The sequence below is a fragment of the Callithrix jacchus genome, chromosome 7 (genome assembly GCF_049354715.1).
Source record: "Callithrix jacchus isolate 240 chromosome 7, calJac240_pri, whole genome shotgun sequence".
In the NCBI taxonomy this organism is placed as follows: Eukaryota; Metazoa; Chordata; class Mammalia; order Primates; family Cebidae; genus Callithrix; species Callithrix jacchus.
Genome location: NC_133508.1, coordinates 95,739,453 through 95,811,541, shown reverse-complemented (window position 1 = coordinate 95,811,541; position 72,089 = coordinate 95,739,453). Strand labels below are relative to the sequence as shown.

Sequence of the window (72,089 nt, the reverse complement as noted above, 5' to 3'; positions counted from 1 at the left end):
TAAACTGGTAAGGTTACTGTGAACATTAATTGATCTAATGCATTGCTACTCAGAGTGGGATCCGAGACCAAAATAGGTCTATGAACTGTTACCTGTCCTCTGTCAGTTACCTTCAGAAAGTAACAGTAACCTTTCAGGAGACTTAATAGCAGTTGCATTTTACCACATCAGTTTCGTTATATTTTACAAATATATTGGACTTTAGTAGATCAAAAAACAATTTTTAACTATTCATCATTATTTGAGAACCACTAATAATGTATCTCTTCTAATATAGATGTGTTCCAGCATCTGCTTATTAAAACGTGTATTGTTTTAAATATTCTCCTCTTACTTCTTCTTCGTGATTTCTCCTTTATGGTTGTCTTTGAGCATGGTGTGTCAGTAGTATGATTTCTATTTCAGGAATTTTAAAGGAGTTATTTATAATGTGTATTACTAAAAGTGGGTGTTGTAAAGTTGAGAAGAACTAATGAAGAGTTTTATTCAACATAAGAACTTGGATTTGATTCTAGGATGAAGCAAGAGTGCCATAGCGTTCTACATGGAAAACCTGGAAGCATGAGGTGAGAGGGCTTCTAAGAAATCTCATCCTCCAGCAATGTGATAGGTAATAGGTTCTCCTTTTGGGTTCTGGGAAAGCTCCTTTGATGAGGTCCTGTTTGAAAGCACCTTTTCCCACCTAACAGGGAACTTCATATGGTAGAGTATAGATCTTGCTGAAAATTAACTTATGAAATATTGGAGCAGAGCAAATATTCAACCAGTGAAACTGTCATAAAAATTAGTTTTCAAAGTCTGCTAGTTCATAAGCATTTAAGGGGGTACAATTTTCTCTTCTATATACTGAGAGATTTATAACTGATGAATAATAGTGTGATGTACAGAAATAACAAAGGCTTTGGAATCAGACATAACAGTATTTTTGTTTTTGTTTTTCTCTACCACCTATTGACCAGCAAGTCACTTAATCTCTTGGCCTCAGATTCCTCACCTATAAAATGGGGAAAGTGGCACTTCACCTTGTGGATGAACATGATAATGCAATGTGTCCCTGACATACAGTATTTCAATAATTGCTAGTGGCTCTCCCCTGTCCTCATGTTTTCATGAAGGAACTTCTGTAAAGTAAATTAAAGACGGCTATAAATTTTTGCTATTCCTGTTGCTGACAAGTGGAGTCTAATTCTCCCCTCTTGAGTCAGAGCTAATGTTAGTGATGTGTTTGACTAATAGAATGTAGTAGAAATCATGTTCTGGGACTTACAAAGCCAGCTTATAATAAACCTTCCAGCTTTCATCTGGGCATCTAGAAAAATTAGCTGTGGGGAAGTCAGCTGCCACATTAAAAAATATATATGATTACTCTAAGTCCTTCATGCTGTGAGGAAGCCTACGCTAGAAAAGCAGAGAGGCCAATGGGAGGAGAGATGCTATCCAGCCCACATGCCAGGAGCAAGTAAGACGTCTTCAGAAGACACCAGAGCCAACCACCATCTCTGACTATAATTGTAGGAAAGACCTTGAGTGAGAACCACCCAGTTAAACAGAACTGTGAGAGAAAATTTTACTCTGTCTAGACAGCCACTGCTTTGGGGATGGTTTGTTAAGCAGCAGTAGAAAGCCACGGCATTCTGCTCGAGTAGAATTTTTGGTCTTCCTGCCTCTTGCTAACTAATTAGTGATGGGTGGTTTGTCAGTAAATAGTTTAGCCTCCATTAGTCTACAATCCCATATTGGCTAGAGTTAAGGTATTCAAGACTGCTGCTCCCACGTGACCCACCCTTCCTTCCCATTTGGTGACCTATGAGCTTTCTCCTCCTTCTGCTCTTTGAGGTAGGTGGTTGTTTCTTGAGGGAGAGCTGCTTGCCCAGCTGATCCTAGCTCTGAGTAGGTGGCTAAGTATGAAGAAGCCAATTTTGCTTCGGGGTGAGGCTACTTTCGTCAGTCTAAATCTAGCGTGTTTATCTACTCTTTGATCACCTATTCAGAACCAGTGGGGAGTGCCAGAAACTGGCACTGCAGGGAGACTCCCAAGCTTCTTTCCAGCTTGACATACAGCAGAGTAAATGGTCAAGTATTAGGCAGATTCCTAACTTGCCCTATGCCCTTGCTTGTATGCAATTCTTGCTCATATTTCTGATAATGTGTTTAATTTCCCCAAATTTACAAATGACCTAAAGCAATTATAATCGTGGTAAGTTTGCTGGTTTTCTCTTGACACTTTTGATAGATTGTTTATATTACCTACAGTACAAAGAGCAAGACAAAAACTTTCCACCAAAGCCAAGTTGGTAAACAAAGCCCCAGAGACTGCCATCATATCCTGTACAAAACTCAAACACAACTTCTGATTTCCTTGGTCAGCCTGAAGCCAACAAGGTGCATCTGCTCTATTGAATCCTGTTGGGCCTTTATTATTTTTTTTCAGTTACTGCTGTGCTACTTCCAATGATTCTTTTGTCTCAGGACAAAAAAGAGAGTGAAAATTCTGTTAAGGTTACAGAAATGGCATTTTCTGCCCCCTTTTTATGATAATTGTATTTCTTTCCTTCAGTCATCCACCCAGTAAATTTTAAATGCAGAATTTAAAATAATAGGATCATTATTCATACTAGCCAAAAAATGAAAACAACCCAAATGTCCATCAACTGAAGAATGGGTAAACAAAATGTAATATAATTGAGTATTCTTTGGCAATAAAAAGTACTCAACATGAATGAACCTTGAAAACATGAAGCTAAGTGAAAGAAGTTACAAAGGACTACATATAACATGATTCCACTTACATGAACTATCCAGAATAGGAAAATCTATGAAGACAGAAAGTTGATTAGCAGTTGCCAGAGGCTGAGAGGAAGGAAAGAATGGGGAGTGACAGCTGATGAGGTTTCTTTTTGGGGTGAAACCCATGTTCTAAAATTAGATAATGGTGATGGGTACACAAATCTATGAATATGATTTTTTAAAAATTGAATTGTATGCCTTAAAGGTTGAAAGTTATGGTATATGAATTATATATTTTAAAAGTTGTGATAAAAAATAAGACCTTTATTTGGGACACAATTGAAAGAATAGGGAGAATGTTGATGGCTTAATAATATTAAAAGACAAAAAACAGATGTCGTGAACTGAATGTTTGCATCCCCCAACATTCATATGTTGAAACCCTAACCCCCAATGTGATGGTATTAGGAGGTGGGGCCTTTGGAAGGTGACTGGGTTTAAATTAAGTCATGAGACTGAGACCCTCATTATGGGATCAGCGCCCTTATAAGAAGAGCAAGAAAGCGATACCTCTCTCTCCACAGGAACACACTGAGGAAAGGCCGTGTGAGGACACCGCAAGCAAGCACCATCTATGAGCCAGGAGGCAGGCTCTCACTGGACCGTGAATCTGCCAGCACCTTGATCTCAGACACTCCAGCCTTCAGAACTGTGAGAAGTCAGTCTGTTATTTAAGCCACCCGGTCTGTGGTACCTTGTCATAGCAGCCTGAGCTGACTCTAACAGCAGGATACGAAATTCAATATAGCCATAACTATGTAATACAAATGTACAGGACAAAAAATTCATCTAAAAAAGGCTCAAAGTGTTAACACTCTTCTCTCTAAGTGATCAAAATGCTTTTTTTTAACTTCTGTTTTTAAAATGCTTGTAAAACACTGGATAGTAGCTCACGTTGACTGGCCTTTTTCTCCACACCAGGATCTCAGTTAGTCCTCACAACGATCCTATGAGGCAGGAACGCTCCATGCCAGGATTGTACATAAGGGAAAAGTGAGACCCAGAGAGGCTAAGTAATTTGTTAAAGATCACACAGCTACACATGACAGGGTATGTATTCAGACTTCAGTCTGTCGGACTCTACAACTTGCACTTTTTAAGTGCCAACAGCAATACACTTTATATTCTTCCTTTCCCTCTTCCCAAATTTATACTCCAAATATGCTATGCTACTGCAAAATCTAACAGTCATTGTGTATTCACATTTTGATACTGAAGGGAGGACAATAAGCCTACTGGCCTGGCTCAGAAGCTTAGCCTGAGAGAGTAAATTGTCACTTGGAGAACACAACTGAATTATTAAAGCCCACTTAGTAATTTGTTTGATCCAAGGCCCTCCTTCATCCTTTCCAGTTTTTGTTTATTTTATTTTATTTTTATTAAAAGCCAGCCGCAGCCAAATTTAGCAGTGGGGAGGCTGTATACCAACTTTAGTGATATTAATGTTAGTAAGTTCTGCTAACCCAATATCATCAGCCTTTTGTTTACTTTAAAGACACCTTCTCAGCTGGGTGCAGTGGCTCACACCTTTAATCCCAGTACTTTGGGAGGCGGAAGTCAGTGGACCACCTGAGGCCAGGAGTTTGAGACCAACCTGGCCAACATGATGAAATTCCATCTCAACTAAAAATACAAAAATTATCTGGGCGTGGTGGCAGGCTCCTGTAACCCCAGCTACTCAGGAAACTGAGGCAGGAGAATTGCTTGAACCTTGGAGGCGGAGGTTGAAGTGAGCCGAGATTGCACCATCGCACTCCAGCCTGGGCAACAGATTGAGACTCCATCTCAAAAAAAAGAATCATTTTCTCAGTGGCTAAACTGTTGAATCACAGACCCCCAAGGCTGGTAAGACCCCAAAAGCAATCAAACCCACTTCCCAATGTGATAGTACATTCTGGAACTGCCCCCCACCCAACAAGGAGCATCCTAATGATTCCTCAAATACAGCTTCACAAGCAAGAGCGGCCCTCAACACCATGATCCCAGCATGACCCAGCTCTTGGTTACATCTGTGTTCTTACTTTGAGAGAATTTACTACCACCAAATTATCTGCAGAAAATTAGAGCAGATAGAGTGTTGTCCTTCTTTTTTCTCCATAGAAAAGGAATTTTAATGTGCCGCAACAAGTTGCTTGACCAACACATTCAAGATAAGTCAGTGTTTATCTGTGGCAGGAAGTGTCACCGATGCTCTGCCAAGAAGCACCTTGTGCCAAGCCAGGCTGCCTCTGTCCAGGGCCTTCTCCAGGTTCCTCCTGCTCCAATCTTCCATAGCTCAGCAGACGGCACCTGCATCCCTCGCACTGCTCAAGCTGAAAACATAGGAGTTATTCCTGTTGCCTCCCTCTTTCTCACCCCCACAGCCAATCTGTCACCAAAGCCTGTTGATTATACCTCCAAAATATATCTCAATCTCATCTGCTTCTGTCCATTTCCACTACCCATGTCCAAACACTGTTGTTTCCCATCTGAACCCCTGTTCTCCCCACTTTCACAATAGTCTCCCAAAGACACACACACACACACACATACACACACAAAGCACGCACCACAGTCCATTAGCCATCCAATACCCAAAGTGATCTTTGAGAAAACTACACTAGATATGCCACTTTTCTGCTTAAAGCTCCATGAATAGCTTGCCATTGCACCCAGAATATCATTTAAAATCCTCCCTGGTGATTCCTAGGGCCCCTGTGATCCAGCCTCAGCCTACCTCCTGGCTTCATCTCACACCACTCTCCAGCTCATTCATTGTATTTTAGCCTTGGTGGCCAGCTTTCAATGTCTGCCTGCCTCAGGGTTCCCACGATACCATCCTGGAATATTCTCTTTGCACTGTCCTATCTTGCCACCTGCCCCCACAGTCTTGCTATGACTAGTTCCTATTCCTCCTCCAAGCATCAGCTTAAATTCTTCTTCAGGTGTTCTATGACTTTACATTAGCTCCCTGTGAAGGCCGGGTCTCTTCTCTTGCAGATATCAGAAACCCAAGTCTAATTGATTTAGTTAAATATAGTTTTCCAATTAAATAAATAAACACAAGGAAATGTATTGACCCATGGAACTGAAAAGTGTAGAATTCTTGCTTTAGACACATGGACCCAGAGCTCAAATGATGTCATCAGAACCGGACTTGGCTCCATCTCTTCATGCAAGCTAATATTCAAGAAATATTTATTATCTGTTATGTACCAGTCACTTTTTTACGTACTGGAGATACATCAGGGAAGAAAAAAAAAAACCTTGCCTTCAGGGAGCTGTCATTCTAGCAAGGGAAGAGGCACACACACACACACACACACATACACACATGCATACATGCACACACACACACAGAGTAAAGGCAGTAAATAAGTAAAGTATAAACCTATGTTAGAAAATGTCTCTGCTGTGAAAACAAAATAGAACAAGATAAGGCAGATTGGGAGTGCCAAAAGTTGGGGAGCAGGGCTCGCCATTTTAAGTAGAAAAATCATGATAGACCTCTATGAGAAGGTGACATTTGAGGAAAGATTTGAAGGAGGCAAGGGAATGAGCCCAGTGAATATCTGAGATGGACGATCTTCAGGCTGAAGGACTGCCGTGAAAAGCCCTACCCAAGAGCATGTCTGCCATCCTGAGGCCAGGAAGGGAGCAGGTGTGGACAGAGTGGAGTGAGCAAGGTAGGAGGGGGGATGGAAGGAAGGGACAGATAGCAAAGACGCAATCCCACAGGCCCAGCAAGCCATTGTGGGGGTTCGAACAGAGGAGTTGAACAATCTGGCTTACATCCTAAAAGAGTCATTATCCAAGCTGTATTGAGCAAAGATTTCAGTGGAGGACAAGAGAAGACGCAGGAAACCCAGTTAGGTGGCTACTGCTGCTATCCAGTGAAGGTGGCTTGGACCACCACGAAAGAAGTAAAGGTGGTGAGAAGGAGCTGGATTCTAAATGCATCTCTGACAGATTGGATATGGGGTGTGCTAGAATGCTCAGGATAAAGACTTCAGTTCTCAAGTCTCCCTGAAGGTAGGTGGAGACACCTAATTCTAAATTTTGGCTCATGGGACATAAACAGAAGGAGGTGGGCAACTTCTCAGAGGGAAGAGGCATGCCCTCCACCTCACCCCTCACCTCTATCTTGCTGGTTAACATTCAGCTGTTACACTGGCAGCCACCCTGGATCATGCCGGGGAGGGCAACATCTTAAGGATCCACCCAGTGACCCATGGAGGAACTGTCACACTAGCCCTGGTCTGCTAATGCATGGCTTGTTACATGAAAAAGACACTTCTACCCCATTTAAGTCATTTTCTTTAGGTCTCTGTAAGATAAGTCAAATGTTTATCATACCTAATATAATGTCCATGCGACGTTCTTCATCCCATCAGTTACATCAGGGCTTTATTTTGCAATCTGATGGTCTAGGTCAACACAAGGGGGATATTTTGATGAGAGAAATTAAGTCATTTAGAAATTGCTATAAGAAAGTAAGAAGTGTTAATATCTTTTCATAATGTGCTATTCGGTTCACAGAATATTTTTAACTGCCTTATTTTATTTAATTCTTGAAGCAACATTGTAAATGAAGCATTATTCTCTGCTCTCCTGAGACCATCTAGTGAGTCAGGACCCTATCTTCCGTTGTCGGCCTGGCATTCAAAGGTGTTACGTGATTGATAAATGCGTGAGCAAATGCTTGGATAAGTGGAAAGTATGGTTCCCCATTTTCAGGAGGCTAAAGAAAAGTTGAAAGCATTAAGCAGCTTGACCCAGGAAATACAGTCTGTAAATGATGAACACAATCACCTATGTCCTGATTTGACACTTTGCTTTGGATTTTACTAAAAATAAAGGGAGGCAAGAGAAAGATGGAAGAAAGGAGAGAGAAAGCTAAAGGGAAATAAAGACAAAGAAAAGAGTAAGCAGAGAGCTTTCCATTTTTCTGGGATATATCATTTGAAGGGAAGGAGACAAGTGCACACAGGATTTCCTCACCTCCAAATCCTCAGGGTGTAGCATGGCTGATACAGCAAAGGTTCTGAGAGACTTGGCCTCTTTCCGGAGGCAAGCGCACAGCAGAGCAGGCACTTGCGCTTGTGGCCATTTGAACTCCAGAGCTGCTTCAAATCACTTTCCCACTGGCAGATTCCTGACACTGATACTCTCTCTGGGTCATGGATACTGCTGTAAATGCAGATCATTTAAGAAACCCAGACCAGCAAAGCTGGCTGCATTTATCAGGAGCAGAAAGGAGTGGTTTTTTTTTCCCTCAAGCCATTCTAACGTGATTTTAAATCTCCCTGAGTGCACAACCTGAAGGGAAGTCATTAGACTCAAGTTGTTATTTGGTTTTATTTATTTTTTTAAATCATTCTGCAGTTTTAAAGTCCGTCTGTTCTACTCTGTTTTACTCATTTGGCAGGGGAGGATGTGGGCAGGGCCAGATGATCTCAGATTTAAAGTGAGAGGCAAGAGTGTGATATTTATCTCAGGCTGAGGCTGACTGCAAAGGGCCATGATGACCAGAAGCAACAGAGCCCTCCTCCCTGAGCTACACAGCATGGCCTGGTCCCCTGCGACCTTCTTAGGCACAACTCACTGCAGAGCTGGACCCTTACTTGAGCAGGGGCTGCTCTGAACACTGACCTACAATGGCTGTTAAGGTCAAAGCCAGAGGAGGTGGGTATGCAGCACTGCTGGAAAAGACTGTTGTCCGAGGCAGTGACGTTCATTAAGTGCCTACCACCCACCAGACCCCAGGTGAGCCCTTTCCACTTAGGATATCATTATTTTATTTCATCTCCTACCGTTTCATCTTTCCAACATCTGCCTTCCGAGGTAGACGTTCTTAACTACCATTACAGACAGTGAAACTGAGGTTCGGGGAAGGTGAGTACCTTCTGAGGGCACACCGCTAATAAATGGTACAGCCAGAACTCCAGCCTGTTCACTTTCCACTACACCATCCACTGATCATGCCAGCAAACATCACCTTTTTCCCTCTGAGAATCCACCTAAGTTCTTAAGTTAGAACAAGCCATGATTAGATAAAATTGAAATAAAGGTGAAATCCCTGCTGTGGAGTGTAAGGGTGGATGTGGGTCTACGGGCTCTGCTGGGAAGGCCTCAGATGACTCTGTGCTGCCTTCCCCAAGCCCAGGCAGTCTCAGCGCCAGGCCAGGATGGGAAGATGCAGAGGCCCAAGGGAAAAGGAGAAAGGGTGCCCTTGCTCTGGGGCTAATGAGGTGTAACCACCGCACCCCCAGTGAGGAAGCTTTCCAAGGTCTCTGACTCCTTTTATGCCATATTCAAGCTAATGCTGAAAAATCCTTGTGGTCATATTATATTTTCAAAGACTTAGTCGGATCAGTTAAGAAGAATGCCCTGGAACATTCACTGATGCAGTGAGGTCTGTTTCCAAGGCATGAGGCTTAGAAACCAAGGATCTTACTGAATATCATCTTAACAGGGGAAAATCACAGCAAGTTCAAGGTGTTGGTGATTGTGATAGAAATGGGCTTCAGTGAGCATGAAATTAAATCAAATAAAAGCATGGAAAACTTTGAAAAATCCCTTCCCATCTTAAATGAAAACCACAGAAAACGTATATGAATAATTCCTTGATGTCTAATTTTTTTCTTCCAAAGTAAATCCCTTCAAAGGTTTAGAATAGTTAGGGTTAGCATGTGGCCTTCAAACCACACCCTCATATGTAAATAATTAACACAATATCTGTACTTTCTTTTTTTTTGAGACAGAGTTTCACTCTTGTTGCCCAGGCTGGAGGGCAATGGTGAAATCTCACCTCCCTGCAACCTCTGCCTCCCAGGTTCAAGTGATTCTCCTGCCTCAGCCTCCCAAGTAGCTGGGATTACAGGCACCTACCACCATGCCTGGCTAATTTTTGTGTGTGGGTTTTTTTTTTTTTAGCAGAAACAGGGTTTCATCATGTTGGCCAGACTGGTCTTGAACTCCTGATCTCAGGTAATCCATCCACCTCAGGTTCCCAAAGTGTTGGGATTACAGGCATGAGCCACCGTACCCAGCTTAATATCTGTACTTTCAAAATTATTTTCACTACCATATTTACCTAAAAAATGTCTTTTCAAAAAAGATTCTTGGTTTTCTCATAAAAGTGATAGAAAACAATCTGTGGCATGGAGTTTATATGTAAAACACATTGTGGAAGATCTTCTACACTTTAAGTCCACAAGTCAGAATAAACAAAAAGATGGCAATATGAGATTTTTGTTGATGCTTTTAGTAGGTCTGTTTCATTACATTATGTAGAATGCTAAAATAGATGATGAAATTATCATCCTATGAAATGTCCTGTGTCTGAGGTAGGATAATAGGAGCTGTGTCAAAATAGTTAAAGATGGAGACCTTGATGTGGTTTGGGTGGGGTTACAATTGAACACCCAAATCTCCTGTTCAACTGTAACTCTCAGTGTTGGAGGTGGGGCCTGGTGGGAGGTGATTGGATTATGGGGGCAGTTTCTAATGATTTAACACCATCCCCTGGGTGCTGTTCTCAGGTGGTTGACTGAATTCTCAAGAAGTCTGGCTGTTTAAAAGTATGCATCATCAAAGGCCAAGTGCGGTGGCTCATGCCTGTAATCCCAGCACTTTGGGAGGCCAAGGCAGGTGGATCATGAGATCAGGAGTTAGAGACCAGCCTGAACAATACAGTGAAATCCTGTCTCTACTAAAAATACAAAAATTAGCCGGGCATGGTGGTGGTCCACACTTGTAGTCCCAGCTACTCTGGAGGCTGAGGCAGAAGAATTGCTTGAACCCAAGAGACGGAGGTTGCAGTGAGCTGAGATCACACCACTGCACTCCAGACTGGATGACATAATGAGACTTGGTCTCAAAAAAAAAAAAAGTATGCAGCATCTTCTCACCCCCACCTTCTTCCTACTGTGGCTATCTGAGATGTGCCTGCCTCCCTTTCACTTTCCAGCATGATTGTAAGTTTCCTGAGGCCTCCCCATCCATGCTTCCTGTACAGCCTGTGAAAATGTGAGCCAATTAAACCTCTTTTCTTTATAAATTTTCCAGTCTCAGGTAGCTGTTTATAGCAACACAAGAACAGACTAATACAGATCTATTCAGCTTAATTCAACAAATATTTATTGAACACATATGAATCATATATGTACCAAGAATTGTACCAAGTGTTAGAAAGAGCCAAAGTTGAACAAGTCAGATCCCTGCCTTCAGAACCCATAATCAGGTGGGAGAAATGACTTTAAGCTACCTATTTTCTCACATCTCTGAAATCATGATGCATCTTACAATTGACACCCTGTCAAAATGTAATTGGCAGAGCTTTTTCTCTTTTAGGGGTATGTAAAATGATGAAGTAACTTACTATCATTACAATGAAATTCAGGTTTGATTAAATATGGCGGTCATTACATGAGACAGGAGACAGACACTAAAATAAAAAGGTTTGAAATTCCTTTTCAAACCTAAAAGCACCACCTTCCTTGGGAGAGGATTTGTAGTTGAAAAAAATAAAGTCCTTATGAGTAAATAAGGTAGTGAAGTAATGAATGATTACACAAAAGCTCTTATAAAATTTTTTGTTTACAATAATAAAACAATGAAAATGTACTGCCATTTTATAACTTTAATCAATAATAATGAATATTACACAATCCATTTTCATTTACTTAATTTTCTTGAAATTTTTTAGGATCCCCCTCTTTTAGTCAAACTAAGATGGTGGAAGTAAATTCGTGTTATTCTCTAATAGATAACATGCAACTGTGAGCAGTTTTATTTTCCAGAATCTCATCTTTCACTTAAATATGCCATTGGTTTTGACTGCATGGCTTAAAGTTATTGTCCAGTCTATGGGTCACTGATTGCCCACAGATGAAGAACAATATAGAAGCTTGAGAAAAAAGCAAATAACAAACATAACTTTGGGTGAACATCTTTCCGGTATTCTTTTCTCAGTATATCTGATAGGTATTTCTCAACCAACAAACCCTCCCACCAGTCATCTCCTCTTCAGGATCTCCCTGTACTCCATGCTTCAGCCACAGTAGATTACTGCCAATCCCTAAACACATTCTGTACCGTCCATGCCCTACTGACCTTTGCTCTTGTTTCTCCCTTTGCGTGGAATGTACTTTCTCTGTCCCTATTTCTCCACTTAGAAAACTCATGCTCAACTTTCAAAGCCCAGGCCAAACATTACCATCTTAGCTTGGGACTTCCCTAGGAAAGTCCAGCCTGAGACAGGGCTTGAAGATAATGATTTATTTAGGAATTGATCCCAAGGCTTATAGAGGAGTACTGGAAAAGAGTGAAACAGTGAAGGGGAGAGAGTCAATATAAAAGAAAATTACTATGTTGTTCCTTTCTGTGGGCCACTGGAACACCACCCAATGGGGACCACTTGAGGATCTGCAAAAGATGCACTTCATTCATACCTGCAGGATGGATGGAGGGAACATTCACTCACCAGCTCCTCCTCCCCATTAGTCATTGGTTGCCTCATGAAACATTAACACCTTCGTTTTTCCAGGTTGTATTAGGAGTTTGTGTTTCCAAGTTGCCTGAAGAGCCCTGGTGCAGAAAGGGGGAGATGCACAGTGCTATCAGTTTGCACTTGTGTGATGCTTGTTGCCATGGCAATAGCTACCATAAAAGGCGTGCTGAGATGATGAGAGGCAGTGCACAAGAGGTGACTTTCCTAACATGCACAGAGTTAACTGTGCCCCATAAGACCTCCATGCTGCCAGGTACAGACCTCTCTCACACAGCAGTTGTCTTGTTGCATTGATAATAAATAGTTTATATATTGAGTATGAACTCCTTAGCAATGATGACAGGGTCTTGTTCACCTCAGTGGCTACTGTATCCAGCATAGTAACTAGCACATAGTTATGGTCTTAGGATCTCTCATTGGAGTGAAAAGTCAAGTTTAAAATTAATTGGTAATGTTATAGTAGTGAGTCTATTTCTCAAGCACTTGATTGTCTGTTCAAATGAAACCTTATAATGGAAAAGAATACAGTAGAAATAAAAGGAAAATAAATCAGGCAGCTAAAGTTGACATCGATAAAGATGTGATCATTCATGATCATTGGGGAAAGGAATTATTTTAATAAAATTATCAGTTATAGTTGGTGGGATTATTTTTCTTAAAAAACCAGACCTCCCCCCAAAATCACATACATTACTGACCTCTCATTTATATAGCAATCCTAAGTAAATTTCAGTGAACTCACATTGCTAAAATCTATCTTTAATCTCACTAGATCCCTACAATAACTCCCTAATTCACTCAGAACAAAAGCTAATGTCCTTACAATGATGGTAAAGCCCTACCACATGTGACCCTGTTGCCTGCCTGTCTTCTCCTACTGCCCTCCCTGTTGCACACATCTCTCCACCTCCCTGGCCTCCACCAGGCACATTCCAGCTTGGAGTCTTTGCACTGGCTGTCCCCTCCCCCCTCCCCGCCCCTTGGAACTCTTTCTTCCATTCATTATCAGCTTGGCAAACTCCTTCACCTTTTCTTTTCTTTTTCTTTTTTTTTTTTTTAGATGGAGTCTCACTCTGTTGCCCAGGCTGGAGTGCAGTGGCACAATCTTGGCTATTTTGAACCTATAGCCCTCAACCACCACAAACTCGTCCTCTCCTTAGCCTGTTCCTTTTCTTTTTATTTTGTTCCTGGCATTCAATCACCTCTAATAAATGTAAAATTAAATTATTATGTCTCTTTTTTATTTTCTTTCCCCTTTGCTAGGAATGTGAGATCCACCAGGGTAAGAAACTTTGTCATTTTTATTCATTGGTGTATCCCAAACATCCAGAGCAGCATGTGGCATGTAGTCGGTGCTCAATAAACAGTTATGAAATTGAATTAGGCCAGGCACAGTGGCTCACACCTGTAATCCCAGCACTTTGGGAAGCCAAGGCAGGCAGATCACCTGAGGTCAGGAGTTCGACACCAGCCTGGCCAACATGGTGAAACCCCATTTATAAAAACAAAAAAAGAAATTGAATTAAATATCTTGAAGCACTGGAGGTAACACTGTGCTTCCTAATGTAGACAGTGTATCAGTCATTCATTCCCCAAAAACTGATTGGGCACCTACTAAAGGCCAGCATGAATAACTTAGACATAGTCTTTGTTTCCGAGGAGCTTTTAGGCAAGTGTGGACACAGGCAGGGCCACAGACCATTGCAGTTCAGAGCGATGAGGACTCTGATACAAGCACGCACAGTGGATGTAGGGTCACAGAGGAGGGAAGGGTATGGCTGGTTAGAAAGATATTAAGTGAGGAGACTAAAGCTGACTTTTCTAGCAGAAAGGGAGCTATGTAGACAATAAAGAGAAGGGCTAGACTAGGTTTTGTGATCACATATTCTTTCTGTGTGTATGTATACATATCTTCTACCATGCATGAGCTATGGAAATGGGAGTCAGCACAGGTTTACATTCTTCCAAAGTCCTTCACAATCAATATAGAATGAGCTGTTTTCCTAAACTTAGTTACTTGCCTTCTGTCTCCCTTCATTTCTCCCAAAAGCATAGACACTTGAACTTCACAGATCTCAGCCAGGCATGGTGGCTCACTCCTGTAATCCCAGCACTTTGGGAGGCTGAGGCAGGTGGATCACCTGAGGTCAGGAGTTCAAGACCAGCCTGACCAACATGGAGAAACCCCCATCTCTACTGAAAATACAGAATTAGCTGAGCTGGGTGCATACCTGTAATCCCAGCTCCTCAGGAAGCTGAGGCAGGAGAATCACTTGAACTCGGGAGGCAGAGGTTGAGGTGAGCCGAGATTGTGCCATTGCACTCCAGCCTGGGCAACAAGAGCAAAACTCTGTCTCAGACAAAAAAAAAAAAAAAGAACTTCATAGATCTCTCCCTCATAAATGGGAAAAAGCTTTGGGACACTATTTACCTTAACAATTTTCCCCTTTTCTGTCAGGTTTTGTATTTTTTTAAATCAAAATCATGCTCTAATTTTTGTCTTTATCTTTAGTTTTAATTTTTTAAATTATGGTAAAATACTCATAATAAAAAATGTATCAACTTTATCCATTTTAAGTATACAGTTCAGCGGCACGAAGCACGTTCACATTGTGTTGCCATCACCACCATCCATAGGACTCTTTTCATCTTACAGAACTGAAGCTCTGTACCCATTAAAACTAACCCATTTCTCTCTACTCCAGCTCCTGAACCATAATTCTATTTTCTGTCTCTAGGAGTTTGACAACACTAGGTAGCTTATATAAGTAGAAACACATGTTACTTGTCCTTTTATGACTGTGCTGTTTCACTTAGCACAATGTTCTTAGGATTTATTCACATTGGCGCATATGTCAGAATTCCCTTTCCTTTTAAGACAAAATAATATTCCATTGTATGTATATGCCACATTTTGTTTATCCCTTCATCCGTTAAGAGATAATTGGATTGCTTCCACCTTTTGGCTATTGTGAATAATGCTGCTGTGAACACTGATGCACAAATATACCTCTTTAACTTCTTGCTTTCAATTTTTTTATACATGTACCCAGAAGTGGAATTGCTGGATTATATGGTAATTCTATTTTTAATTTTTTTTGAGGAACCACTATATTATTTTCCATAGCAGTTGCACTATTTTACATTGCCCCTAATGCATAAAAGTTGTAATTTCTTCACATTCTACCCAACACTTGGTATTTTTTGGTTTTTTGAGAGTAGCCGGCTGTGCGAGGTGGCTTATGCCTGTAATCCCAGCACTTTGGGATGTCAAGGCAAGCAGATCACGAGGTCAAGAGATTGAGACCATCCTGGCCGACATGGTGAAACTCGGTCTCTTCTAAAAATACAAAAATTAGCTGGGCGTGGTGGCACACACCTGTAGTCCCAGCTACTCAGGAGGCTAAGGCAGGAGAATCTCTTGAGCCCGGGAGGTGGAGGTTGCAGTGAGCCAAGATCTTGCCACTGCACTCCAGCCTGGGAGACAGAGCGAGAAACCATCTCAAAAAAAAAAAAAAGAAGAAGCTCGTAACTGTTAGCAAATAACGCTGAAGCATTACCTGTGGAATGAAAGACGGACACAGACCAATCGCTACAAACTATAGATCAGACATAGTCTGTGTAAGTGTGTGTTCGATTCAGCAGTGCTTTTAAAAAATCTGAATTTTTTTTTTTTTTTCACAAATTAATCTTTATTTCTGGCTTCTCTTAAAAAACCTCAGAAGATCCAGCAACTCTGAGCCAGAGTTCCAGAATGGCAACAGTAGGCCAGAGCTGAGTCAGAACCAGCCCTTTCAGCAGGAGGGAGGAAGACCTGTGAATGGGGATGGGCTGTGAGTGGGGAAGTGGTAGGGATGTAAGGCAGAGGGTATATTTTAATGGCGGCTCATGCTGAACTAACCAGTCAACCATATATAAACCCATGTGCATTCCAATACTCCCATTCTTCTGTTTTGCCTATAAGAATGTTCAAAAAATGTCCGAAATGAATAAAAACATGACCAAATGGGTCAGGCACAGTGGCTTATGCCTATAATCCCAGCACTTTGGGAGGCCGAGGCGGGTGGATCATGAGGTCAGGAGTTCAAGACCAGCCTGGCCAGCATGGTGAAACCCTGTCTCTACTAAAGATACAAAAAATTAACCAGGTGTGGTGGTACACGCCTGTAATCCCAGCTACCTGGGGGGCTGAGGCAGGAGAATCGCTTGAATTTGGGAGGTGGAGGTTGCAGTGAGCTGAGATCATGCCATTGCACTCCAGCGCCTGGGTGAGAGGGCGAGATTCCATCTCAAAACAAAACAAAATGAAAAAAAAGATCAAAGAATTTTACCTTTGAAAGAGATTACTTTATAGGTCATTTAACCATCAGAAGTCTAAAGAGGTTGAGTAATTTGCCCAATGTAACACTAACATGAGTCTGCAGTGGTTAACAGATTGTACTAAAGGCTTGGGGGAACAGAGGGGAATTATACAACACAGAACAGTATAGTGGGCATCTGTCATTCTGCCTGCCTGGCATCCTTTCCTCCTCTCTGAAAATAGCACTCTTATTTTGCTTAGAGAGCTACCATTCCTTCTTCTTTCATGTGGCCCTGGTGGAATTGAGTCCATCTGGCATCAGGAATGGCATGAGATCCAGGCCTGGTCAACCATACCTATCCACCTGGAACGATTGGGAAAGAAGTATAATTCTTCCGTGGGGAGCTGCTGGGAAGAAAAGATGTAAATCTGAATGATATTGGTACCCAACTTAAGACAGCATGATGTAAATGAAAAGATGATAAGTTACATTTCCTTGGGTAAATTGCTAAACTATTCTGAGCCTCAGTTACCACATCTGTAAACAGAAATAACAATACCCACTTCAAAGGGCTGTTGCCTGGCTGGAAAGAAATAATGTCTGTAAAATGCCTGGCACATAGTAGGGGCTCATTAATGCTGGCATTCTTTCTTTCCCTTCCAGATAATGTCAGATGGATATAGCATTACTGTAATTAAAATGTAAGAAGTGCATTGGCAGACTTTCCTTACAACATATTGAGAACAGCTTTTTCAGTAGCTACCTTATGTGATTTCAGGGAATTGGGGAGGGAAAATAAAATAAAATGCAGCTTGCTTTCCTGGAACAATTCAAGCCATACCCAATGCCTGCCAAGTGTAACCCATAAGTCTATGTCTGCATCTATCTATTATCTCACTTCTATATAGATAAAGTATTTTTCCTCCCTGCCCACTAGCTATTGTATTTTTAAAATGGGAACTCTTTTGAATCCCTGGCAATCATTTAGCTGACAGTTTGAATCATAACATAATAATAACATTAGGAGCAGTTGTATGACACTTCCTGCTTTTAAAGCATGTTACAAATCTGAGCTAATTAGCATGAACGCCAACATGCCAGCTTTTTATGGATTAATATTGCAATTATACTTTGCTTTTTCAATAAAAATGAAGTGATCTTTTTTTTTTTTACTCAAAATGGGAGAAAACAAGAAATAAATAAAAGGCCTTCCCAATGGATTCAAACACAATGTAGCAGAAATATGAGACAGACACTTTATTGACTGAATGCTCCTCTAACAACATCCATGAGGATTTACAGGTATGGCATCTCCTGCTAATTTTGCTTTAGGATCAACAAAGGAAATCGAATGTATTGATGGTGGCAGAAAAGGAACTTGTAAAAGTAAAGACAAAGTTCCAACCATTAAAATATACTTTCTACTTATTTCTAGATGAAGCACCTTGAACAAATCAGAAAATTGTCTACTTATAATATGTTCATAAACAAAATGAGAAAATACTAGCTCAAATAATATTGCAAAACACCATATTCTTTCCATTGTAATATGAAAATATATCAGATTAAATATAGAGTCAGAAAGACTTGGGTAGGAATTCCAGCTCTGGTACTTACCAGCTATGTAACCAATTCTCTGAATCTTGTTAAACTCACCTCTAAAATGGGGGCAATACTACTTACCTGGCAGGATTCCTGAGAGGTCCAAGGGAGATTCTGCCTTACACAATATCTGGGATATGACAGGTGATCATATTAGCCCTGACCCACCCATTCTGTTTATAACTCTTCTTCCTCCTCTTCCAATCTAAAATTATTCTGACATTAATTCAGTTTGCAGGAAAGCAGAGTGCCATAATGCATAAAAATGTTCTTTCCTATGTAAGTGTTATGTATTTTTAAATATGTAATTCTCTTTTTAAGGGGACTAGGAATAAAAAGTTCATTTTGATGAGAAAAATGTATGATCATCTGAAAACGTTCCTTTTAACATAAACTGTGGAAATACCTCGCTTGGGTTTGGCATTTTGCCCTTGGTTCTGTGTATGAAATTAGTAAAAAGTGATGTGCCTAGGTATAAAGGGGGAAGGTTGCCTGCACCCTGCTTACAAAGCCTACAGATAGGTGTGTGGGGAGGGAGATGAAGAGAGGTTGATCAATAGATACAAACATCCAGTTAGACAGAGGGAATACATTCTAATGTCCAATAGCAGAGTAGACACTATAGTTAACAATAACAATAATGTATATTTCAAAATAGCTGGAAGAAACGACTTGAAATGTTTCCAGTACATAGAAATAGTAAATACTCAAGGTAATGGATAGCCTAAACACCCTAACTTGATCATTACATATTATTATTATTTTTTTCTTAGACAGAGTCTTGCTGTATCACCCAGGCTAGAGTGTAGTGGTGCTATCTCAGCTCACTATAACCTCCGCTTCCTGGGTTCAAGCAATTCTCCTGCCTCAGCCTCCTGAGTAGCTAGGATTATAGGCACTGCCACCGCACGCAGCTAATTTTTGTATTTTTAGTAGAGACAGGGTTTCACCATGTTGGCCAGGCTGGTCTTGAACTCCTGATCTTGTGATCCACCAGCCTTGGCCTCCCAAAGTGCTGGGATTACAGACGTGCGCCACTGTGCCTGGTTGATCATTACACATTCTATGCAGGTAACAGAATATCACATGTAACCCACAAATATGTCCAAATATTATGTATCAATACTTTTTTAATTAAAAAAAAACTTGTTCTCTCAATGTACAGAGTGGTCAGATGTCAGGAGGCTGACTCACACTACCTAAAATGTTTGCAAGACTGATGTGGACACCAGCTTGTCAAAGTGTTCTTTGCTTTTAGAATCTTAACTGCCACATGTCTATAAAGCTCACATCAATATGAACAATCCATTCTCTTGTTTAGTGAGAAAATAAACCTCAAAATCTGAAGCTTGCTTTCTGAGTGTGGAATCAGAACAAGGAGAGTTAGGATGCTTCTAGTGTAATGGATTCATGCCATTAGTCATGGCCTTTTGGAACCATTTATTCAATATTTATTGAGTGCCCACTATACAGCCAGCACTGCCGTGGGCAGTAGGAATAATGTAATAAACAGAAACAAAGTCCATCCTTTCACAGAGCTTATCTTGTCATAGTATAGGTGGTCTGGCTAATGGTATGAAAATATTAGAATCTGCCTCCACACTAGAACCAGAAATTTATAACACTACAGCCTCCTTCTCCTTGGACATTGCTTGGAAGTGCATTGACAACATTTACCACTGTGAACTTAGATGTGTGAATTCACTGGGGCCTGAATGTCTTTCCATTTATTTGTTTACTTGGATAGCTCTGCTTTGATGAGGTGGTCTCACATTTTAACTCTGAAGACAATCTGTTATGTTTCATTCACAAGTTCTGAGGGTCAACTCTCGATAGACCTAAGAGCTGAAAAATTGTTGACAAATGCATACACATGAACGAACACACACACACACACACACACACACACACACACACACACAAAGTCTGATGTGGGAAAAAAATAACATCAGCTTTGAAATTGGCTTCGGTTTGAATTTCTGCTCCATTAATTCCTAGTTCTATGTCATTTAGCAAATTAGCAACTCTTCCCAACTCCTTTTTATTGCTTTAAAAAAATAATGGAAGTAACATATTAATATGTTTTTGTGGTTTACATTCAAACTTTGTTTTTTTACTGATTTTATTAGGGTTCATACTACACATTTTTTTAACATATCACAGTAATAGTACATTCAAGTGATATTATGTCACTACTTATATAGTATATGAACTTTACAACATAGCATTGTAATTTCTTCCTTCCTGGATCTGACATTACAGTTGTATATAGTCAAATTGTTCCTTGCTTTTAGAATCTTAACTGCCACAAAGCTCACATCAGTATGAACAGTCCATATATGTATATATATATATAAAACATATATATAATTTATAACATATATAATTTACAACATAACTATGTTATAAATCTCACGCTGTTATTTTCGTTTAAACAGTCAATTCTCTTTTAAAGAGATTTAAATATTAAGAAAAAAATCTTATATATATATACTCATGTAGTTACCTATTTCCCTATTCTTCTCTTTCTTTTATGTAGATCCAGATTTCCATCTCATATCATTTCCTTCTGTCCGAAAGATGCCCTTTAACATTTCTTGTAGTATAGGTAGATTGAGAATGAATTGTTTTAGATGTTGCGTATCTTTAAAAAGCCCTTACTTTGTCTTCATTTTTGAAAGATATTTTTAATGAGATGTAGTATTTTCAATTAGCTGATTTTTTTTCCCTTTCATTACTTTAAAGATGTTGCTTTACCCTGTTCTTGCTTCCATTCTTCTCAACATGAAATTTGCTGTCACTCTTATCTTTTTCCCTCTGTTGGTAACATTCCCCCTTTTTTTTTTTCTGGTAAAGTTTTCTCTTTGTTACTGGTTTTGAGAATTTGATTATGATGGGCTGTAGTACAGTTTTCTTTATCCATTTTTATTTTTTTCCTGCTTGGGGTTCCTGGGGTTTTCAGGATCTGTGAGTTTATAGTTTTCCTCATTTTTTCAGTCATTTCTTCAAACATTTTTCCTGACTTCCCATGCTCTGCTCTTCAGAGACTCCAATTGCACATATACTAGAAAGCCTGAATTTATCCTATAGCTCAGTGGTTCTCTATTTATTTTTAAAATTTTTAATTTCTCTGTGTGTTTCATTTTGGATTGTTAATTTTGTTATGTGTTCAAGTTCACGAATCCTTTCTTCCACAATGTCTAATCTGCCATTAATCCCATCCAGTGTATTTTCATCTCAGGCATTGTAGTTTTCATCTCTAGAAGAACAATGCCATTCTTTTTGTACTTTCGTGTCTCCATTTAACATTTTGAACATATGGAATACAGTTAATAATAGCTATTTTAGGCAGGCCGAGGTGATTTATGCCTGTAATCCCAGCACTTGGGTAGGCTGAAGTAGGAGGATCACCTGAGGTCAGGAGTTCGAGACCAGCCTGGCTAACATGGCAAAACCCCATCTCTATTAAAAAAAAAAAAAAAAATAGCTGGGCATGGTAGCGGGTGCCTATAATCCCAGCTACTCAGGAGGCTGAGGTAGGAGAATTGCTTGAACCTGGGAAGTAGAGGTTGCAGTGAGCCAAGATCACGCCACTGCACCCCAGCCTGGGCAACAGAGAAAGCCTCCATCTCAAAAAAAAAAAAAAAAAAAAAAAAAAAGAAAGAAAGAAAAGAAAAAAGAAACTGTTTTAATGTCCCAGTATAGTAATTGTAACATCTGTGCCACTACCAGGTGGGTTTCAGTGGATTTTTTTCCTTCATTGGGGTCATATTTTCCTACTTCTTCACATGCCTGGTAAAGGGATGCCATGCATTGTGAATTTTACCTTTTTTAGTGCTGGCTATTTTTCTATCCACCTTTTGTCATCATTTTTGGAGTGCCACCTGAGAACAAAGGTGAGATGGGACAAATTGGGAATAGTGTGAGAAGTGAGCTCATTAAGTAATTAATTTCTATATTCAATATTTATTGAGCACCTGCTATGTGTCATACACTATGCTGAATATTGGTAGTGTAAGAACTAGCAGATATGGTCTTTGTCCTTAAGGAATTCACAGTCCAGTGCAGGAGGCAGACAACTGAACGAACACTTTACTACAAGGTGTGAGTGATAGATGTTAAGGCAGAGGAATGCAGAAGGGCAGTATCTAATTTCTTTTCTTTTTTTTTTTTTTTTTTTTTTTTTTTTGAAATGGAGTCTCGCTCTGTCTTTCAGGCTGGAGTGCAGTGGCACAATCTCGGCCTAACACAACCTCTGCCTCCCTGGTTCAAGCGATTCTTCTGCCTCAGCCTCCTGAGTAGCTGGAATTACAGGCACCTGCCACACACCTAGCTAATTTTTGTATTTTTAGCAGAAATGGGGTTTCACCATGTTGATCAGGCTGCTCTCAAACTCCTGACCTCATGATCTGCCCATCTAGGCCTCCCAAAGTGCTGGGATTACAGGAGTGAGCCACCACAGCTGGCCAGCAGTATCTTATTTCTTGAGAAACCATAAATTAGACAGAAGTGGGTTTATCCTTCAGTTTCTAACAACATGATTTGTACATGGTGAGCACTCAGTAGAGAGTCAACAAAGCCTGGATTCTGTTCCTGTCTCTGTCTTGGAAGCTACTGTCCTTGGGCAATCATTTCAGCTTTCCAAGCCTCAGTTATCTTATAGGAGTATAACTAATGATACCAGCTCTGCCTGCTTCGCTGAAATATTGCAAGGATTGATGGTCATGGGTGTGATTTTTAAATTGCAAAGATGTCTACAAATAAATTATACAATCATAAGTTATATTCTTAAATATTTGTTGAATTTTAAAATAAAAGTTGTTCAGCACTTAGGTGAAAATACTGAACGACTTACAAAAGTGCTACCCGACCCTTTTCTTTAGAAAACAAAGAAAGAGCTGGGTGAGGTGGCTCACACCTGTAAACCCAGCATTTTGGGTTTTGAGGCCGAGGTGGGCGGATCACCTGAGGTCACGAGTTCGAGAACAGCCTGACCAAAATGGTGAAAACCCGTCTCTACTAAAAATACAAAAATTAGCCAGGCATGACGGCACACGCCTGTAATCCCAGCTACTTGGAAGGCTGAGGTAGTAGAATCAATTGAACCCGGGAGGTGGAGGTTGCAGTGAGCTGAGATCGCAGCATTCATTGCACTCCAGCCTGGGCAACAAGAGTGAAACTCCGTTAGAAAAAAAAAAAAGCTGAGGCCTGGGCCACTTTCCAAGAACTCTCTCTACATTTCAATAAATTCTAAACGACTCAGCCCTAGGCCTCCGGAGGAGCCTTTGCTCTGGAAGCCCCGCCTTCTGGCACGGGAGGAGCTGGGTGACGCTCCAACCACGCCCGTGACGCGTTAGGCCCCGCCCCCGGGGCCATGCTCGTCTCGCGGGATCTCTCGGGAGGACGTACGGGGTCAGGTCCCATCATGGCGACTGAAGAGGCGGATGTGGATATCGAAGGGGACGTGGTAGCGGCGGCGGGGGCACAGCCAGGGTGAGGCTTATAGACCAGATCTCTCTGGGGCGGAGAGGGGATTGGATTCGACGAAAGGGCCCTGGGAAAGCTGTAGGTCCGGCAAGGGAAAAGGGAACAGGAGACTATCTGCTGGGCCAGAGTCTCCTGTCGTCTTGGGAGGCGCCGCGCCCGCCGGCTTGTCCCGAGCCCAGCGGGCGGGACGGTTACCTGGGTCTCTGGTATTCCACTGTCGCTTTCCCCTTTTGTCGGATGCTATGAGGGCACCGATTTCGCGTAGCACATTGCGTTTGTTTCACATTTAGATTACTTCTTCCATTCCCTCCTTTTCAGACTCTCCTGGACAGTAACTAGAACAAGAGCAGCTACGGACGAGACCTGAGCTCAGGGACTCTTGTTCCCTTGCTTGCTAGCCATGTGACCTTGGGCGAGTCGTTTCAGCTCTTCTTCCACATGGGGATAGTTGTAAGACTTACTGAGAGGCAGCTTGACTTAAAGGAAAGGGGCCAGGTTTTAGAGGGGGACAGTTCTAAGCTTTCCTTCTGCATTTGCTTACCCTGCTGGTTAATAGCAGTGTGACCTTGGGCAAAACATTTAACTTGTCTGAGGCTCAGACTGCTCATATTTAAACTGACAGTCATGATATGTACCCATTGAAATTGTGAGGATAAAGTGAAATGATTACGAGATACGCTTTAGTGTATGGTAGGTGCTCTCTGAATTTGTTCTTTACCATCCTCTTACCCTCAGGGACAGTACTGTGAGAATCGAGTGAGGGATCACATTTTGTTTAATACCTATTCCAGCAGAACAAACAGCCCACTGTGATTTGACACAGAACCTACTTTGACTCCTTGCTTTCCGAATGAAAAATGAGTCTCCTTTTAGTCATGAAGGAGGCCTAGACTAGCCAGGAATCAGAAAACCAGAGGGTTTTTGTTTCGTTTTGTTTTTTCTGTTTGTTTGTTTGAGATGGTGTCTGGCTCTGTCTCCTAGGCTGGAGTTGCAATCTCAGCTCACTGCAACTTCCACTTCCTGGGTTCAAGCAATTCTCCTGCCTCAGCCTCCCTATTAGCTGGGATTACAGGCACCTGCCATCAATCCCGGCTTTTTTTTTTTTTTTTTTTTTTTTTGTATTTTTTGTATTTTTGTAGAGACAGTGTTTTACCGTGTTGGCCAGGCTGGTCTCAAACACCTGACCTCAGGCGATCCACCTGCCTCAGCTTCCCAAAGTGCTGGGATTACAGGTGTGAGCCACCATACCCGGCCAGAAAACTTGAGTTCTAAACTCAGCCAGTTATGTTTTTTTTAATTGTGAAAAATTTCCTTAGAACTGTATTAGCTTGAACCATATGAAATTGCCAATATTTAGACCATTTTTTGTTCCATAAAGTGGCAGTTTCATGTAGTTCAGCCTAACGTTAGGGCCTCGGTGGATTGGGGAGAAGTACCACCCCAGACCCTGAGGCACGAAGATAGTGTGTTTGGAAGTGTATCATGAACTCTAAAGCCCTATAAAAACATGAGGGATAATTAAACTCATATAGTCATTGTCCCTCAAAGCTACAAGTAAAGCAGTCTAAAGCTATGCAGATAAGTAGGGAGCCCTTAATAATTGTTGACATTCATGTAGTTTTAAAATCTTGTCCAATTGCATTTGCATGCTTGATTTAATTTACTCTTCACAACAAGTTAATGAAATAGGTTGGCAGGGATACTTACTTGCAGTCTAGAACGAAATGAGCTGGCCTTGGAAACACTAAAGATTGATCACTTGAGGGCATCGGTTGTATTCTTCTTCCATAGATTTATCTCAGTTTTTCTGATTGTGTTTAGTTTTTCTCCGTTTTGTCTTCCTATTTTAGTTGAAGCCTAGGTCTACTGGCAGTACTTGTGGTAATAAGCAGGAAGACAAAAGTTAATTGGTTCCTGATGATGGTTACAACTTTGTCTTATACAACTCCAAATATCATTAATATTATATTCTGGTGAACAGTGCCTCGTGGTGTTGGAGTTCCAGCCATATGGAATTTCATGACATGGTACCCCCTGAAGTAGGTAGTTAAATTAATGATAGCATCTGTGAAACCCTTGAGGATTAATTTAATAGATGTCAGAGTTAGAAGATGGCAGTGAAACTTTTTGGTTTCTCTTCTTCTCCTAACAGTCTTTCTATATTCCTTTTGTTATTTACATCCTGGTGTTGCAAGGAGTTTTCTCATCGGACTTTTATTCACTGACCACACAGTCCCTCTCAAGACTTGAACTTCTCTTTGTTAGGTTGAACCATATGAACTGTTACTAGGTTCAATCATTTTTGACCTGCCAGCTCATGTTTCCCAAATCTGTTATCAACCCAGATCTGTCTATTAAGCTACAGATCCATTTATCCAGCTTTTTGAATTTATCTGTACTTGGATGTCCCACAAGCACCTCAGTTTCACCTTATAAATTTTTCCCACCAAATCTGCCTCTCCACTGTACCCTAGTTTAATAAATGGCACCTACATTCACCCAGTCACCCAAAGCACAGACCTAAACTTATCATTCCTTACCTCCCTCCTACTCCTCTACCCTATCAGTTATTTAGGGCATGTTGATGCTGTCTAAATACTTCTCAACTGTATTCACTTCTTCCTGTTGACAGTTTGTCCCCTAGCTATAAGTTATTGTCGCCTTTCTCTAGTATTTTTTTTTTTCTTAAGACTGAATCCTACTCTGTCACCCAGGCTGGAGTGCAGTGGTGCAATCTTGGCTCACTTCAACCTCCACCTTGCAGGTTCAAGTGATGCTCCTGCCTCAGCTTCCTGAGTAGCTGGGAATCCAGGTGCATGCCATTACACCTGGCTAATTTTTGTATTTTTAGTAGAGATGGGGTTTCACCATGTTGGTCAGGCTGGTCTTGAACTCCCGACCTCGTGATCTGCCCGCCTTGGCCTCCCAAAGTGCTGGGGTTACAGGTGTGAGCCACCACGCCCGGCCTCTCTAGTATTTTTATAATCACTCCCTCTTAACTGTTCCTTGTCTTTTTGGCCCTCTTCTCTTCTATTCTGAAGTTAGAGTAGTCTTTCTTACATCCAAATCTGATCATGTTATTCCCTTCACTGCCCAATTGGTTTTATGATAAAATCCTCATTCTTTAACTGCCAGAGCTCTGTGTAATCCATACCCCACCCACCTTGTTCATTCAGTCATCCAGAAGATACTGAGTAGCTTCTGCATGTCAAGCAGTTATGTAACAATGTATCAAAACCAAGTCTGTACTCTCATAGAACATTCTAGTTAAATGACATAGACAGGAAACCTGTATATATGTCAGAGGGAGATGGGTGGAGAAAGATAAAGGAGGAGGTGAATGGCTTGCCAGCTTTATCTTTTACATTTACCCAGAAAAATTACATAAGATTGGAAACTACAGGACCTCAGGGGTAGTATGAATATACTAGAAGGACTGGATTTGGAAAATGGGAGAAACAACAGAATTGGGGCAGATTAAATGTGGGTTGTGAAGAAAAAAGGGCAGGCTTGGATTTCTGGCTTGGGTAATCAGGGAGATGGTAGTGCCACTGACTGAGACAGGGAACAATGAAAGAGTAGCAGATTTGGAAGGAAAGATGATTTCAAGCTTTAAACATGCTAACATATGGTACCTATGGAGATTCAGGTAGATATCCAGAAGTACATAACAGAATGTGAGTGTTGCTGATTCTTCCTATTGATGAATAAAAAGATTTCTATAGTAAACTTGAAATGATACTGGTTTTACTTTCTGAACCCTTGGCAGACCTAGTTATTTGAACAAAGGCTTCCTTGAGCTGATAGAAGTCTCAGAATCCTTTGTTTAGCCTTCCTGGTAGCTTCTTCCAGATCATAGTTGACTTTTTTTGGGGGGCTGGGGGGTGGGGACAGAGTCTTGCTCTGTCACCCAGGCTGGAGTGCAGTAGTGCGATCTTGGCTGACTGCAACCTCCGCCTCCCAGGTTCAAGCGATTCTCCTGCCTCAGCCTCCTGAGTAGCTGGGACAACAGTCACACGCAGCCACACCCGGCTAATTTTTGTATTTTTAGTAGAGATGGAGTTTTGACATATTGGCCAGACTGGTCTTGAACTCCTGACCTCAGGTGATCTGCCTGCCACAGCCTGCCAAAATGCTGGGATTACAGGCATAAACCACTGTGCCCGGCCTATGGTGGTTTTTGTAATTTAGATATAGCAAAAAGATTTAATCACACCATTGAATTCCTGTATACACATGGGTACTGGTATTAATCAGCTGAAACTGCATTGTTGGTTCATAGTCACAGAGCATGTTGTGATTGCTGCTTTGGGGTATTGCTTTTCTCATGAGATTGTTTATTCTTGAGAACCAAAAGAAGTGAGCAGTCAGACTTGATATTTCACAACTGAGATGAGGTAGCTTAGCACTACCATGTATTTCACAGACCAAAGAGGTACAGCAGGCATTTCCACAATGTTAAATCTGTTACTACCTGCCAGTTTCTGTGCTGTATAACTTACATTCATTAACTAGTATAATTTTCACTTACATACTCATTTTCTTAATTATTACAGAAGTGATGAAAATACAGTTTCAGTTTTACAAAAAGATCACTATCTTGATTCATCTTGGAGAACAGAGAATGGCCTTATTGTAAGTATTTTATAAAAATATCAGGTGCATTAAGCTGTTATTTATTGCCTAGAGTGCTTCTTTTTATTTATTTATTTGTTTTTAAACTTAGTGCTAGTTCTCAACTATCACAGATGTAATATTTTTCTTTTTTAGAAATTTAGAATTTTATTCTCATTGATGTCTACACAAAGAATTAAGAAAAAATTTAGAAAAAAGAAAACAATAAAAAAATTTAGAATTTTTATTATTTTAAAAATAGAAACCTTTTCTTTCTTTTGACATTGAAAAATGGACTGTTGAGAAACAGGTTTGCAGCCAGCTAGATTTAGGTACAGATCCTCGCTCTGCCACTTCTCAAATTTGTGAACTTCAGTTTCTTTACCTAAAAAAGTGGTAGCTGGGCCAGTTGGCTCCTGCCTGTAATCCCAGTTATTTGGGAAGCCAAGGCAGGAGAATCCCTTGAGCCCAGGAGTTTGAGATTACAGTGAGCTCTTTTTTTTTCTTTTTGAAATGGAGTTTCGCTCTTGTTGCCCAGGCTGGAGTGCAAATGGTGCGATCTCTGCTCACCTCAACCTCTGTCACCCGGGTTCAAGTGATTCTCCTGCCTCAGCCTCCCAAGTAGCTGGGATTATAAGCATGTGCTACCATGCCTGACTAATGTTGTTGTTTTTTTTTTTGAGATGGAGTTTCCCACTGTTGCCCAGGCTATAGTGCAGTGGCGCAATCTCAGCACACTGCAATCTCCGCCTCCTGGGTTCAAGCAATTCTTCTGCCTCATCCTCCCAAGTAGCTGGGACTACAGGCATGTGCCACCATGCCCAGTTAATTTTTTTGTATTTTTATTAGAGATGGGGTTTCACCATGTTGGGCAGGATGATCTTGAACTCCCGACCTCAGGTGATCCACCATCTCGGCCTCCCGAAGTGCTGGGATTACAGGCATGAGCCACTGCACCCGGCCTACAGTGAGCTCTGATTGTGCCACTGCTTCCAACCTGGGCAACAGAGTAAAACCCTGTCTCAGAGAATAAGAAAATGGGATTATCACAGGGCTTATTTCTTCATGTAGTAGTTACTTATTGAATACTTACTGTGGGCCAGTCAGTAGGTAAGGCTTAGAAGATATGACTATAATGAAGACAGACATGATCCTGCTCTCACGGAGCTTATATTCTAAAAGGGAGTTAGATAATAAACAGGTAGACAAACTAATAATAGATTTTGAAGGAAATAAGCAAGATGCTGACTGAGTACCAGAGTGGGGAGCTTAGTTTAGATTAAATTGTCAGTGAGAGAAACTCAGAGGAGGTGAGATTTAACTTGAAAATGATGGGAAAAAGGGTAGATATGTGAAAAGTTAAAAGGAGAAATTAGAGACAGAAGGAACAGCAACCACAGAAGCTCTGGTTGAAGGCCAGTGTCTAGAATATGTTGGGAAAGGGAGGAGTGGCAGCATGTGACACGGTTGGAGAGACAAGCTAGAGTTCTGTCATGCAGGACTTATGAGTTGGATTATGCTAAAGGGTTTAAATTTTGTTTTAAAGGAACTGGGACATCATTGAAACATTTCATATAGATTTTATAGAGATTAGCAAATTTATTTTTATAAAATAATTTTGGGTACTGTGGTAAAGATTGGAGGGAAGTAAGAGTGGAGTTGAAGGGACCAGTTAGGAAACATTCATAGCAGTTGAACCAAGATTTGATGATTGGGACTTGGCCTCAGGTAGTAGCAGAAGAGATAGAATAGATAGATTTGAGTTACATGTTGGCAGTAGAACTGGTTGATAGATTGGATATGGGCATCGGGGGAAAATGACTCCTGAATTTCTACATGGAATAACTTAGTAAGTAATAGTGCTTTTTGTAAAGTTGGGAATACAGAGGGAGAAGCAGGTGGAGATACGTGATGGTGAGTTCTAGATATGTTAAGTTCTAGAAGTCAATTAGATATCCAAGTAAAAATCGTGGATGAGCTGTTGGATATTATCGTCTAGAGCTTGAAGAAGAGATATGAGCTGAACATTTTTAACTTGAGGAGTTGAAAATAAGTGGGATCATGAAGATTGTAACTGAGGGAAAAGGAGAGTTAGTAGTGCGTTTTGGAAAGAGATGAAGTGTCTAGCAGAGTGTCTGATGCCTAGCAAATGGTTCCTTGTATAGGATAGCCATTATTACCTCATCGTGGGCAGGAGCATGAGCCTGGGAATCCAGCAGACTTGGGTGTAAAGTTTCTGCTCTTCCACTTAAGTGCTAGTAGTGCTGTGGTTGTACCTGTAAAGTATTAATGCCTAGCTCAGTGTTACTGTGGTAATCAAAGATAAGTCTGTGTGCTCAGTAAATGGTGGCTGTTATAATTTGTAATCATTGTGTTTTGTATTTTTATTTAACAAAGCATAGAAGATAATTTCAAAAAGCAATAAATAGAAAGAAAAATGTATTCTCTTTTTTAATAGCCCTGGACCTTGGATAACACCATCAGTGAAGAGAACAGAGCTGTTATTGAGAAAATGTTATTGGAAGAAGAGTATCCTTTAATGATTATGAGGAAAGTACAGGTCTCAGGGTGAGAAATCTATAAATGCAAAAATTACAAGAGGCCACTGTTTACTAGATGGATTTTATTCAGCCCCAGACTGCTATTATATAATATCGTGTTACCTATCTATGCAAAAAGCAACGTTTTATTCCTCATGGTTTTTTTTTACTACTATATCTGCAATCTGATTGCATATTTGAGTTTCTGTTACCAGCTAACTTTATGATATCTGAATATTGGGTAGAAATTATAGAATATATAAGTCATTTAGAACCTTAAGTCCAAGCTTGCATTTTTAAACTTATATAAGCTGAAACCCAGAGATGTTAATTTGTTCCAAAGACACAGAGTTGGAACATGTAAAAGTTCTTCTCACTTCATAATTTACAGGTGTTATGTGGGAGGAATCTAAATAAAAAGCACAAAACAAATACTATCGAATGAAGATTTTTTTTCCCCCTATTTGTGGATCCTTATTTATAGCTTAGTTTTCATACATGTAAAAGAAAAGAAATGAACAAAATTATTACTGATTTTATGATTTATAAAAATAGCTAGTCATACTCTAATAAGTAGGGGTTTATTAACCTCTTTTTCATTTTATGGATTTCTCCTCACTGTTTAAGCCAGAATTAGTCTGTTCCCACTATTTCCTCTATTGCCATGTTGATTTTAGAGTGCCTCTGTACCTTCAGTTTTTATCGGTTAACCCCACTTAGGCTTTCTTATTCTCTAATTCTCCCCCAGACATTGCAATTATAGCCTAGATTATTGCTCTTTAGAGAAAGTCGCATATAATTTAAAATTTTCCGATCTTCTTAACAGAAAGGAAATTAATTTTAACAATATATATAATATAAATATTTAAAAGTCTCATTTTAACATTTAATCAAGATAAAAACATTAATGAGATATTTTATATTCTTTGTTTTGTACTAAGTCTTTGAAATCTGCTGTGTTTTATACTTAGACTACATCCTAGTTCATGCAAATAGTGTTTCCGCTAGTTAGAAGTCACACGTGGTTGGTGGCCACTGTGCAAGTCTAGATAAAATGTTTAAGTAGTCGGTGGTGCACTTCCAGTTATGGAAACAAATAATGAGAATATCTTTGTTCAGCGCCTAGTACCTAGCATAGTACCTGACATATATAGTATGCAGTCAATAAATACTTGTTAAGTGAAGAATATCTCAGGCTAAGCTTAGAGTATTTCATCAATCTAGTATTAAGAACTTTGAGAGGAAGGTTCCCTGGTAGATTTGATCTAAATGTTTGCTTTTTTTTTTTTGAGACAGAGTTGCTCTGTCTTCCAGACTGGAGTGCAGTGGTGCAGTTGATCTTGGCTCACTGCAACCTTGGCCTACCAGGTTCAAGCGATTCTCCTGCCTTAGCCTCCTGAGTAGCTGGGACTACAGATGCATGCCACCACACCAGACTAATTTTTTGTATTTTTAGTAGAGATGGGATTTCGCTGTTAGCCAGGATGGTCTCGATCTCCTGACCTCATGATCCTCCCACCTCAGCCTCCCAAAATGCTGGGATTACAGGTGTGAGCCACCTTGCCGAGCCTAATGTTTGCTATTTTTATTAAGGTAAAGAAGATCCCTGAATTCTTCTCCATTGGCTTTAGAAATGTGGAAAATTATTCCCAAGTTGCCTTGGACAACCAACCAAATTCATCGATTACATTCTCCATATGTCCAATCTTTTGGCTTCCCTGGGACACCAATCAGTTGGACACGAGGGTGTCCAATCTTTTGGCTTCCCTGGACCACATTGGATGAAGAATTGTCTTGTGCCCCACATAAAATATATTAATGATAGCTGATGAGCTTAAAAAAATGCAAAATAATCTTATAGTATTTTAAGTTTACAAATTTGTGTTGGGCCATATTTAAAGCTGCTCTGGGCTGCATGTGGCTTGTAGGCAGCAGGTTGGAAAAGCTTGATTTAAACACAGAGGCTGTTTCTTCTTGCAGTCACTTCTTTTTTTTTCTTTTTCTTTTTTCCCCCCCTCCCTTACCTCCTCTCTTCTTGTAGTCACTTCTAATCGGGAAGACAAGGGAACTATTAACATTTATATAGCACACATTTTGTATAAGTAATGTAAATATTACAGTTATATAAAAATTTACATGACTGTAATATTATTTAAAATGTTTCCTTAATAATTACACAGGTATTATTTATCTAAAAAATCACTACCGGAAAAAGTCTGGCTTGATCAAAAGGAAGATGATAAAAAATATGTGAAGAGGTAAAATCAATTTTTAATATTTCTAAAAGTCTGGATTGTATTTTTAGAAACCTCACACACTTCCTTATTTTCTTTTTTTCATGTGATGCAGTCTGCAGAAAACAGCAAAAATCATGTATGTACTTATGTTTTACATTTCTAAATCCTTTTTGATTAGTTAAAAATTAGGGAATAATTTTTTTTTTTTTTTTTTAGTTATAGTTGGCCTGTGGACAAGCCCTCTTGACTTTGGGTTATACAAAAACATTAAGTAGATATAAAAACAGTTTTTTTTATAATGATGTTGGAATGGCACAAGTATAATTTTATGATGATATTTATTTGCCAGAATTTCTTTTATAGCCCTCCATAAGAAATTCTATCAGATTGTGGAAAATATAGTTATCTAGGGATTTATGGGGAAATTTGGAGAAGCTGTTATGTGAGAAGCTGTTATGTAATATATTGGAATTGATTTCTTTCGTTCTGTCAGTTAATTTTCAACACAATTTTTATTTGGATTTGTGGCTTTCAAAAATTATCTGGAGAAATTAACTACTTAAAAAATACCCTTTCCCTATAATTGAAAAAACAGAATTTAGCATTTATGAATTTGGAAGTCTATGGTCCCTTAAAGGGTGGGTTTACATATTTGTAATTGCCCAATAGGTTGAGCACTGAGCAGCCTTTTGCTTTTGTATTTTGCTGAATAAACAACAAAATGAAGTTAACAAAAGGATTAATGGCTTGCTTAAATTAAATTGGTGAGCATCAGTTTTATTTTTAATTCCTTCAGATAATGAATTTTAAAAGCAATAAGTACAATGCTGTGGTTTTTGACTTCTTTTCTATCTTCATATTTACATGGATTTATATGAAAGAACTAAAGAGATAATATTTCTGGACCCAGTTTAAAGTCTTACATGCCATTCAGGATTTGGGAATATATTAACACCTACTGCTTTGTATCCATTCTAAGGGAGCCTTTTTGTTTGTTATCACGTTGACTTCCTTTGATGTCTTTTAGTGTTACCCTCACTCAGACCCAAGGATTATGTCTTTTGGGGCTCCCATCATCCTGAGCTAGAGACATGTGACAGGGTAAATCTCTGCCCCCAGGTAGAGGCTGTAACCTTCTTGTTTTGTTTGTTTGTTTTTAATTCTTAGACTCAAAGTATTGAATTTAGCCCATGGCTATCTATAACCTTTAGTTACATAAATATGGAATGTTCCATTTCAGAAATTTTTTTGCAATTCCTTTTTTTCCCCTCAGGGTACACTCTCCTACAAAACCAGCCAGTTACTCAGTAAAGTGGACGATAGAAGAAAAAGAGCTGTTTGAACAAGGGCTGGTAAATAGAGCAATTTTAAATTTTTAGTAAAATAATTCTAGAAGCAAATATTGGTAAAGTTAAAAGATTAATTTATAGAGACCTGAATTTTCATTTTAATTACAGTTATAACACCTTTAGTTCTTCTGTAGTTAGAATAATGATGTTTATAGTATAGTGCAAGAGAATTTCTTTTAACTTATATCTAAGGTACTAAAATACTAAAATAGATTTAGATTTGTAGTTTTCACATTCTTTTGGTATTATCAAAATCCAAGAAATTGAGGTGTATATATATATATATATATATATATATATACACACACACAGATATATGTTACAGATACATATATCTGTATATATAACACCAACTACCTGGATTAAAAGACAAAATTATTTAGTAGTCTCTTTTTTTCGAAACAAAACAAAAACTTGTGTATTTGAAACTGGGTGATCAGCTGAGTTTTTATTCAGATAATTTAGCATTGTATATACTGTCTAAATAAATATTTCAGCAGCTGTAAATGAATACCAGAAACATTTATTTTGTGTGAATGTCTATTACACTGAGATCTATTTAGATGTTCACGTGCTGCATCGTGGAAAAGATACATATTCTGGTTTCTAATTCTGAAAATACTCCTTAATATGGAGAAACTTAAAAAAATACTTGGGATTTAAAAAAAATTTTTTTACTATCAAGATTACTCTATATCTTTTCCTTTAAGGTGCATATTACCTAGTGTTTTAAGTAGTGTTGAAATTATGTATATTTAATATATTACATGTATAGAATATTTGTATATATAAAATTCATGTATGCTAGTTGAAATATCATTAACATTTCTACAGATGGTGAGAAATGTGTTTGCATTTGTATTTTAGTTAACACCATGACATCTGTATACTCTATGATATTTTTATATAAACTATCTTGAAGTTTTTATCTCTTAAAGACTTTTTCCTATACTGGTGATGTTTATTTTGTATTTATTTTTCAGTCTGTTCCATGATTATCATTTATAGAATCCAACTTTAACTCATCAGTTACTTATTTAAGATTCCTAACAACTTTGGTGTTTTGTCCCTTATCAAAGACCAGATACATAATGTTATGTTTTGAAGGGAAGGCAAGGTTTAAAGAAAGATACACACAAGAAGGGCAGCTCAACAGCAAATGCAGGATTTAGGTCCAGCATAAAACCTACAGAAGTGGTGGACCAACCTATTGCCAGAGCCACTGCTGCTTACAGCCTGAGCAATTTATAGGTATAGGCAGAAGGGGTCTAGGCAGTATGGCTTGCTGCCCAGCAGGTTATTGATAAGATGCTCCCATAATGAGGCAGTTCTGGCCTTGTTCTGGAAGGATGTCGTTGCGGTGTTTCAGATGTTCCTTGAACCTTTGTCTAGCAGGATATGATAGCGGCTTTTCTTTAGTTGGGCCTTTGTCAGCCTTGTGATGAGGTGGTTAGACAGGATATTTCTCATGGCCTGAACCCCTGTGAAATGTTTCACTTTGACCAAGGTCTGCAAAATAGCAGAGAGCTTACAACATGGTGCAGTTTGTACTAACACATATATACATACATAGGCAAATAGATTGAATTTAAGGCTCAGTTTTAGGCTTAGTTTTTATGTTGATGGTACTTATGGGGACTACATTTGCATGGTTTAAAATTCAAAAGGTTCCTAAAGTTATAGGATATTACGTCTTCTCACTCTCATCTTAGCCTTCAGTTCTCTTTGCCTGGGGTAACCAGTGTTAAAAGACTCTTTGAAAAAGGAGTCTTTCCTTCCAGAGATATTTGTCCATACATAAGCAAATATGTATTTATTTATATAGAGATATGTAGACATTTGCCTATCTACATTAAGGGAGATTTTAAACTTAGAATGTTTTCCTACACAAAAAGCATGAATTATTGGTTGTATTCTCAGCATTTCTTACCCATTAATAAAGTTTGCTTATAGACTGAATTATCTCAGGCTTATAGGGAATTGGGTGGTACTGAATGATGAAGAAAGGTTTTTTCCTTCCCTTTCTTGGGCATGGGACTCTCCCTTTGCTCTATTTTGAAACTGGTAAATATTTTCTTTGTTCTTTTTTTTTACTTTTTAGAAACCAGGCTTTTAACTCCTGAGCTCAGGTAGTCCTCTTGCCTTAGTCTCCTGAGTAGCTAGGACCACAGATACGTGCCACTGTGTCTGGCTTCTTTGCTCCTCTTGTTAGTGTTCTTTCTCCAATTTTTCTAGTGCCCAAGTCCCTACTTTTCTACTAATCATCCCTTAATCCAGATGTGTCCTGTTTCCACAAATGCTCCATGCGACCTACCAGTGTTACCTATTTGCCTTCATCCCACAATAAAGATAAGTAGTTCTTCAGTAAGTTGATCTCAGGTGTTAAGAGCAGTATTAAACAGTTAGCTTGTATTTGCTAATAATTTTCAGAAGTACTTGGAGTTTAAGAAAATGTCTATATGTCATGTTTTCTAATGAATATCAGAAATGTACTGAAATTGAGGTTTATCATTTTGGCCAGATCTTTGAAGATGACTTGCTACCGTAAGGCATGACTGCCTGGCCTGTGAATCTAACACCAGGGTCAGCTTTCCTAAGTTGTTACTAGTTTTTTGTTTTTTGTAGTTTTAAGAGTACTAAAAATTTAGAATTATTGAGCTACCTTAGGAAGTAGAGAATATCTTACGTTGGGGATATTTTAAAAAGGAGTTATGTATTATAGTTAGACTTGATACCTAACAGTCCCTTTTAGCTGTCAATTTATATGTTTCTTTCTGTACTTGAGAAGACACAGGAGCTCCTTCAAGTTCTCAATTTTTTTCTCTCCACTGCTTCAGTGTTAGAAGTTGCACAGCCTTTGACACTGGGGTGTGGGCGGTGTCAGAAGGCATTAGTTGTAGGCTAGGCAACATAGTGAGACCCTGTCTCTACAAGAAATAAAAAATTAGCCAGGAATGGTGGTACTTACCTGTACTCCCAGCTACTGGGATACTGGGAAGGTGGAGTTGGGAGGATTGCTTGATTCCAGGAGGTTGAGGCTGCAGAGAGCTGTGATCGCACCACTGCCCTTAGCCAACAGAGTGAGACTCTGTCTCAAAAATGAAATAAAAACTGACAAAGACATTAACAGATGAAAACCAGAGTTTATTAATGTGTGTAGCATATACACATTCAAGACAAACTCAGTGATGAGTAATCAAATAAGTAATTTGAACTCTTGCAGCTTATAGCATCTTAACAAAGAAGGCATTTCTTATAGGAACTTCCTCATTTGTGATTTAGTCTTTTAGGACAGTTCACTGTGATACCTGATAGAGTAAAAAGTCTCTGCTGTGAGACACCTAATCGGTATTGCAAAATATGGAATCTGGTTTAAAAAAATGTCATGTTGAAATTAGCACAGAACATGTTCAGTTGATCATTTAAATGGAAAATGTAACCTGCACCCCTTTCAGGCACTTATTTATTTTAAAAAGTTATTTTAGATTTGGAACATCATAACTTATAATATTCATACAGTTAGGTGATATCTTCATTTAAATAGTTATTCTTTTAAAAAAGTAGTTTCTAAATCATTTCCATCAGTTTTCAGTAGTTCAGTTTCAAAAAGAAGAATGTAGGCTTTGATTTTAAGAGCATAGTCTATATAGAAGACTTTACAGTGTGCTTCAGAAAATAAAGATTTTTTTTTTTTAGTTTTTTTTAATGTGTCAGTTGCTTGGATATTCATAAGTAAATTAATCAAAAGCAATTTTTTCCATTTTGATAATACAGGCTAAATTTGGCCGAAGATGGACCAAAATTTCAAAGTTAATTGGAAGTCGCACTGTTTTACAAGTGAAGAGTTATGCAAGACAGTATTTTAAAAATAAGGTAAGCAGAATATCAGTATCCTAATTAACAATGATAATATTTAGAAAAAACAAAGTAAGCAGAAGTATTTCTTTAATTCAGGCATTAAAGTCTTACTGTTAAAAGTTTTTAAAGTAGTTTACGCCCACAGAGTACTATACAAAACCTCAGAGCATATCTTCATTGTTGAGTATTGTCATTAAACAGGTATCATGTTATTCTACTTAATCTTATAAAGTTAAATGAACAAAATAGTAATTGCTCAAAAATATCTTATAAAGCAAATTATATTCCAAAGAGAAAATCTTAGCAATCTTATCTTATTGTTTCCTCTGGAAAATAACTTTTTTTTTTTTCAAACATTTGCATTGTAGAAACTTTTAAGAATTATTAGCACTTAGAGGAGGTAAATGCTGATTCTGAAATCTGTTAAATAGTCATGAAATTTTTATAATTCCTGTGAAGAATTGTCTGAAACTTTACTAAACTGCATTTTTAAGAAAGGTTTAATTGTGGTCTGGTTCCTTAATCTTTTAAGTAATTTGTGCTATATGCTTGATATTTAGAATTTTTCAATATATTCTCTTTGAAGTTAGGAACATAATTATATAAATTTGGAAGTGTCTTGAGTGAAATTTGATACTTTATTTTCATGTAGATAATGAATTCTACCCTGTATATAAGATTTGTTTCAGTGTTAGGTAGACATAGGTGGTAACTAATGGAATAGATTCATCATACATTGATCATATGCTCCATCTTTCAACCAAACATAAACATTTTTCTTTTCTTTTCTTTTCTTCTTTTTTTCGAGATTGAGTTTCACTCGTTGCTCAGGCTGGAGTGCAATAGTGTGATCTCGACTAACCGTAACCTCCCCCTCCCAGGTTCATGAGTTTCTCCTGCCTCACCTTCCCTAGTAGCTGGAATTACAGATGCCCACCACCAGCCCAGCTAATTTTTTGTATTTTTAGTAGAGATGGGGTTTCACCATGTTGGTCAGGCAGGTCTCGATTTCCTGACCTCAGGTGATCCACCCTTCTCAGCCTCCCAAAGTGCTGGGATTACAGGCATGAGCCACCACGTCTGGCAACGGAAGCATTTTCAAGGCAGCTCACCCAGGTTTAGTTAATACCCCAGGACAGAATAAAGCTTAACTTTATTCTTACTGTTAGGCTTCTAAGATACATGCTGTATATCTTGGGGTGCCAGTTATACTTAAAGACCTGGGGTAGAAGGGTACATTTTTCATATTGTAAAAGGGATTAGTATATTATGAAATCAATATAAAATTTCATCTAAAATTTTAAAATTATAGACAGGATACTTCAAATAAATAATAGCAATGTTAAAAGCTATTCCAGGCAATATGTCCAAATCTCTTTTTCCCTCCTGCTACCCTTTCATTCACTATGTAGTAAGCGAGTTAATGTCAGATATTTAATCCTGGAATTTTCTTATGATTCAGGATCTGTAAATAACCTTTTTCTGAGAGCTGTTATATCCCTTATGTGTCAGTCATTTCAGGTCAGTCAGACTTTTCAAAAACTTTATATATAAGGATTTTATTTCATATTTGCTCATTCACTTTCATTATCTCTTTTTTATTACATTATCAGATATTTATGTCTGTATTAATAGGTATGGGAGATAATTTTATGGCTTAAAATGTAGTCTCTATAATATAAGCTTATTAAATAAGCCTGCAAAAAACAGTTTGTTTCTGTTGTCCCTTAATTAAATGGAAGATAGTTTCAATGTACACAGTGAAGATGTCAGATAGATTTCTGTAAAGATTATTTTAGCATTATAAGAAAGAATCAGCCGCAGTATCAGATGTTCTGAGAAATAAGCCTTTAAAACTATTTCAATATATTGTACAGTATAGTATAATAGTTATTGGTTCATTCCACATGGTTGATCTGAGCCAGGCTGCTGTTTTCAACTTAATATTGAAAAATAAGTGGTAGTTAAATATAGGTCATGATTATTTGACTAATAAAAATCACGAGACCCATGAATTAGTTATATATTTATAAAAATTTTAAATGGTGATCCTTTATATTTAAAATGCAGTTGTAGTCTATGGCCATACCACCCTGAATGCATCCAATCTTGTGTAAAATGCAGTTATAAACCCTTTAAAGCAAAGTGCATTAAAGGTATAATGTACCATTAACATGTACTCAGTTTAATAACACTATATTTATCCTTTTCTTGTGTGCCAATGATTAAATTTTTAAATCTTAATATGGGGATTTTATTCTGATTTTTAATAAGGTCAAATGCGGCCTGGAGAAAGAAACACCAAATCAGAAGAACGGCCATAATCTTCAAGTTATAAGTGAAAATAAAGGGACAAAGGCATGGACACCGTCATGTTTCAGGGGACGTGCTGATCCCAACTTGAATGCTGTAAAAATTGAAAAGTTATCTGATGATGAAGATGTAGACATCACAGATGAGGTGGATGAGTTGTCTTCTCAAATACCCCAAAAGAATTCTAGCAGTGATATCTCGTTAGATTTCCCTAATAGTAAAATGCATGAAACCAATCAAGGAGAATTCATTGCTTCTGACAGCCAGGAAATTGTCTTTTCTAAGTCTTCCAGGGACTGTCTTCAAAATGAAAAGCAAGACGAAACACTTTCAAGCTCGGAAATTACATTGTGGACACAGAAACAGAGCAGCAGTGACAAAAATTCAGTCAAATTAAATGATCAGAAATTTAATGAATTGATTAAAAATAGCAACAAGCATGATGGAAGGGGAATCATAGTTGATGCCAGGCAGTTGCCTTCTCTGGGGCCTTGTGAAATTCAGAACGATTTGAATGATAATGAAATGCCTTTTCATTCTTGCCAAATGGTAGAGGAAAGTCATGAGGAAGAAGAGCTTAAACCACCAGAACAGGAAATAGAAATAGATAGAAATATCATTCAAGAAGAAGAAAAACAAGCAATTCCTGAGTTTTTTGAGGGACGCCAAGCTAAAACACCAGAACGCTATTTGAAAATTAGAAATTACATTTTGGATCAATGGTAAGAAAGAGTTACATTTTAGATGTTGTTTTAAAAACCTGATATTCTGAAGTATTTTAATTAGGCCTATACAGAACTTAGAATTTTGCTAGTAAATCTAGAAATCACTTCAGTAGGGAAGATTTAAGATTTCTTGTGATGAAACTTTGAAAGCTTTAGTAAACATCACTTCTAACTATCATAATCCATCTTTTTGTCTATTCGTTGGATTGTGGGCCTGGTAAAAGGGACAAATGATTGTTTTATGAAGCAGTCTCCTAGGACAGTGTTAGGAAGATATAAAGAGAAAACTACTGTACGGGAAAAGGGAAATAATTTCTTCAAGTTTATCACGTTCTTTGAATACAAAGAAAAATTTGATGACAGGAATAGTATTAGATATAGCCAGATTGCAGAAACACTTCTTCTAAATAGTGATCCTAAATGCTTTTAACTTTGAACCTGTGGCAATAATGTGCTATTAGTTTCTTCAGCTTTATCAGGATACAGTTTTCTGATATATGAAGCTAATTCTCTAAATTGCCAGTACCACTTACTTTAATTATTTAATGAGGGATAGGGAATAAACCAAAAAATTTCCCACCTTATTATTCCCACTAGTTTGAATTTTTAAAAATAGCCTAATTAAGCCATCATTAAACATTTGTAATTGCTGGCTTGGCTCAGTGGCTCATGCCTGTAATCCCAGCACTTTGGGAGGCTGAGGCAGGCGGATCACTTGAGGACAGGAGTTTGAGACCAGCCTGGCCAACATGGTGAAACCCCATCTCTTCTAAAAATACAAAAAAAACAACAAAGAAACAAAAATGGGCATCGTGGCAGGTGTCTGTGATCCCAGTTACTGCTGCTGCACTCCAGTCTAGGAAACGGAGGGAGACTTCATCTCAAAAAAATTTAACCAAAACAGATTCATAATTGCTAACACTGTTTCAGAAGCTATCGAATTTTACAGGGCCATCTTTACAGAGAGTATCCTATTCCTTGAGCAGGGGTTCTGCTTTGCCTCTTGCTTTTTCTTTTGTACCAAAGCCTTCCAGTCCTATTGCAGTAACTTTCTGCTATAACCTAAAAGGGTTACCAAAGGAAAACATCTGGCTGTAATAAACCAGTAACCTTTATTTTGCCCACACAATATTAGTCACTGGTTTTTAAAGATGGCTATATTCTAATAGGAGGACTTTTGTTTTTTTTCTTGACTCTTATTTTACAGATGGTTGAGGTACTGAAAATACAACATGTGGGTCAGGGCGGCATCATAGTAAAGTATCCTTGTAAGGAAAACTCCTGACTTTACATAGTGCTTTATAGTTTTTAAATAGCTTTCCTCTGTCATCTTATTTGATTTTTTAAAACAATCCTGTAAAATATGCAGATGGTATTATATCTATTTGATATAGAATGATGCTGAGATCAGGAGAGGTTTAGAGACCTGCCTTTGATTTACAACCGGTCACTGACACATGAAGGACTTCAGTCCAAGTCTGGACTATAAATCACTCTTTTATTCCACATGGCCTAATTCCCACTATTAACAAAGACTAGTTAAATTAAATTTCTATTGGTAGCTACTTTTGTTTTTGGAAATAAGAGGGTGACTGGCCAAAATTTAAGGACCTTGAAATAATAGCTAACTCAAAAATGTCCGTATTGGCCAGGAGCAGTGGCTCACAACTGTCATCCCAGCAGTTTTCGAGGTTGAGACAGGAGGACTACTTGAGGCCAGGAGTTCAAGATTAGTTTGGGCAGCAGAGTAAGAACCTGTTTCTACAAAATTTTTTTTTTTTAAATCTTGGGCACGATGTTGTGTGCCTGTAGTCCTAGCTACTCAGGAGTCTGAAGCAGGAGACTCACTTGAGTCCAGGAGTTTGAGGCTGCAGTGAGCTGGGATCATGCCACTGTACGCTAGCCTGGGCAACAGAGCAAGATCTGTTAAAAATGTCCATATGAATGATCAGTGTATACTTAATTGTTACTTTAATCAAATTCTATATTTGTTACTTTGAATTTTGGATTCCAAATGAGGCAGAATAATTTATATAGGTACTGTAAATTACAAGCCAGTAGTTTCCTAAGTCATTTGCCTTGGTTCATGAAACTGGTTAGGTATTGCTATTTTATTATGGTGATTTAGCAGAACAGTGTGAAAGCAAAAAGTGTTTTGAACAGGAACTCACATCTGTTCAGAAATAGAAGACAGTGAGTGGGTTAGGGACTGGAGGTGGTGTTAAAAAAATAGATGGAAGAGTTAAAGTTTTAAAATAAAAAGAAGCCTGCCAGATTTGTTTATAGATAAAAGATCCTTGTCATAAAAGCAGATGCAGTTGATTCTCTGGTTAGGGGAATATTTTTATTAAAATAGTAATTAGTACCATGACTGAATGCCTCCCAAATACCATGCACTGTATTTAAATCATCTCCAATCCTTTTGACAACCTCATTCTCATTTTATAGATAAGAAAAAATGAGGCTCACAGAGGATAAAAACCTTGTTCCAGGTCACACTAGGTAAAGGGGATATTGGAGTCTTTAGTCTTGACTCATTATTTTCACACTTCCAACTCAGGGCCTTGACCCTGACTTTTTACTGGATGTTCTTCCCCCATATTTTGGCAAGTGTTGCTTTCTTGTTGCATTGAAGTCTGGTCAAGGGAAACTAGAGGCTTATCTAAAGTATCTCATGTATCTCTTCCCTTTCATTCTCTTTTTCTGTGTTATAGTTTCTTCACAGAACTTATTACTACCAAAAATATTACATTTTCATTTGTGTATTGTCTCTTCTCCCCTCAACCCCCTTATTATGCAGGCAACACGAGGGCAGATTTTTATCTGTTTTGTTTGTTGTTGAATCACTAGTTCTTAAACAATGCCTAGAATATAGAAGGCACTCTTATTTGTTAGGGGGAAGATTGAACATACGAATCATCATTATTCCACAAACAGGTATTTTTAGAGTCCTTACCATTTGTTCAGCACTGTGCTAGATTACTGAGTTCTGTTTAAAGCCTTTTAATTTGAGTAGTCTTCTGTAAGCTCAGTCTAGTTTTTTTCAGACTACTTTGGTTTCTTGGTAGCCATACTCTTACCTGCTTTATTGCCTTCATTTGTATAATTTTGTTTCCTTGTATCTCAAGACACACTGAAATCTCAACATTTCTATGGAAGTTGTGATACCCTCCCACATCATAAATTATTTTTACCCTCTATTCTGCTTAGTAAGGCCAACACCCTATCTATCCAAAGTAGTCTTTGGATAGGTAGACAAACAGGCACCTAGGTGGTGCCTGTTTGTCCCATCCTAGCCTCTTGACCTTCTTACTTAGCACTATTGCGACCTGAAAGTGTAATATATATTGTTCATTGATTATTGATAGTCCCTTCCATTAGAATGTAAGATCTGTAAGGTCAGAAATTTTACATTGTTTATCTCTGTGTCTCTAGTGCTTAGAACAATATATTTATGGAATAAAATAATAATTGAATGAGAAATACACATGTTATATGAGATATCTGAATACCTAAATTTACATCTATACTTAAATTCTGATTCTCTCACTTCCTTATGTAAGTGTTTTATTCTGATCCCCTTGTTTCCTCATTTCCAAAATGAGAAGAATATTAATAAAATCTACCTTGTATAGTTGTGAAGATTAAGGATATATAACTCATTACAATAATCTGGCATAAGCACTCAGTAATTAGTTTCTACTAAGTTCTTTATTACTCGAATTTTTTATTGTGCCATCTAGCAAGGTATATTAAGTATATTCAGTAAATATATGTTTTATTATATAAACCTCTTATTTCATAATCTTTGGGAGTTTCTTGATTCCACTTTGGAATTCCTTATTATATCTGTTTCTATTTTCCCCTGAGATTACTTAATATTTGTTGTCATCATAATTAAAAACAAATATAAAATGTTTAAGCATTTATAAGATAGCTGATAATTGAAAGAAACTGTTCAGCAAAATAAGAGTAGATGAACCTAAGTAATGTATTAAAAATTGAAAATGTCTAATCTTTTCTATATATTATCAAAGTGTTCTTTGTATTTGAAGATTCAATTTGTATCTGTACATAAATAAATTTCTAACTTCAAGGTCCTGGGATAACTGGAATCTATGAATTTAACATTGGGAAAGAAATAATGCTTGTAAAAAATTACACTAATAAGTTATTGTATCATTTAAAGAGATTTTATTTCAGAAAAAAGTACTCTTGGTATTGTGTTAGTATTGTATTTATTACACATTTATACATCGAAAAGGGTAAAATTTTAAGATATTTCAAATATTTAAGGTTTTCCCCAGAAATCTTTTTTCACATTTTTATTCATCCAAAATAATTGTACTTCCATCTCTTAATTAGGGAGATATGCAAACCGAAATACTTAAATAAGACCTCAGTACGTCCTGGCCTGAAGAACTGTGGGGATGTTAATTGTATTGGACGGATTCATACATACCTCGAATTGATAGGAGCAATCAATTTTGGATGTGGTAAAAAATAAAAACCCAACAACATCTTTTACTTGACATTTTTTTTTGTCCTTATAACATCCATTCATTTCTATGATGGTTAGAATTCAAGTAGTTTTAGGTAGAATTTGGAGATGCTATAACATTATGAAATAAATGTTTTATTAAGATTTTACTGTTAGTTAAACTGTGTTTTCGTTTGACCTACAATGAAAATTGAGAGTGTAATTTTAAAGGTAAAATGTTTAATCTAAGTAACAGAAATAATTTAAGAATACAGTTCTTTAGCAGATAAAAGTAAAATTGTTTTATGAAAAGTCTAGTAATAGCCCATTTAATTTGCAAATACTGTATTCATGCTAGAAATGCTGCCTAGCACTGTTTATAAATAAGGGAAATAATTTGTGAGCCTCTACACTTAAATGTAATAAAAGTGTCAAAATCTTTTTCATGGAAGACTATTTCATACCGAGCTAGATAGAATTTAGTTTGCCCTGGAGTCTGTCCTTCATTTCAGTGTCTTTGTTTTCCCAAAGCTTTGAATATTGAGACTAGCTTTTCAAGAAAACTAAAGCATTTTTGCTTCCTCAGCCACCAAAAGAAAAATTAAATCATGTTTTCTGTATTAGACTGCCAAAGTTAGCAAAAATTAAACAAATTACCCATTTACTAAATATTCCATGTTATTGAGATTTCCTTGTAATAACAGCATTACTTCTATATGAGGACTGCAAAGTAGAACATCAAATATATGATTGTGAAATAAGAGTCATAGAATCTCCACTATAGTCAGTGTACATATGTCTTCCTATTTAACAAATGAGTTTCACAAAATAATAGATGGTTTTGTCTTTCCTGAATTCCAATAGAACAGGCTGTATATAATAGGCCACAAACGGTTGACAAAGTACGAATCAGAGACAAAAAAGATGCAGTAGAAGCATATCAGCTTGCCCAGCGTCTGCAGTCTATGGTAAGCAGTCCTTTCTCTCACTCAGTCCTGTCTCTCCACATTGCTGCTTACCCTGTTTAGTGTGGTATACCTACTTCTCTTTAGCTGCTTAATAAATGGCCATTTAGTAGAAAAACATGTTTCCTCTTGTATTTCACTTTAGCCATTCACATTTCTGGCTCTTATTCAATTTCATCTTGCTTTCTAAGTCAAAAACAAACCTAAAAATCCTTAAAATGTACTAGCAAACTTGATGCAGAAGCATAATGTTTTGCTAAAATGGTCTTGGGATGCTTCATTTCGATTTATAAATCTAATGTGTCCTTTAAAACTATATAGTTCAGTTTTTTCTCCCTCTCATTTATTTTTCTTTTAAAATTCTTAACCTTAAGAATCACCTTTTTGGAATAATTAGGCCTTATTTTTTAATTCTTGGGTCAGTTTTATAATATTTTAACATTTGTAAATCATACTTTAAAGTTACCTTCTAGAAAAAAAAATACATCTTGGGGGAAAAATAAATAAATAAAATGTTATCCAACTTCCTTTATAAGGCAGAATCATAATATGATCTTATTAGTTTTACTAATGCATTAAATTAGCAATAGGTAAGATAAATGAAAAAGGAAATATAGATGCTGGAATAGCTGTTATTCTCAGAGTAGTTAGGCTATAAACCATTTCTATCTAGATTTACTATCTTAAAGAATGCTTTCAAGTAGAGTTGTTGGATATGGTACTAGTCATACACTGTCCTTTGGCAACTGGTCTGTTTTAAAGGCCTCACTATTGAGGTTTGCAAAACTGGATGTTAATAGTGTGGTCAAACAACTTTGTAATTTTTCGTTATTTGATCTCTAAAGCTGAGAGATAATTATTTTGCTTCTAGTTCTCAATATTACACCTCTTGCTGTGTGTTCTTGCAGATTTTCTATCACAAGTGGTTGAAAAGCCATTTTCTTGGTGGTTCTTTTTGGTCTTAAAAATATTTTTCTCCTAGTGTTTTAGCTCCTACATGATGAAAGGAAATAGGAAGCTAAGAAGGAATGCAAGCAAAATACAGAAAATCATTACTGATCTTATTTTTTAATACCTGCTGCTAGCACCCAGCCCACACTCTGCCCACCTGCTGCTGGTGCTCTTGCCCTTACCTAGCCATCACTGATTTTTTTTATATTTGTAAGCAGAGTGGTAACTATTGAACATAAATTAATAAAATAAAATTTCATCAGGCATTGCCAGAGATTATACTATTTAAATTGATAGATAATTATTTAGATAATTATCTAAATAGCTAAATTATTTAAAATATTCAAATATCTAAATATCTAAATTATTTTAAAAGTTATCTAAAAAATAATAATTTAGATAATTATTATTTTCATTTTGTGTATTAATGTGCTGTGATTTCTCCATGTTAATCCTTCTACCTTTTGCTTTACTTTAATTTCATCACAGCGTACAAGGAGACGTAGGGTCCGAGACCCATGGGGAAACTGGTGTGACGCAAAGGACTTAGAAGGACAAACATTTGAGGTAACTTTGACCTTTCAAATGGCTCATCCGTGAAAACTGCTTTTTAAATATGTATTTGTACACCTTAATGTCATATGTATTGTACTTGTTTCATACATTAACATATATGTCTTCATTCCCATGTTAATCTGTTTGTCTAGAAGTCACCAGTAAACACCAAAGTAGAAGGCATTGGTGGCACAGTTAACTAGGACTTTAACTCATTTCTGAACTCTCTATCTCTGTATTCTTATCTCTAGCTCAAGATAAGGGTGTCAAGCAATTGATATGCCCAATTCGTTTCATTAAACATTTATTAGATGAGGTTCTGATACATCAATTAAAATACTGTTGTAAGCATTAGATAACAATTGAGTTACAAATATTGAAGTGTTATTTCTAATAATAAAAACTACTGTCATAAGAGGAAACATAGAGAGTGAATTTTGTGTTTGTGTGTAAAAACATACATGTGTTCTAAATACATAATTTTTTTTGTAACAGCTAGTGCAGTAAAGTGGATAGAATGTGTGAAATGTGTACATAATGGCTTTGTTACTTTGAGCAACTACTTATCCTCTCACAGAATCTCATGCTTTTTTAACTTATGAACTGTGAATAATAGTAATGCCTCCCTCAAAGGATTGTTGTAAGAAAGAAATGAGATAGACTATATAAAGGTCCTAATTCTAGGTATTCAGTAAGCCTTGCGTGCACAAGGTACTCAACAAACTTGAATTGTCTGTCTTTCCTCCTCCACTTTCCCTGTCCCCAACTTCTCACCTGAGTACCATTCTAGGCCCAGTAATTAGTAATTCATCCTTCCTGTAAGGGACTTGTGTTCTCTAATAGGAAAGACAAAATCTATGTTAAGTTCAATAATGTTGGTCCCAAGAATTATAAGCTTTTCCCAAAGGGTGTGATCAGAGCAGGTTTTATAGAATATGTGGAGTATTAATCTGATCTGAAGGATCTGAAAAGAATCTCAAAAAGGAGATGAAAACACTTCAGGCTGAGGGAACAAAGCTAGAGACATGGAAAAATACTGGATGTATTCTGGAAAGGTGCATAGTTCATTTGGACTAGGGTGTAAGGTTAGTCATAGAAATGGAATAAGTAGAGATTTATTTTATTTTGTAAACACCCATAAAGGGTTTACTGTGTATCACACACTGTTGCCAGTATTTTATAAACATGAACTCAGTCTTCACAATAATACCATCACGGTGGTATTATTGTTTATTTACTTTTTATTATTACCTTTTTTTTTTTGAGACGGAATTTCGCTCTTGTTACCCATTCTGGAGTGCAATGGCGCGATCTTGGCTCACCGCAGCCTCTGCCTCCTGAGTTCAGGCAATTCTCCTGCCTCAGCTTCCTGAGCAGCTGGGATTACAGGCATGCGCCACCATGCCCAGCTAATTTTTTGTATTTTTAGTAGAGACAGGGTTTCACCATCACCATGTTAACCAGGATGGTCTTGATCTCTTGACCTCGTGATCCACCTGCCTCGGCCTCCCGAAGTGAGCCACCGCGCCCCGCCCTATTATTACTGTTATTGTTCCCATTTTTAAGAATGGCATAACTGAAGCATGAAAGCTTTAGAACTTGCCTAGGGTCACCCAGCTGGTAAATAAATAGCCAGACATTCTAGATCCAGAATCTGTTCTTAATCGTTACTCTGCACTGCCCCAGTTGTGAAAGAAAACTCAACACCATAGAATATGGTAAGTAGAAATGGGAAATAAAAGACTCAGGTGATTCTGAGGTTTTCGAACCTGGGTGACTGGTACCATTGAAATGGGCAAATCAAGAGAAGTAGATTTTCAGTTTGGGATGGCTATATCTTTTGAAACAGTTTTTTAAAAAATATTGTCCAGCCTTTGTACCATATTGGTAGCAAAAAAGAAAACCCATCTGTATCAATTTAGTCTCTCTTGTTCTCACATGCCCTTAAATTTGGTTCAAAGGACTATTTTTTATTCTGCCTCTTAGTAGTTGATGGATTCCTTAATCAACTGGCATTTTGTTTTAGCATCTTTCTGCTGAGGAGTTGGCAAAAAGAAGAGAAGAGGAAAAAGGCAGACCTGTTAAATCTTTAAAAGTGCCAAGACCAACAAAAAGGTGTAGTGTTATATAAATGTGATTTTTAAAAATTTATTGCAAATGGCTAGATAATGTATGAAAAAATATTCAGTAGTTGCATCATGTTGTTTATATTAAGGTAAAAATTCTACAATTTTTTTAGATTTTTTTTGTTTCACTGATTATGAATTTGGGAGACCTAAAACAAACGTTTTAAATTTATTCAGATTCAGTGAACATAGGATCCAACATATGTTGTAAAGGGGCCTTGTTCAGGACAGGTTGGTCATTCATCTCTAGACGTTATGGACAGAAGACCTCATAAAATGACTGGGTTTTCTTTGGTGGTACTAATTGTTAGTAAGTTGTTGCATAGTTTGTTGTTGTTTCCTAATGCTTGGATAATCTAAAATTTGAACCTTTTAAAATTAAGGGTCACCAAATAAATTAAATGCCTCAATTTTCTATTCTCTCTTCCTGCAGATGCCCCATTCAATAGACTGTAGTTTTGTCAGTGTCCCTTTTAAAACAAGATATCTGGGAATGCCGTTAGATCTTATTTTTTACCTGATATATGTCCTTAGGTAAACCTTAGGTTCTCATTTATAAAACAATAATTAAAATAGCTAACACTGTTAGCTGTGTTTTAAGTACTTTATATTTATTAGCTCATATAATCTTCATGACAACCCTATGCATTAGTTAATATTCTCACTCCCATTTTATAGATGAGAAAACTGAGAGGCATAGAGAGGTTTAGTAATTTGCTCACACTATTAAGTAGTAGAGCTGTTGATTTTAAATCCCTGTGTTAAGCTTATGAATTCATACCCATAATCATTATATATTACCTCTCTAAAATAAAAATGAAAACTTACACAATTGTTGTGAGACTAAATTAAACTATGTAAAAAATATTCATAAGCTAGGACTCCTTATTCAATATACAGACAATTGATTTTCTGACTCAATATGTAAGACTTATATTTATTGTGATTTTCAAATCATTGTTCCAGGTCATCAGGATCTTTTTGAATCCAGATCCACTTTTTTCATTTTAGCCTTGGTAGCACTGTATCATTAACATTTCAATAAGCTTGCCTTTCCTGCCATTAATTCCTGCCATGATTGAACTTCGAGAATGTAAACCTCATTGTTTATATCTTGACAACAAAGACATTCATTCTTCAATCAGCTGTAAAGATTACCACAGTTAACCCATATAGCTTCATCTTTATGCAGAAGGATAATCATAACAGATGTCTTGTTTAGTTTCAGATAAATATATTTGAGTCTTTAGTTTCTAACAGATCATTCCCGTCAATAGTGTCTATAATAAGGTCTACTTATGCCTTACTTACATTTTCGTGAACTCATTTTGCTTAGTCACCTCTTCACTTGATTAAAGATCACAAATCAGCTTTTTCATATATTTTTCTAGAATTTTACTAGTATTCAATACCTAATTCCTCCTTTTCTGCAGTCTGCTTTTTTGTGTTGTGAAACAAGCTCAATAATTGACTATTTCTAGTCCTTTGGTAACTTTACCATTCTCTGCAGTTCCACAACAAACATTAACAGCAGTTCCATATCCACGGTTCTTAACTGCTCTGGGATGTTCCTTCTGTGCTATTTTCTCATCTCTCTTGACCTTCAGTTTCTTTTTGTATTGAGTAAACACTTTCTAATTTAAAGGTCTTTCTTCTTTATTCAACAAGTGACTTTGAATGTCTATTGTATATGTCAGGCACCGTTCTGGTCACTTGGGATACATTATTAAGCCAAACAAAATGTTCTCTTGAAGATAACAATCTGTGGTTGAATGGGAACGGAGTTGCCCTGCTGTCTTCTAGTTGTGTTAATGTAAATATTCCTGTGTGTTTTTCTTTCCCTGAAGATAGCCTAAGAAACCTTTATTGTTTTTAATATAGTTCTCAAGCCTCGATTCTTTACTGGTCTAAGACTTTTTTACATTTCTTAGATTTATGTGTGCTTTTGACCTTGCTTAGGTTCTCCCCTTTTTACCTCTTTTTACTTTTTCACTTTTTTTGTTTGTTTTTTTGGAGACAGGGTCTCACTCTGTCACCCAGGCTGGAGTAGAGTCTCACTGCAGCCTCCACCTCCTGCGCTTAAGTGATCCTTCTACCTCAGCTTCCTGAGTGGCTGGGATTACAGGCACACACCACCATGCCCAGCTAGTTTTTGTACTTTTTTTATAGAGATGGGGTTTCACCATGTTGCCCAGGCTTGTCTCAAACTCCTAGGATCAAGGGGTTCGCCCACCTTGGCCTCCCAAAATGTTGAGATTACAGATGTGAGCCATGGCACCACTTTTTCACTTTAAGAGTTTATCATAGGTCTAATACATTAATTTCTTTAACAGAACTGTTTGTCATTCATTCATTCAAAAAAATGTTTTAAGTTCCTACTCGATAATGGGCACATTATTTAACTGACTAGTGTTTTTGATAAACTTCCATCGTTCTTGAACTTTTTTGGGGGTTTCATGACAGATTAATTACATTTTCATTGAAATTTTTGAAATCTGCTTTTAGTGTGGGACATACGTCTGATGGTGTATAGTGTCTACTTTGGGTGTCAAAGGAAATTAAGACAACAGAATGACTTTATCTCAAAGTCCCTGGGATTTTTTTGTTCTTGTTAAATCTAAAAGAATAGTGCTTCTTTTGAAAGAGTTGGTGGAATGTCCTAAGAAATTTCCCTAGTTTAATATTTTTCTCATTTATACAGAATTTGGGTTTAGATTATTGATACACACTTTCAAATTTGCAAATAAATGCTATTTTCCTAATATTGAGATTATATTAAAAATAATTTTTTTTCTTTTTCAGTTCATTTGATCCCTTCCAACTGATACCTTGTAATTTTTTCAGTGAAGAAAAGCAGGTACTATTTATGCATTCATGAATGACCATAGACAATTCCCCTATCTTCTGTCAAACAGGAAATACTTACTCTTTTTCTATATGTACAAGGCATATGTATGGGAAAAGACTGAAAATGAGAAAGAATTTCTCCCTGGTGGGGTTTTAAATCACAATGTTTTTTAAAAGTCTAGTTTGTTTTGAGCTTTGTTAGTGCTGAGAAAGAACTTGGTGGGGTGGATAAAGAACAGGGTGGGCATTCTAGGTGGGAGAATAAAATCTCTATTTTTATCCTCCCCCATTTTGTTTTGTTTTTTATATTTCAGGAGCCATTTCAGGTGAAAGTGGCTTCAGAAGCACTTTTAATAATGGATTTGGTAAGGATAATCTATTGCATTTACTTAGTTATTCTGATTTCCACTCTTGTGTATTTTTATTGCAGGCTTAAGACAGAGTATGGAAGACGTGTATTTTGGATCTTAACTATCCTCTTTTACAAGGAATCTAAAAATAAGTCTTTTCTTTTGGAGAAAAGCCAAACAATTGCATGTTTCCATATTTTAGAGAAAATAAATTAATGTGAGTTTTTGCAGACTGTTTACCATCATTAACCCTGTTTTCATTTTCTAATATCTGTCTGCCACCTTTTAGATTCTGAAACAAAGCAGAACTCCTATAATTTGGAGGTTTTTTTGTTTATACTAAACTACCAGTACCTCCCACAATTTTTGTGTTTGTGATGTCTTTGTGTAGAAGGATTTAGAGTGATTTTTACTTTGTATCCTTACATAATACCTTTCTTGAATAGGGAGAGTAAATGGTATCTTCATTTTGTAAGTGAAAAGGTAGAGTCAGAGAATGTTTAAGTGTTTGGTTGAAAGCCTGTCAGCCAACAGTGAAGATAGACCTGAAATCTTAGTTTCTGTGCACTAAGCCTAGCATCTAGTTCCTCTTTTTGTTACTTTATTTTATAAAAGCATGATAACTATACTTATACATGACTTTCTTATGATAAGTGAGTTTTGTTAGGATTTTTTGTCAAGTGATTTTGTGCATTTGGGCTAAGTCTGTCTTGTATTTCTTTTAGCATGCCCATGTTTCTATGGCAGAAGTGATCGGTCTGTTAGGAGGAAGATACTCAGAAGTTGATAAAGTAGTTGAAGTGAGTTCTCTTTTTTAATAATATGTTTTAGTTATTATTTGGTCCTACTACCATACCAAATATTTTTATAGAATTCCATGAATATAATTAAAATACAGACTTTACCTGTGATATATATGAGAATATGCAAATATTGCATAACTTGCTACATTTGCAAGTTATATATTCTCAGAAGTGACTTAACATTCCATATTCTGAGCACCTGTTTCTTTTTACCACCAAGAGAGAACATTGCCAGGCCTTGGCTCCTCATTGCCTTTATTAGTAAAAAGGTACAACTTCTAAGAGGCCAGAAATATATACCAACACTTGTAGTTGAAAGTTTGTATGCATGATTCTGTTGAAATTATTGTCATAAGTAACAGGTGTCATTGAAAGAATACCTTTGTACAGGAATTATATGGTCTGACATGGAAAACTAGCCATTATTATGACCTTGTATGAGTAGAAAAATGCATGCTAAGTTTCTAGCATACAATCAGACTTTTGGAGTATAAGTCATTTGCAAGTTAAAGGCTAACTGTGATATTGTCAAATAAAAGTCTTGACCTTGAAAAGTTTCTGTATCTCTGAAAGAATTATAACATTAGAGTAATAGAATTAACAGGATTTTCATATAATCATTTGAAGATCAATTGTTTTTTATAGGTCTGTGCAGCAGAACCATGTAACAGTCTGAGTACAGGACTACAGTGTGAGATGGATCCTGTATCACAAACACAGGCCTCAGAAACCTTGGCTGTTAGAGGCTACAGTGTTATTGGATGGTATCATTCTCATCCTGCTTTTGATCCCAATCCTTCCTTACGAGATATTGACACACAAGCTAAATACCAGGTATTATATGGATATATTCTGTAAGTGATTGCACACCCCCTCAGTGCTTCGCTTTACACAGATAAATTTTAAACATTTTTTGTTTTGCATTTCTAATATTCTTTATACTAGGAGTTCTAAAAGAACATGCATTTTTTTTCTGCGAGATTGATAAATGTTTATGTAAACATTTAGAAAGTCAGTTATTAAGTACAGCCAAGCCATGAATGTTACAGTGATAAATACTCCTAGAACCTTTAAAAATTAATGGGAGCAACTAGAACTGGAACTAAATATAATTGAAATAATAAGAAACATATTTTTTATAGCTAAAGAAAAAGTTTCATTTTCTGGGATTTTATATTTGATATGTGACTGGGTTTGCTGTAGGGTATTTGTAAATTATTACCATATTGATAAGAATTATAGATAAAGCATGGGGAATATAATTAGTAAATATATTCATGGCAAATACAGATTGTGTAGGCCAGTTTTTTTAAAGGGTGATTTCAGATTTGGTTGAACACATTTTTGCCTGAAAAATTTACAGTGTGAAATGAATGTCTAAGGCATTTGATTTAGTTGCAGTTTGGATGTGAACTTTTTTTTTTTTTTAAAGAGACAGAGTCTGACTCTGTCACCCAGGCTGTAGTACAATGGTGCAATCTCAGCTCACTGCAACCTCGGCCTCCCAGGTTTAAAGGATTCTGCTTCCTCAGCCTCCCAAGTAGCTGGGGTTACAGGCATGTGTTACCACGCCCCAGCTAATTTTTGTGTTTTTAGTACAAACGGGGTTTCACCATGTTGGCCAGGCTGGTCTCAACTTGACCTCAAGCGATCTGCCCGCCTTAGTCTCCCAAAGTGCTGGGGTAACAGGTGTGAGCCATCACACCAGGCCAGATGTGAACTTTTTAATGTACCTTTCTGTTCCTGCTTTTCCCCATTAGATGTTTAAAATGTTAGTATGGATAAACATTGGCTTTTAAATTTATATAGTTGAAACTAATTATATTTTTCTTGTAATTGTAGAGTTACTTCTCCAGAGGAGGTGCAAAGTTCATTGGAATGATTGTTAGTCCTTATAATCGAAATAATCCCTTACCATATTCTCAAATTACCTGTCTGGTTATAAGTGAGGAAATTAGCCCAGATGGCTCTTATCGTAAGTTTTCAACAAAAAATAACTTTATTCTACTTTTACTCTCATTTCTTTGACTTATACAAAACAAAAGATTTGCAACTGTGCAAAATTATTTAATGTCAGAGTTGGTGGCCTCAACTAGGGAATTACTATTTGGGTGCCACCTAGTGTAGCCACCCTCTTCCCTTTCATAATCTCCTGCTCTAGTCAAGTCTCCACTTTTGGTACTATGGCCACTGGGCAAAAGGATTGAAATATGGAGAAAAGTTAGGCCAGGCAGTGTATATTTTAGGCACTGGAGATGCTGCAGTAAACAAAACAGTCTCTGTTCTCATGGAAATTGTTTTTATAAATGCAGACTGGCTTTCTCTGTGATGGCATGCAAATGAAAAAAAAAATGACCACCAGCTCTCTCTTTACCTCCTAGTTTAGGGTTAACAATGACTAACTTAATTTGTATATTTCTTTGTTCCCATTCTATCTCAGGAAAGAATTTGGTTGGCATAGGCTGTCATCTGATTTGATTCCTCTGAGGTTTATATCTACTTGTGGGCAATCATTTCTGGGTGGATAGGGAATTACTATAGCAGACTAGGGAAAGGAAGGGAATGTGGACAGAAGACAAACAATAAGAGGAAACAGTAGGCTAAATAACTCTAGGATATTTATTCTATTATTACTACCACTACTCTAGGTCAGGTCCTCTGGACACTGTTACTACAGTTACCCCACATTGTACTCTTCCCCATTAGATCTGAGCCCTTTGAGAATAAATACTGTATCGTACCCATTTTTCTATCCGGTTTCTAGCACACGGCCTGGTATAAAGTAGATACCAAACGAATGTTTGTTTAATAATTAATTTCTCTTCATTCTTTTTTTTTGGAGACGGATTTTCGCTCTTGTTGCCCAGGCTAGAGTGCAATGGTATGATGTTGGCTCACTGCAATCTCTGCCTCTCAGGTTTAAAGGATTCTCCTGCCTCAGCCTCCTTAATAGCTGGGATTACAGGCATGCCCACTATGCCTGGCTAATTATGTATTTTTAGTAGAGATGGGGTTTCACTATGTTGGTCAGGCTGGTCTCGAACTCCTGACCTTGTTATCCACCTCCCAAAGTGCTGGAATTACAGGAGTGAGCCACCGAGCCCAGCCTAATTTCTCTTCATTCTTAATGATCTCACTTGGATGCCCTATGTTTGCTAATGACTTACCAGCACTGCCCCCATGTTATTACTGTTAGTTGCTCTGTTCTTTATGTATTGCAACACTTTATTCCTGCCTTCATGGTCACTTTATCTTTTAATGTAGTTTATCTGTTTAGCAAGTCCTAATAAACTGCATGCTCAAAGAGCAGGGACTGTGTCTTTTCTTTTTTCTCCAGTAGCACCTAATAAATTGCTTTGCGTCTAGGAGGTGGTCAACACTATGTGGGTTTTTACTGGATTAATAATACTCTGGAATGTCCAATCTGAGCATAGCACATAATACACATTATTCCTTAGCTCAGTACAGTTTTATAAAAAACAGTACCACAATTAACTTGTTCTCTCTTTAAATCATTTTATAATCCCATAGACTGCTAGGTTTTGGAAATAAACCTCAATTCTGGTGCTGTCCAATACAATAGCAGGCACATGGCACATGTGACTTTAAATGTAAATTGATTAGAATTACATGAAATTTAAAATTTCGTTTGTGGAATTCTACTTTGGCAAAAATGAAGTAACAAGAACCTGTCTGAAACTACTAGAAAACTGGACAAAATGTATAAAATATTGGTATTTAAGCACAACATTGAGCAGCAAAGGAATACAATTGCTAAGAGATAGGAAACAAATGAAAAGAGCCCAAAATTACCCTTGCTTACTGCTTATGAGGGTTTTTAGATATGGCACAAGAAGGAGAAACCCACCCAGAGCCAGGCAGACTTGATTAAGGTGATGGAGATAAGGAGACCAAGACAGGTGAGTTTGCCAGACCGAGCCCCAAGAGAACAGAAAGCAGAAGGGAGAGTGAGCTCTAGAGATTTGTAGAAGGGTATCCCTGGAGTATTTAGCAAAATACAGATCCGCACATGCATGTGAAGAAAACTGCCCAGATGGGGGAAAAAAAGTGCTTGAAAACGTTAGAGGGAACTATTATCCATGATGCTCCCATGAGCTACCACTGGACAGAGCTGTCTTGTAAATGACTTGTCCATGGTTAACACTATTAGATCTTAATCCTTGGTCTTTTGCTTTGCCCTTAGAAATCCTCTGATGCAATAATTAAGGTTTTCTAGAAGCCATGGGTTACCTTACGCTACAGAATCTTTAACTCAGGTCATAGCTGTACACTATCTCTAATGGTTAAATGTTTTGTTTACTTGTGACAGGCAGGAAATTTAGTGATTCGTTTTCTTCTGATACTTTAGTCGATAAAAATATTCTCTATTAAAGAAAACTTTTATTGGCTTTAAAAGTACCTTTTTAACTTAAAAAATTCTTAAAATACCAAATAAAGCTGTATATAATTTTTATGTTTGTTTTCATGTTTTTTCCATCAGCATAGATTGAAAATACATTATTTACCTCTCTTTATTTTTATTTTCAACTTTCATTGAGAGTCGAAGTCACTCAGCTGGATTCAGATCCCAGCTCTGACATTTATTGCTTCTTTTCCTTGGGCAGTTTACTCTCTCATTCTCCTTTGTTATATCTGTAAAATCAGAAAAAATTACTACCTTGCTTACAGTAGGTATTTATTTGTAAGGTTTGTCAGTAATATATGTAAAGTGTTTAGCAAATAATAGGTTTCCTGTGGGTAGTTATGATTATATAGCTGGTATCCCTGTTTAGTAAGTAATCAAAGCATGTCAAGTAAATGATTGTTATCACCAAGAGGAGTTTGCTTAATAGCTCATGTACTATAATGTGCACTCTTCTTAAGTTTTTGGAGAAGAGGAAAATTGAGCGATTAAATAAAAAAGATCAGTCATCTTCAGGTTTGCCTGTCCCCTTCCCTTCTTCCAAACACCTGAAAAAAAAGTGGCTTTTTAGAGCATATTGACAGTTAAGCTATGCTTTATTTAATTGTGAGGAAACAATTCTATTTTTTCCCCCCTTGTTTTTTTTTTTTTTTTTTTCCCCATGGGTTCTGATTTGCTGGCATTTTATTGTTTTGAAAAGCCTTATCATGGTAGAAACCCAGTTGAGAGGCAGGCAGTGTTATGTAAGTTAAAACCAGAACTCAAGCCTGACTGCCTGGGTTCAAATCCTGCCTCTGCCTTTTATATCTGACCATGAGCAGGCTAACCTTTCTAGGACGTAGTGTCCTCATCAAAAATAAAAAGAGGAAAATTAATGGCAGCCACTTCACTTACGTGATTTCACATAAAGTATTAGGTGGTACATAGTACGCATTCTAAGTGTTACTATGATAGTATCAGCCTTTGATAATGAATCAGCTGAGCTTTTAAAAAATACCACAGATACATTTACATGGGGTCTTGGAGGATATGTGAGAGAAATAGCTAAGGTCTTGGGTGTATTTTCCTTTCTAGCTGACTATATGATATCCACCTTTTGGGCTTCTTTCTTTCCTCCAGAGTTAAGTATGTCAACTTTGACTCAAAGCAGTTGCTGCCTCCCCAGATTCATCCTATCCTCTTGTCTAGTCTTAGATTAGCTCATCAAGGAAGGTAGAATGAGTTTGGGCTCAGAAGTGAGACAGTCCTGCTGAGTTTTGACATCTATGTTCTGCCACTTTGCTAGCCTAAATATGCTTTTTAATGTGTCTCAGCTTTAGTTTTCTCACCTGTAAAAAAAAAAAAAAAAGCTGCCTACCTTACAGCATTGTTGTAAGCTTAATAACCTGTATTTTTTTTTTTGAATTGTCACTAGGATGGCAATATGTTTTAGTTTGTCTATAATAGTCCCAATTTAAACCTGTGGTTCAGCCATAATTATTAATAGTACCTTCTTTCATTCAAAAAGTCTCTGAATTTGGGTGATAAATTATGTGATCATCCTATCATAGTGCCCAGCATAGAAGTGTCATGTAAATGGCACTTTTACTCTTCTTTATTAGTATTAATAGCTTGGCATTAATATGCTTGGTGGACCAAGCACAGTCAGGCAATAAATATTTAATGAATGCCCACTATGTTTAAAGTGCTGTTCAGCTGATCTGTCAAGCTGTGGTTGTAAAAACACTGAAGGGAATTTTAAGTATAATTAAAAGGAGATTGGAGAGTTAAGAAACAGTTGATGAAAATGTGCTTCTTTATGCTTTTCTAGGCTTACCCTACAAATTTGAAGTACAACAGATGTTAGAAGAACCTCAGTGGGGATTAGTATTTGAAAAGACAAGATGGATAATAGAAAAATACAGGCTGTCCCATAGGTATGTGCTGTGGTTTGAGATGGTTGCACATCTGCAGTGTTGCTCATTAAATTATGTTTCAGAGAAAACCCAAGTTAAATATAAAATTGTGATGTATGGCATCTGTGATAGTTTACTACAAAACTGATTATAGTATTTGTTTCATCAGTTTGTTTTCATATTTTTTCCTACAGCAGCGTCCCCATGGATAAAATCTTTCACCGGGATTCTGACCTGACTTGTTTACAGAAAGTAAGCTGCCTTCATTTTAATTGGTTCCATTGTTCACAAATTCTAAAGCTATTCATCTCAATGTGTTTTCCCATGATGCGTAATACTTTGCGTATAATTTTCTGTATATTTCTTTTACTGTTTTTTCCTTTGGAAAATTAATTTCTAGGAGATAATTAGTAATGTGTTTTGTTGCCCAAGCTTGCACATAGAAAAAATACTATTTTAGAATAAATCTGTTAGTGTCGGCTGATAAATTTCTTTGCAGATTATTATTATACACAATGGAGAGCATTTTTCTCATTTTATTAAATTTGAAAGTGCCATGTTTCCATTTTAGCCTTAACAGTTGATCATTTTTAAGAATGATGGTATAAACCTGACAATTAAATTTAAATAGTCATTTTATTTAACTTTCTAATAGGAAATAAGAGTTTTGAATTCTATCAGTTCACTTCTAGGTTTTGCTTCTGTAATGATTGAAGGCTAGTAGATCAGCAACATTTGTCTTTTTTCAAATAGCAATTAGGGGATAGAAAATTTAAACATAAAGTTGTTTTTTTTTTAATATTTTTTACTCCTTTCTGTTATATTCACTTTTTTGTGTGTTGTTGAAAAATGTATGCACATTACCAAAGAAGTAGACTCAAGCTAGCATCCTCATTTTGAAATGGTACAATCTTGTGTTTTTTTGTTTTTGTTTTTTTTTTTTTTGAGACGGAGTTTCGCTCTTGTTACCCAGGCTGGAGTGCAATGACGCAATCTCGGCTCACTGCAACCTCCGCCTCCTGGGTTCAGGCAGTTCTCCTGCCTCAGCCTCCCAAGTAGCTGGGATTACAGGCATGCGCCACCATGCCCAGCTAATGTTTTCTATCTTTAGTGGAGACGGGGTTTCACCATTTTGACCAGGATGGTCTCGATCTCCTGACCTCGTGATCCACCCGCCTCGGCCTCCCAAAGTGCTGGGATTACAGGCTTGAGCCACTGCGCCCGGCCCCCAATCTTGTGTTTTTATATATATAAATTGTGTGTGTGTGTGTGTGCGCCCAGGATTATTTTGCTTTGTAAGTGTAACTACAAATGGAAAAAAGTCACAGATATATATAAAGTAGAAAGCCTCACATAAACAGTCTCAGGTTTGTCTCTTTATGTAAAATCGTAAAGGTACTAAGCTGAGTGTTCCTCAGCAGCAATTTTCTACATTCCAGCTCTGTGACTATTAAACACAAGTTAATCTGCAACTATTTTTAAGGAAAGTGTTTCTCATTTGAGCCTTAGGAAATGTGAGGTCTGGAAAGGAACAAAATAGTGATAGTAATGTAAACCCTCATATTTTTTATGTATTTAAATATAAAACTTTTCTTTTCAACTAGCTTTTGGAGTGTATGAGGAAGACTCTGAGCAAAGTGACCAATTGCTTTATGGCTGAAGAATTCTTGACTGAAATAGAAAATTTGTTTCTTTCCCATTATAAAAGCAACCAAGAGAATGGAGTAACCGAAGAGAACTGTACAAAGGAATTGTTAATGTGATTATTTTACAGTTAAGACATTTGAATCTTGACACAGTAGATCTTGCTTTCAATGTTATAACCTTAGAGTGATTGTAATTTAGTTAACATTGGCACGGCTTTGGTATTTTTTCTCTAGTTCACAAAATCTAAACTTTGCCACATCAATCATGTGAAAAGGAAGAGCTACAGACTTGCTTTCGTACAGTGATTATCAGAGTGTTGCAAACCAGGGTCCAGCACAGTGTTCTAGTCCTTTACTAAGCAATGCTGTGTAACTTAGGCTGTGAAACTTAGGAGCCTGCTTGGCTTTACTCTTGTGTTCAGCTTGGGATTTGGACTATGTCTCTAAGTCATTTCTTCCCTGAACTAGCCATTTATGTTTCATTGTGGTATCTCATATTTCATTTAGAAGCATTTCCATTCTTTTCATATGTTCTGGTGAGATTTGTTTATGGTTACAAATGAGATATGGATGGGTGGCCACTGAGATAATTAATATGGTTTAGAACGACTGATTAATCTAACATGCAGTAGGGAGCCAGGAGAGGCATGGCAAGAAAATCTTAAAAACAAGAGAAACCCAAAAGAGAGAAGTGGATTACTAGTTTTTAATCTTGCTTCCATTTCATTGTATAGCAACAGTGTCATAAGATACGCCATTTTCCCGGCTATCTGAAAATTTTTGACTAATTTGACATGCATAAAATAATTAGCTTCAATTGTGTGTCCACTACATTAGTATATGTGATAAAACCTCATTTAACTGGAACATAGGTAATCATAACCCTCAAACTTTTTTTTCTACTATCTACTATTAGGAGAAAGAGGCAAATGATAATAAAGCTGGAAAAATCAGAGATTTAATTTTTAAAACAAAAACGCCTTTCAGGACATATTACCTATTCAGCCTAGTTTCATATACTTTCTGAATTTGTAATGGAGGTCAGTGAACTTTCTAATGTAAAGGGCCAGTTAGTAAATTAGTAAATAATTTTGGCTTTTTAGGCCACATATGATCTCTATGAGACATTCTTGTGTGTGTGTCTGTGTGTGTGTGTGTGTCTGTGTGTGTGTGTGTATTTGTTTTAAACAGGTCTTTAAAACTGTAAAAACCATTGTTAGCTCACATGTCTCACAAAACATAGGCTGCTGGCTATTATTCTCCAACCCCTGACCTAGAGAATTTTAAACATTAGAATTTTGTTTTACATTTGTTAAGCCTTACATCGTCTTCAAATGACACTGAAACTCAGAATTACGGTCTGCATCTAAGCCCATTTTAAAATGAAATAAGAAATTATGCTGCCTCATTTATTGAAATTCAATAGATTTTAGTTTATTTCTTAGTAGCTAGAGGATTGATTTATACCTATTCACTAAGGATTCTTACTAATGTTTTCTTATATCTAAACCAGATTGATTCTACATTTCTGCTTTGTTTGTTTGTAATCAATAGCCAATGAAGAATCAGGAGTATTGGAAGAAGCAGTGAGCCAGCTGTAGGTGACCTGGTTCTTGGCTCAACTTTGTGATTTGGGGGGATATAGTTTACTTTCCCTTAGCCTTAATTCTTGTGTAACGGAAGTCTAACCTAACTTCTTAGGGTCCTTCCAGGACTAAAATTTTATTGTTCATTCTAATTGTTGGACTACTCATGTGAAGTTCATATTTTGAGTTAATACAGCTTCCAAATTAACATACATTTTTTAAAAAAACAGGAAGTATTTTTCCATTTTTCTATGTGCACTTTGGATAAACAATGAACTTTAGCTTATAAAACAATTGCTTTGAGGACTGAGAGACCAAAAGGCAGGAAACCTGAACTCTTATCCTAACTCTGTGACCAACTTTGCTGTGTGACCTTAATCAAAACACATAACCTGGACCCCACGCTCCTCACCATTAATTCAAGGGCCTGAATTTTATGACTTAGTATTCTCTTCCAACCTCAGAAGTTGTGTGATTCTATGAAAGGCAGTGATTGATTCCTTTGTACTCATCTTCCTTTTGAACTGTTTCTTCATGATATGTTGGGGAACAAATACTAAAAAGTTGTTATTTATTAGGTTTCTTGATTGACATTTCCTTATAAATACTGATGAGTTTGGGTGATGGAAAGTAATGGAAATTGTTAAAAGTTATGCTCTCAAATCTGAGTCTCCCTGGTCTGTGTGCCAATGTTAACCATATTTGCCAACCTAAGCCATATGGTGAGGATCTCAAGGATGATAATTGTCAAGAGTTTGGGGTCCTGAGAACACAATTTTCAAAATAATACTTACTGAGTATTTTCTGACTATAGAGTACATTTATCTTATAAAATATATTTGAAACTACAGAGAACTATGAAGTATAAAAATCTCAGTGCTACTGTTTAAAAAAACACAGTTAATAGTATAAATCCTTCCCCATTTTTTTGACAGTATAATTTGAGTATGTTAAAATTGGTTACTTTTTTCTCTCCTTCTCCATCATGTTCACTGCTGCTTTTTTCTTTTGTCATATTCTTAAAGCAGTTTTTCAACTGCAGGTACCCACATTGCTGGCAGTGCCAGCCTTGGGCTACTACCAAGGATAAAGGAGCCAGGGCCTTGAAGCACAGCGGAAGTTTAGAACTGAGTGGGACTATGATACAGGAAGTTTAGGAGGCAGGGTCTCAAAGGAAAACCTGCCACTAATAATGTTTACAAAGTGGAGAAAGGACTAAAGGACTTAAAGACATGAAGGTGTCTTCATCCTGATTCTGCCTTTGTTATTGCACAATGACTATAAAATAATGAGCTGAACTTTATTTTTCTGGCGTGGCTAATGGAAATTGACGCTAGCACTTCCCCAATATTAGACTTAGCTTTCTTTAAAAATTTAATTCCAAAGTAACATTCAAGAAAAGAAAAACCAGTTGAACAGGATCAGTAAGCTCAGAGTCTTCATCTCTATTATTTTAGCCTTGAACCATTCTTCTCTAATCCTTTTAAATTGTCTTCAGTTTCCTGTTCAAGTTATACTGCTTCAGTAACAATTTGTTTGACACTATATGCAAAGCTGCATTATGATTTTTGTGGGCCCTAGGGAGTTTTGCCATCCTAGACTTCTTCCATAGAAAGTTAAAAGTGATATTTTATAATTGCATTTGTATGAAATGAATGTGTTAACATTTTAGATTAAAACATTTTCTTTAGTCTGGAAGTTCAGTTTTTCCTTACGAGGCTAAAAAAACATTAAAACATTTTTGTGGGCCACTAAAAAAACTGTGCCTTAGGTGGTGCCTAATGGATAAGCTGGCACTGCCTGTATTCTGAAGGGTGTCATCAGAAAAATAGCAGTCATGACTGTCCACTTCTCCTAACACCACAATCCCTGAGGAAGCCTTTGCCATCCCAACCAAGAGCACTGCAGTTTCCACAGTTACAGATCTATAGATTTGAACTTACTTCCTTCCCAACCTAATCAAAACTCATGAGAATTACTTGGGACCATTGATCCTCAAAAAAGATAGGAGGCAGTGATTTGTTTTAGTCTTCAGATGCTTTTATTCTGGTTGTCCTTAATCTATAGATTTGAAACTCATGCCATACTTGAAAGGGAAGCATCCTACTACCTTTCTTTTCTCCCCATTTCCCACAAATGCTTTCTTTCATCATCATTCCCTCCATTCTTTTTCCTCAGCATGTAGATACAAGACCATTCTTTCTATCATTTGTTGAAAGCTAGGCCTGTAGAATAGAGATGGACAGACCATGCATGTTTCTCTGAAGCTGTTTACTGCTGCTCCCAGTCTTCTGTCCATAGCATTCCCACAGGAGTGGGGTTGAGGTCTGTGACATGCAGACTGTAAGCACAGTCAGAGCGTCTGCAGCTCTCCACCCAGCAGAGGAGACTGTGGCTTCAACATGCCTGAGCAGGTCTCCTCCTCTACATTACCTTCCTCCCATTTCTCTTGCTGGGTCTTGATGAAGTGAGCTGGAGGAACCAATACAGTCAGGGTGCCCTGGAATTGATGGTGCTTTGTTTTGTGCTTACAAAAGAGCTGTGTAACACATGACCACCTGAATTGAAGCCATCCAGTCACAAGTCAACAGACAGCAGTTGATAGAATTCTAAGTAGAAACTCAGTAAGTGTCCAATTTTTGTTTTCACCTCTACCAAAAGCTACAGACTAAATCTGGAGTCACTTATATGACATTTAGGAAAACTTCTTCTATCCAAGCACAAAGAAAAGCGCACACATTTTTATAATCATCTGCTTCGTCAGGGTAAATAATTTAACACATTTGATCAGGAGCTCTAGTTTACCAGTACTTTATTATTAGTTTTTTTACAAATTAATATATTTTGTAGTATTTCCAGAGAATCACTGTGGGAGAAAAATGTACTATAGGATGTATTTCCTGACCTTTTCTTAAATGGCTGTTCCCCCAAATTCTGCTTTCTCTGGTTCCTTTTTTATTTAAGCTATAATTATACTTTCTACCATATTCTAAGTCTATCTTCCAAGCCATCTTAAATTTTTCCTGGAACAAGGTAGGGAATAAATATGTTGTCTCCACTAAATCAGGAGAAAATAAAAATATCCCAGGGGGGCTATGATTATGCCAAGAGCTCTAAATAGAAGTTCGAGAAGGTAAAATTAAGTTACAATATCTGGGTTGTTTTTATTTTCTTCCTTTGGTGTTTATGAATGTATTCATAAGAACTTCAATTTCAGGGGGGTAAAATGCCTGATTTGCTATCTTTGAGGTTTCCTAGTCTCTTAAGAAGTCAGTTAAATATGTTTTCATAGTTTATATTCCTGTTTCATAGATTACTGTAAAATGTGTTTAAGCCTATGGACTATAAAATAGTATTTAGAGTGTAGCATGCATGAGTTAAATAGATCAATCATATGCCTTTAGATTTGTGGATCTGACATGCAACTTATGTGCTGTGTATAAGTTACTAAACACACTGCATGGTTATTGACAAACTTGTTGCTATTTTTTCCAAATGTTATCAGAGTTTGTGGACTTTTTAAAATTAGTTTGAATTTTGGAATGTTCTGTAATATAGTTTCAACTATTTTGTACATTTAAATATGCCATGTTGTATATGTCTGTATTTAAAAGTATTGTAAATATCTGCATTTTTAGAATTACGAAAGATTTTCCTGAAAAATAACAGAACTCTCCATACTTAATTGTGACACATTATAAAATATCTGATTTTAAGCTTTTGGATTTTATCTTGTTCTAAAAATTAAGTTGAAACATGCTGAAGATTCCATATAAATAAAATTTTGAAAATAAAATGGTGATCATTTGGATTCTTTATAAATTATTAGCAATATACACATTGAATTGCAAAAAAAAAAAAGCCACATTTTAATGTATCAAAGATTTGTGGAGCATCTATTATGTAGGTGAGTAAAGGTGAGTAAATCTTAATTTCTTCCCACAATAAGCCTTATTAAGTGGGAAAACAGATAAAGCCCAATATGAATAGCTAAGACACTAGGATGCAAAAAGACTTCTAGCATAATGCATGGTTAAACAAATGAGAGAAAATTCTCTGGAATGTGAGCAGTGAGATCAGTTTCTGGGGAAAAGAAGCCACCTATTCAGAATTTTTAAATGGCATTTGGGTGACAATGGCCCAGAGAGAAAGACTTCAGCATAGGTATGGAGGTAAGGAATGAGAATGGTGAGAGTTTTGGTTAAAGGGTGGAGTATATGAAGATGTTTGTTAAGAAAGCAACACACATTCTGTCAACTAAAGGCTATAGAAGGTGTAAAGGAAGTGAAAATCTCACCTTAAAAGCAGTGTTAACTCATTTAACTTTCCAGTCTTTCTAGCATATGCAAAACCTATAAATTCTTTTAAAAACCCAACAGAATCATACTGTATATCTTTAACTTCCATATTTCTCATCGAGGACATCTTTCCATGTTTGTGCATAAATTCTATTCATCCTTTACAGTAAGTACTTAGTATTCTGCAGTATATATTTGCCTTAATTTATTTGATCTGTTTTCATTTGGACTTCAGGTTGTTTCCATTTTTCTATTAAAAATATTAGTTTTTTTCTTTTACAGTTAATACTTCTCAGAAGAGTCCTAGAAGCTTAGTTGCTAGATCAACTAAGAACTATGCATCCTTTAAATTTCGTTAGTATCTGCAGAAAAATTTTTAATTCCTATAAGCTAATTTTCCTTACAGTAGTACAGGCATATTTATAGAACCAGTTTGAACTCAGGCACCTAAATGATAGTAATTTAGGTGGCAAAGTACAAGAAATAGTAAGTTCAATGCAGGTATTCCTGATTCGGTGGCCCGACTGGGCAGCTCATCTTCAGTAGGTAATTTAGGTGCCAGGTTCCTTTCACGTAAGTGTTATCCATTGGAGGACAAGGGGAACAAAGAAGAGTGGAGGGTCACACACCTAGTACTTAACTCCTTTGGAAATACTTTGGCTTGGAAATACACATGTTTTTTCCTATTCCTTTGGCAAGAACTAAACCTAACAGTCCCACCTGGATGCAAAGGGAGCCGCTAAATGGAGTCCTCATTGGACAGGTATTTCTCCAAAATTCTACACTATGGAAAGGAAATATGAATCTTTGTTAGTGACTAGCTATCTCTGATACAGACAGCTAGGGTTGATTTAGTAAAATATTAGAGACTCATCTTTACATGGCCTTTAAACTGTATTTGAGACCCCAAGTTCATAAAGAAAAGTTGACATCAAATTTCTTTGAAGCCAGAGCCCTAATATTAAAATAGATAACTTATTCCCCTTAATTCAGAGAATGCTAAAGCTGGAAAAAAGGTTGTTCAGGCTTTCAGTTCAATATTTTAATAGGAAAGAGTTTCCCAAAAATGAAGCAAGTTGCCCAAAGTCACACAGCCACATTTGTAGCAAGATTGCCCCTGGAAAGACCCCAGCTCTGCCACCTAACCCAAGCGCTAATGCACATTTTTTTGAGTGATTTCACATTATTTTTCAGTCTCATCAAGAACAATTCTGAGTATTTTTTGTGAGATTCAAATATTGATGTAAATTATGTTTTAATTTAAAATATAATTGTCTTAGAACTGCAAGCTCTTAAAAATGCTCAGAACATGACGTTGTGGAACAGTCAACTAAGGAATGACTATTAGAAATTATATAATTAGTGAGACCTCATTATATTTAAATTAGTTTTTCTGGCATTAAGAGTAACCCAAATCCTCGATGTTTGCATCCATGTCCACAGAGCCTCCTCCTTCAGTCATCTTAATGAAATGTTAATGTCTAAGGCCACTAGAGGGTGCTCTGTCACAGTGTATCAGCACTACCATCTCAGCCCGGTATTGTTGGCTAGCCTAAGAGGCAGAAAAGACTGCACTGGTAGCTGAATTTGTAAACACTAATACATTCACTTTTCTAATTCCTTGACATTGAGTGATCTAGAGATAAGTTTCCTTGTTTTATAGTATCTCTAGGCTAACTATCTGCACTTTGGGGTATAATAGTGCAGCCATCCATTGATACATGTAACAGCCATATATTTATACATAGATACAGTGCTAAAAATGCTTTACATACAGTGTCAGATTTAATTTCCACAACAACCTTGCAAGAAGAATCTTACTGCCCTCATTTTAAATTTAGCCTTAGAGAGTGTTTAAGTAACTTATTCAATGTCATGCAGCCAGAAGTGGCGGAAAGAATTCAAATTCATATATAATTCTAAAGGCTCACTATCATGTTACTGACTTCAGAGCTGGCAGAAATTTAAGGAACAATTTAGTTTAGTCTCCTCACTTTGAGATGGGAGAACTGATACCCAAGTCCAAGTCCAGACCCAGTCAGAGCCAAATTGGGAAGTTAAGTGTGTGCATTCCTTATCCTGTGATCCGGGGTCATACCTCATGGCAATCCTTGCCTTCTCTGAGTAACAAAAGAAATCCTGCACTCACAGGTTCTGTGTCATGCTTTACCCAAACATCGTAGATGATGCCAAGGGATTATCTGTTACCTAGACAACAGAAGAAATGGACCTACCTTATGGATAGAAATTTTGCTCTGACATGGTTCTCTATTCTCTTTATAAGAACCTCCTGCACTGTCAAAAGTAATAATCCTGCTTCCAGTAGGTCCCCCTCCATCCTCTATACTGAAGCCAGAGGGATTTTTTTTCTTTATCAAGCATAAATCTGAGCACATCACTTCTCTGCTTAAAGCTGTTTAATGGCTTGGCAAGCTTTCTACACCACGTCCAACATGGAAGCACAGAAGACCCTTACGATGTACCCTTCTCTAGTCTCACCTCCTACTACTCCTCTTCTGCCCTCAAATACACACACACACACTCCTGCCTGTGCTTTTCATCCCAGTCATTTCAACTGCCCATCTTCTATTAGACAAATCCAAAATGGGCAGCTTTACCCCTGCAGGCTCACTCACCCCTTTCCCCATGCTTGGACCACACCTTCCTGGTCCCAACCTTCTTCACAATTCAGCTCAAGCATCACTTCCACCTGGAAGACTGCCTTGAGTCTTTATTCACTTCAGATGGAGTTGACTGGGCCCCTCTCATACCCCTGTTCTTATCTCTCTCAGGGCCAGTAACACTGCCTTCTGCTGGTCTCTTCTTTCCTACTACTTCTTTGAGACAGAGCTTCTGAGGGGCTTGGACCCTGCCTTCTCACACTTTATATCCCCAGTGCCTAGTGTACTACCTAGCATAGATTAAGAAGGCACTTAATTGATGGCAGCTTGATGAATGGATAAATAATTGAATAAGTGAAAGAATGCAAAAAGAAAGAATAGAAGGCAGATTCTTGGGGAAAATCAGTTCTATGACAATCAGGTGCTGGATTTCCTATGAGGAGTAGAAAATAACTGAGGCAGAGCTGTTTGTTCTGCAAAACGAGCCCCAGAGTCTAGGTGTGAGCTGACAGCCCCGAAGAAGCAGCATCTCTTCATTAACTTAAGTGCAATGAGCACTTGAGGAGACATGAATCAACTGATTAGCAAGGGTAGCCTACTCCAGGAGATGTATTCTCTTGCAATTTTCTCAAAAACACAAAGGCAGGTGAGATTATAACACTATAAACATAATTGCATTTTCTAATCAAAAGTGCAACATAACTTGGGTAATTATGAGGCATCAGCAGCATTACCACTTTATATCCTGAGTATTTTTATCACTACAAGCCAGGTTGGGGGGCGGGTAGCAACTGCTCAAACATTTTCATCCATCACCTGTGTTCTCTTCCTGATACATGGAGAAAACAAAAAATGAAAAAAACAAAAAACAGGCAAAGGGGTAGAATCCAATTAAAGATAACTAAGGTGCTTTAGTGATTTGAGGTCCAGCAGTGGAATGGGTTCTGCATCCTCTGGGCAAGTGATTTTTCTGTCAGGCAAACAACCAGGAGCACCATCGGCAGCCCTGGCAGAGGGGAGCCAGGAGAGACAGGTCCAGCTCCAGCTCACACCCAAGACTTTTCTCCACTTTGAAAGATACTTGTGAATTGCACTTCCTTTCACACAGGAAATCAATGCAGCCCAGCTTCTCTGGCCAGGGGCCTGTGGGGGACGATAAGCCATACTCTGGGCAGATCCAGAATGGAGTTAGTTACCCTCTCCTCCTTAAAAGGGATAACAACAATAGAAGACAAAA

At 37.5% G+C, this 72,089-nt stretch overlaps 1 protein-coding gene across 2 annotated transcripts; it reads left to right on the top strand.

Annotated features, from left to right (window-relative positions):
* The first annotated feature begins 23,588 nt into the window (after positions 1-23,588).
* On the top strand, positions 23,589-67,729 carry MYSM1 (Myb like, SWIRM and MPN domains 1). Of its 2 annotated transcripts, none has more exons than XM_017974795.4 (20): positions 23,589-23,676; positions 28,227-28,305; positions 30,743-30,813; positions 33,005-33,082; positions 33,174-33,197; positions 34,335-34,413; positions 38,185-38,283; positions 40,543-41,303; positions 45,672-45,802; positions 46,651-46,754; positions 48,192-48,269; positions 50,284-50,372; positions 53,186-53,240; positions 53,545-53,595; positions 54,306-54,380; positions 55,029-55,217; positions 56,226-56,358; positions 60,617-60,722; positions 60,899-60,953; positions 62,306-67,729. In XM_017974795.4, exons 1-20 carry the CDS (start codon positions 23,609-23,611, stop codon positions 62,462-62,464), a joined length of 2,484 nt encoding a protein of 827 aa, XP_017830284.3. In that variant the 5' UTR covers positions 23,589-23,608; the 3' UTR covers positions 62,465-67,729. The 2 variants fall into 2 exon arrangements, with proteins under 2 accessions (XP_017830284.3, XP_017830283.3); XM_017974794.4 differs by having other exon boundaries at positions 60,896-60,953.
* The last annotated feature ends 4,360 nt before the right edge of the window (positions 67,730-72,089 follow it).

Bases quoted from the DNA above. Each gene is read 5' to 3' on its own strand.
- MYSM1 (XM_017974794.4), top strand. From the start codon at position 23,609: ATGGCGACTGAAGAGGCGGATGTGGATATCGAAGGGGACGTGGTAGCG. The intron at 38,284-40,542 runs GTAAGCAGAATA...ATTTTTAATAAG, and splicing joins GACAGTATTTTAAAAATAAG to GTCAAATGCGGCCTGGAGAA. The intron at 53,596-54,305 runs GTAAGGATAATC...TATTTCTTTTAG, and splicing joins CACTTTTAATAATGGATTTG to CATGCCCATGTTTCTATGGC.